General features: G+C 39.3%; 2 protein-coding genes across 2 annotated transcripts; one reads left to right on the forward strand and one right to left on the reverse strand.

Moving 5' to 3' along the window:
- Positions 1–5,552: 5,552 nt before the first annotated feature.
- PPP1R3C (protein phosphatase 1 regulatory subunit 3C) lies at positions 5,553–9,613 on the reverse strand. The gene is made up of 2 exons (XM_036386146.2): positions 9,585–9,613; positions 5,553–8,072 (listed from the first exon to the last, which is right to left on the reverse strand). Exon 2 carries the CDS (start codon positions 8,069–8,071, stop codon positions 7,127–7,129), a length of 945 nt encoding a protein of 314 aa, XP_036242039.1. The 5' UTR covers position 8,072; positions 9,585–9,613; the 3' UTR covers positions 5,553–7,126.
- Positions 9,614–30,943: 21,330 nt separating this feature from the next.
- On the forward strand, positions 30,944–59,718 carry TNKS2 (tankyrase 2). Its single transcript, XM_036385314.2, has 27 exons — positions 30,944–31,228; positions 35,388–35,612; positions 36,562–36,657; positions 37,309–37,345; positions 37,645–37,720; positions 39,012–39,106; positions 39,643–39,709; positions 41,391–41,577; positions 42,518–42,639; positions 43,132–43,223; positions 43,311–43,389; positions 44,322–44,493; positions 45,143–45,222; positions 46,189–46,334; positions 46,737–46,902; positions 47,185–47,404; positions 47,802–47,911; positions 48,602–48,790; positions 49,548–49,800; positions 50,404–50,486; positions 50,922–51,042; positions 52,954–53,051; positions 53,699–53,773; positions 54,769–54,874; positions 55,507–55,693; positions 57,048–57,204; positions 57,500–59,718. Exons 1-27 carry the CDS (start codon positions 31,024–31,026, stop codon positions 57,560–57,562), a joined length of 3,507 nt encoding a protein of 1,168 aa, XP_036241207.1. The 5' UTR covers positions 30,944–31,023; the 3' UTR covers positions 57,563–59,718.
- The last annotated feature ends 1,230 nt before the right edge of the window (positions 59,719–60,948 follow it).

A 60,948-nucleotide genomic window follows, 5' to 3' on the forward strand; every position in this document is an offset into this window, starting at 1 on the left:
CCAGGAAAGGTGACTGACTATATAAAATGACTTCACAGACTTCTCTTTCTGATTCTGTGACAGAATCACCTCTCTTTCATTCTGTGATTCTTCATCACTGCCATGCTGACAGAAAGTAACTCTTTCCCACACTACCACAAGAGAGAAGAAAGACTGCAGGGTGAATGACTTCACAGCCGCCATGGCCCTGCCCTGGGCATTCTCCTGGAGCTGGTAGGAGTAAAGATGGGAGTTCTAATAAACAGCCAGCAGGATGTGATCTCAGAAACACTTTTCATCCCTCTTTTTTTTTTCTCCTTTTGAATAATGACTGAAGCATGATGGGAGAAACCCAGCACAACCTCCTCTGCCAGTCAGCTGCTTGAGGCTGTGGCATTTGCTTTTCCTGGGTCAAAACAAAATATATAGTACATAGTACAATGCATGAATATTGTACTATGACATGATACCTTAACTTTCACATGCCCAGGACGTACACCTGTAGCATTTGTATGACATTTTATATTTGAGGTAGCATATTTTTCACTGTATAGAATAAAATGCAATGTTATTTATGTAACTGATCTTGAGAATAATAATACAATAATTAGCATTCGCAGTTCACCAAAACAATTTTTTTTTAATCACTAGCTACAATTAATATCAGTGTTGAGTTCTTCAGTATTCAGCTGCTCATGGATTTTGCCATAGAGGAGCAGACTCTTATGATGTAATGTAGTGCCTGATTGCTCTCTTGCAGCTGAGTAGAGATGCTCTGTACCACAGCTGTTATTCCAGCAGGGTCTGCACTGCATTCAGCACAGCCCCAGCTGCTTCTCTGTTGGTGACTTGACTTCACCATGATTCAATGCACAAAGTTGGGCTGCTCATCCCAGTACACCTAGGATGCAGAGACAGGGGCCTGTGAAACACCCCTTTTGGTTTTCTTCAGTATGATAAAGGTTTGATTTGGAGGAGGAGGAATGTAATTCTTTTATTTAGCAAATAGCCACCATGTGTGCCACACAAGCAGCACCTGTTATGCCTATTTTCCCAGGTGCTGCCAATGCAGCACTCACCCACCACCCCCAGGATGACATCAAGCTTGCAGGAAATTCGCTTCAGCAATAGCAGCTATCCATAAAGCATCATTTCCATCTCCTGCCACTGGAAGTGGCTCTTAGGTCCTGTTCTTTGGAGCTATAACTGATTGTAACTCAATCTATCTCAGTTGCTGGGGTTGCCTTTGCACCAGCAGGCAGTTCCTTTGAACTGGGATTAAATCCTGCCTGGCGTCCCTCTTGAACAAAGATGATGACAGACCTCTGAAAGTGGTATTTTCCAGAAATTCAGACAACGATGGTCTTTCAGAAGATTATAGCAGTAAGAAAAGGAGGATTTTACAGCCTGATAACAAGGTAAAGAAACTCTAGGGCTAGGGAGTGTGGTTTGGAAGTTAACTTTTCCTGACTTGCCAATGCAGAGCAAGGGGAAATGCTTTTGGTGGTGCAGCTGCTGAAGTGGTAGTTACAGACACAGAGACCATGGGCTGGTTTGGGCTATGGAAGAATGTGACTGTTACAAGAAAACACAAAAGTGGAGCAGAAAATATTAGGAGGTCTTCCATTACTTGCCTTTGCTAGATGGAGGGTTTGAAGGGTATCAATATTTGACATATGACTGTGTCACCTGAACACAAAAATCACCTTTAAGTCTGTGGGTTTCTGTGCTGTATCAGTGTGTGACCTGAATTTCTGATGGGTAGAAGAGGGGTGGCTGCTAATGGTTGTGGCTGAGCTCTAAGTTTATGGACAGATCTGTTTTCCTGCGATCAGTAGATTTGCTGTGGTGCTCCAAGCCAAGTCAAAGATGTCTGTGCTGTACCATAACATTCTTGGAGCCTCAGCTGATAGACCTGTACTGTGTAATTATCTTTAAACTAAGAACAAGAACTAGGGGTTTGGGGTTTTGCTTTGTTGGTATGGGTTTGTATTTTAGGGTTGGTATATCTCTAGAAATTCCATTCACTTTTAGGCCAAAGTGAGGCTGGATGCTTTGAGAATTTATGTGTCTCCTGGTTCAATATTGATGTAGCCCCAGGGAAGGAAAAATGGAGGGGAATTGTGAGTGGGAAGGCAGGAGAAAAAGACAAAGCTTTGTGAAGAAAAGCACTTAAAAAATACAAACAAAAAAACCCTCACCCTGACCTTCTGCTGATTTCAGGTAATGATGCTTGCTGCGTACTCTGAATTCATCTGTTAAAATGTTGTTTTCTCAAAGGGATATCAGTAAGGAACATTTTTGGGGAAAAAAAAAATTGAGATAGTTGCTTTTGGTATAACAATTTCACGGATTTGACTTCATGGTTAACTACTGTTGTGTGTGTGATTCAGGGATGAGAGGACTATTTAGGGCAGGAGTTTTGCTGTGTGAAGGTTTTTGTTTTGTTTTCCCATTTTTGCAAGCAAGGGGAATTGCCCTTACACTCTAATTGCCACCAAGTCTGTAGCAACAGCCACTTTCATGTTGTTCCTGAAAGTAAGGATTGAAGCATAAAATATTACAATGACCTGAAATATGAAGAGATAGCAGATGTTTTTCCCCAATAACACCTTTGGGGCAAATAATTTTATTTCATTCTTCCCCGCTAATTTTTTTACAATATAGTGAATTGTAAATTTCTTTTTACAATATTGTTAGGATGAATAGTCAGTGAAGTGCATCAGTGACTCCATCTGCCCAGCTGTCATGATCTTCACAGACAGCTCTGGAGCACTGAAATGAGCTGTACATTCTCCAGGCCTTTCTGAATGAGATAGATGAAGCCAGTTGAGCAATGAAAAATGGGTACTGAGCTGTGCTAAGTTTTCACTGGTGAAATTGAGGACCACTCCATGAGGCTTTTGCCAGACTAGTCAAGAGTGGTATTTCTGCTTTAAGGAAAATTCAAAGCTGTAACAGGTTCTTCCCAAAGAAGGGTGGAAAGTCAAAATGTTGATTTTAGTGAAATGAAGTTTTACATAGCCTAGAGAAGATGTGGTGAGAGGGGAAAGAGCTGTTCTTTGCTCTCAAGACATTACAGGCTATTGTAAAAAGAAAGAAATAGGTGTTTCTTCTTGTCTATACAGAATAAAACAAGAAGCTAAGAGTTTCGTTTTAATCAGGCTAGAACCTGAGGAGACTCTTAAAATGAGGGAAGAATAATTGGAAGCCACCATCACTGAAGGGCCATAAGAAAAGGTGAAGGGAGTGCCAGCCAGGACAGGCTGAAGTACAGGTGGTTCTTGAAACAGGAGCAGAGACCTCTCAAGAGTATTTAGCACATTCTTGCTTTCCTTTTTTTTTAGCTTCATGGAAATATTTTATTCTTGATTACATTTCATTTTAAATCTCAGAAGTGTCTGAGAGAGATGGGAGTTGTTGCTTTATGCATATTTAACACTGTTAAATCTACCACATTACCATTAATATACCAGATTTACCATATAAATTGTGGTGATTTGCTTAGCTATATTTAACTACAGAAAAAGACATTCACTAATTGCCCATGAAAATTCTAATTATGTTCTCAGGAAATGTTCAGACACTGATCTTCCAGGGTGATAGATCTTTGTTAATATAAAACGCCAGCAAATTTTAATTTAATTTTGCATGGCAAAATTAGATCTAGCCTCTCAAAAGTGAGCACAGCTATTAGGAACCCAACTTAAAACACTCATGTTTGAAAAATAAAGTCTGTAAGCACTGTGCCACCCATAGGCTATAACTGAAAGTCAGGCACTGCCAAGGCATAGGAGTGAATCCAGTTACTCACTGCTGTCACATTAGTGGTGGTAATACAGACCTACAGTGCAGCTGAAAAAGTGACTTCCTAAGAGAATGAGACAATGCCACAGCTTACTAGCTTTTTTTTTTTCCAAGGACCACATCTGTTTTATACCTTCAGGTTTTGGAACAGATATATCTGAAAGGGCAGTATCGAAGATGTTAAGACAATTTTCCAGTGGCGATGTTTTTCTCTGTGTTTGATAAAAAGATTTGTAGACTAGTATTTTTCTCAATTAATATACCTTTGTGTTGCTAACACTTTTCTCCAGGAGCCTGTTACCTTTCTGATGGATGTGAGCTTTAGTGTTAAACATGAGCTGTTTTAGAAGAGGAAGGAGTGAAACTGTGTTGCTTTGGTAGGGAGTGGAAAAAAGAGAAATCCTTTGCCCTTTCAGCTGAGGGAGAGCTTTGAAGCTGCTGAGCAACGCTGCAGCACCACATTGACTCTCTGCTGGGCAAGCAGGACCTTGCAAGGCATCTTTGCAAAGCAGCTGGCTTAAAGCCAAGGCTTGGTAAAAGGAATCTGTCTTCTGGTATTTTAAAGTGATTTATGTCTCAGGCAGGAGCAGGACAGTTGGGCTGGCTAGTCTCAAAGTCTGGCTGGAGGGTAAGAAATGCTTCTTTTCCTCATGCTAGAGGACTTCTGCTTTACCCAGTAGCTTTGTGGCAATTGAAGCCAAATTTCACATTGAGGCAGAGCAGCCTTCAAGCCACTTAATTATTTAGTTCACTTTTTTTTTGCTAGAGCAGGGACCTGATGGACCTGGAATTTCTAGTATATAAGAGCTCCTGCCCACTAAGACCCAGTGTATTTAGTAACTGAGTTGGAGATTGGTAGGTGGGCTCTGTGTCCAGCCATATGGAAGCACTAAATTAATTCCTCAGGTCAGCAACTTGCCGTTAGCTTCATGTCTTCTGCCTTTCGGGAATTGCTTTTTCACAATTAAAGCTAGATTTCTTGCTGGAAACCCTTGACTTTGTGTGCAGCAGACAGAACTAAACTGCATCTTGTCAGTGAGCTGATGTACTAAGAAGTCCTCTGTGCAGCTGTCCACAGCCATGGAGAAGTAGGGCTGCCCTCTGCCCACACCCCAGGGACTGAGGGCCCTTGGAAACCACCCCCACCCTTCTCTGTATTCTCAGTGCCCGTGAGGCCAGGCTGCAGCCTCAACAGTGCATGGCTGCCTCACAGCAAACACTTTATTTCACAGCAAACACTTTATTTCACAGGGAGCCCTTTGGGACTGATGGCAGCTCCGTGGTACAGCCCCCACTGCCGTAGACAGCAGCATAGCTGCAGGAGGCAGCACAACCAGCCAAGTTCAGGTGAAACCAAGCCAGAAAACATTAAGTGCTGCTGTGTAGATTCACCCATCCACACATCACATATGCTCTAGCTCAGCAGGTAAATCTGGCCCTCAGATTAAGACACGCTCCTGCCAGACTTGCCCACAGCACAGCAAGACCCTTGACTAAATCTGTCAAACCAAAATATTCCAGTAAATTTAGTGAGATACAGTGTTTCTTAAAATGATACAACTTGCAAGGTGAATACTCTCATTTAGTGAAGAGGTTGGATTTCATTTTCAGGGTAGTGCCAGCTTCTGATCTGCGATGCCATACCACAGCCAACTTTAGCAGATCCCATGGCACAGAACAAACTAGTTGTACTTTGTGTAACAGCTAAGTTTGTTTTACAGAAGCTGAGAAAATAGATATATTGAGCTGACACAGTGAGAACCAGATGTATCAAAATAAAATTTATTCTTAAAATGGCTAGTTTACACATAATAGCAAAGGTTACATAAGGAAAAGTGCAATTAGTGGAGGAGGTTTATTTCACCTTAGTACTTAACATCTCGCTGCACTGCAAGTAGCTTCATACTCAGGCTATTATACTTCTTAGCCGTGGACAAAACTGTGATTTATTTTTTGTTATTAACACCATTTCTATATAGCTAAAAGGTGTGCCAGCATTCACACCTGCTGAGCATGTACTGGACAATTTCTCACACAAGTCTTGCATGAAACCCAGAAAACATTTTAAGTTTGACAGCTCAGAAAGCTAAATTATAAGCATACAGATACAAGATATATATATATGTTTACTAAATTCTAAAAACAAATAAACTTATAAAAATGAGGTAAACCAGAACAGTTTTCTATGTGCAAGCCTATATTCAGTCTAGAAAAAACTAGTAACAACCCTGCTCTTTTAAAGAAATTAGCTCTCACAAAGTGCAGCTAATTCACTGTCTTCAATATGAAGGACCTTGCCTATGTTACTTGTGAAAAGTCATGGCTAACATTGCAATTAGGAGCAAGATACTCAACCACCAGATGCTGTAAGATTAGATCTGGTGGTGAGTGGAATCACCTAATGATACTACAGAGTAGGAAATTCAAAATCACTTTCTTTTGTTGCCTAACCCTATTTTTGTCATATTAGGGTGGCTTTAAAATTTTTTCAAAGGCACATTTTTCTTTTAACATTGAAAGGCAACCATTTGCCTGCTAAATAAGTAAGATGGTGAAGTCAAGGTTACATTTGTTATCAAATGCAAGGCTTCACAAAGACAGTAAGGACAGAGAAGACTTCTTAAAGCAGTGGTCACTTCTACTATTCACTTTGCATCTTTTTCTTTAGTCTTCTTTTTATCCCATAGATCTTTCTCTGAGATTTAGAAAAACAGCTTTGGAAAGAAGTAATCAGAACATTGCACATCTCCAAGTTATGTAGCACATACTACCTCTTCCCCTTTTCCCACTTGTCCATTATCCTATCCAAGTTTCTTAAGATGTATTGAAGCCACAAATCTTTGCCATGCACCCCTACATGCCTTTGCTACAAGCACATAGAGGGTCACAGCAAGCCTCCTGACAGCATCTACTGTACTCCAGATAGGTGCAAAATGAGTTGTGCCATTCTGTTTCCAGCCCTGTGCACACACATACACACAGTTACCACAGCTTGCTGAGACACCCTTGCCTTCCATACACTTTGCAAGTCTCTCTCCTAGTGACCCAGGAGAGCTGACAGCAGGAAGAAAGCAGCATATACTTGGGATACAGGCAAGCTACTCCTATAGTATGTAAGATACACATGAGTTGCACCTTGGTTTTCTTTTCTTCCAAGGATAAAGTTTTGGCTAAGAACTTTAGGAGCATAATATGGTTTAACAAGTCCCACAGTCTAACGAACTTGGATTTTTTCAGACAGCAAACAAAACCTGCCAGGTGGTTTCACCATGCAGTATGTGAACCAGAAACCTAGCACTGTTCTGTAGCAAATGGAAGCATTCTTCCCCAGCAGTCTGGATCACCAATATGGTGATGAATTTTCAATCTGACCCGAGCCGTGCCACTGGGGAAACAGGCCACTGGACAACCTTGGACTGCCCAGCTGATCAGGTTCTCTCTCTTGTCCTCTCCTTGAAGTCTGAAGATCTACATAGCCTTCCTTGGCAGACGGTATCTGAACACCATTAGGCTTCCACTCTGCATGTACAATTTTGTAATTCTGCCCCTCGTTATTGTCCCAGAAGGTATGTTCTCTACTTTGGTAAGAAACGCAAAACTCTATCTTCTCTTCAGAGGAAATGGCAGGAGGAAAATCAATGGCAAATGAGAAGGTATCATTTTCAACATCACTGTAAACATTGTTCATGTACACACACTCAACATCTTTGTAGGTCTTCCATGTGTCGAAAGTAATACGAACCTGAACCTTTTTTTCAAAGCTGACATTTTTTACTTTCACAGTGCCTGACAGGACCTTCTCTTGCAGGGTGCAGGTCTCCAGGCAGACCAGGTTCGTCTGCAGACGGTTCCTGAAGTCCAGGTAGTCAGCTGAGGGCTGAGGGAAACCCAGAATCAAGTTTTTGTCCTCATGGAGTTTTAAGTCAGATGTTATGTCCTCGATGCCTAAGAGGTCAAACGGCAGATCCCACACGGGGGGCTCCTGGAACTCGGAGAAGGTGTGGATCACTGTCAGGGACAGCCCCTTGGAGTCTGCAAACACAACGCGCTTCTTGGCTCGGGCTGCCGAGGGGCTCCAGTCGCTCTTCTGATCTTCTGAGTCACACTTCACATGAAGGCATGGCCTGAGAGGTTTGATTCTGTTCACAAAGCTGTTTCTTTGGCAGTCCTCGAGGGGGCTGAGAAGGCTCTTCAGTGGAGGAGAATGGGCTATGCAAATTCGCATGGCCATATCCACAGGCATGCTGGAGCTGGGCAAGGGTCTCGGGTCCAAGATCTGTATCATTCTGAATGGAGAAGAAACACAGGATGTCACCATTTATTACATCAGATAAGAAGCTTCTAAAGAATGTGTGTTTACTTCATCATTCTCTTAATTATTCATGGCCTCATCTCTGCACAGTTTTAAACAATGCAGCCTAAATCAAAATTGACAGTCCTACCTACAGAACCAGGGTGAAACTAATCAGTCATTTCTTGGCAATCCTAAACTTCTTCAATTCAAATCTACTGTCCTTTCTTTATCCAAACCTCTGAAAAAACAGATTTTAGTGAAAGCTAATTGAACATATTTTCTTGAAAATAGAGAAAATAACATTCTAGTAATGAGTAAAACAGATCTAATTAAAGTAGAAGTGCTCATCCACTTGAACTTCCCTCTTAGAGGCCCTGAGTGAGGTCTTAAAATTCCAACAAGCCGGATCAGCTGCTTCATCTCTGAGCACAGACAGCACTATATTAAGCAAGTTGCCTATCCCATCAGAGCATCAGATGGGATTCTACATATCTTTATGCAGAACCATCATTCTGTAGCTCTGAATAACTGTCAGTTGATCTTTTTAGGAATTTGTTTGGTTGAATAAAAATACTAAAGCACCTTTAGAAACATTTTTATGAGCTGTGAACCCAGGTCTATGTAATAGGGCTCTTTGCACTGTTAATGTCAATGGCTGAGTGAAGCAGTGGAAAAAAGTGGGAGAAGAGAAGGACATACTATTTTTTCACCTCATTAGGCTTCAAGAATTGACTTTAAAACAACTTTTCATAATCTCTAAAGGCTATGCTGAAAGTCTACTGCAAGGATTCAATAAGAATGCTACAGCTTTTTTTGTAAAGAATTACTCATAACCCTCCCTCTCAGATAATGGATATCAAAATTACTGTGCAAGGCCATGGCCCATGCAATGCCAGATAGCTTGACTATTTCTAAAAAGGGGCTTCAACTGTAGCACATCCCTGCTGAGATGAATGCTGTCCTTGCAGGAAATGCAGGGTTCTGTTGAGTCACGGAAAGGCATTTGCTTTGTCACTTAAATGAATGGCTTTCTGCTTCTCAGAGTTCTCACTGGTATTCCAGAGCCCTGCCAAAACTAAAGCAGAAGCTGCACTGGCCTCTTCTTCCTTTTTTTAATTGTGGAGTATTTACCATAATAAGCAGTAGGAGGAGAGTACTCAAATCAAATTAATCAACTTTTGCTTTGCTTTATTAGGAACAGAACTAAGGCTTCAGAAATACTCTCTCTGCAACTTTGGTGACCCGAGCTTTTTCAGTGTCAGGGAAAAAGAAAAAAAAAAAAAAAGAAAAGAAAGAAACAAACAAAAAAGAAAAAGGAAAAAAGCTCACTCAACACGGAAATAGCAAACAAGCACCAAGCATGCAATCCCCACGCCACCGCCGGAGCAGCTGCCGGGCGCTGGGGCAGCAGCGGGGACAGCGCCCGGCGGCAGCCGCGGAGCGCAGCGGGACCCGGGCACCGCTGGCACAGCCGGGCGGGCAGCGGGGCCCGGGCGGCGCTTACCTGGTGCGCTGCAGTGCTGGGGCCGCCACCGCCGCTCGGGCCGCGCCCGCCGCTCCGCCGCCTTTATGGGGCCGGGCGCGGCCCGCGGCCAAGGGGCGGCCCCGGCCGGGCCGTGCGGGGGGCGCGGCCGCCGCTGTCGGCCGGGACTGCCGCGTGCCCGGGGGCTGCCGGCCGGACGTGCCCCCGGTGCCCCGTCCGTGTCCGTGCCCGGAGCTGCCCCCGCTCCCTCGTGCTCCGGGAAGGGCGGCAGCAGCTGCGGGCACGCAGGGCCCGGGCAGGGCCGGCTGCAGCACGCGGCTGTGCAGCAGGCGGGGAGCGGACGCGACCCTCTGGCCTGCGGCAGAGCCAACAGGTGGTGCCCGGGTGGGGCTGCTCGGGGCGCTGCTAAAGGACCTTGCCCCGTGGAACTAAACCCGTGTTAACTTATAGACTTCTCTGCTACGTGGAAAGGAGCTGAGACTCTGAGTGGTAAGGTAATGTTCCCAGGGCTAGAAATCCATCGTTCTGGAATCTAACTGCCTTTGTCGTCAGTGAAAAAGCACTTTTGAACTTTTAATGTGAATGGCACCGATAGCTTTTCACCGCCCACACCTGGTGATCTCTGCACTATCTGAGGATGACAGGCCTTGCCAGAGGTCCCACATTTTATCTACTGCCTTTTTCCAGAGGAAAGGGACAAAAACTGGTGGAAGGCAGTCCCCACAGCATTAGCCATAGCAATACTGTGGCACTGCTGGTGTCCTGCCTCCCAGAGGCCCCGTGGCAAACAAGCCCGTACAGAAGCTGTGGACAGCTGACAAGCAGCATGCTGTCTTCTGCAGGCTGAGTAAATCTACTAGAGAAGGTTCATCGCTGAGTTACTGCTCTTCAAAGACCATGTCCTGGTTGCTAACTTTCTCTCTGGGTCTTCTGTGGATCAACAGTTCCACTGCCACCTTTTTGCTGCCCAGCTGCTCTTTCCCAAGGGTAGTAGATGACTTGCAGACAGCCTACAAGATGTGATAGGGAGTCTGTGAACTGAGATTTTTCTGAGTTCACAGCTTTTACCAGCAGATGAGACCACATACATCTGTATGAACAGCAGGAGGTCCTATGTTCTACATGAAGCTAAGGGGGCTTACAGTGATGAACAAACAGTAAAGAAGTTTTCTGTTCTTGATTTGTGAGCAAAAGAAATTTAAAGCTCTCTGCTTATGTGTGAGGAGTTACTAGAAGATGAGGTGTGAGCATACCAGATGATGACAAGGTCACTTCCACCTTGGATTCAAGCTACATATAAGCAGAGGGAGCAAACAGGAAAGGCTGTAGGCTTCTGCTGACAGATGCATAGCACATGGATCAGTATCTGCCTCTGCACAAATAATGAGAGTATTCATAAAACAGTAACACTTCAGTTTCTTAGTTCTGCCCCTTGGTGACTGAAGTTCCTGCCTTTCGTGACAGTACATGACATTAAGTGTCACCCAGACGAAGCCTGAAGCAGTAACTGGCAATGCAGACAAGGCTTTGGAAGGTCCTGCTCCATTCCCTGGAGCCACTTACTCAGGACAACCTTCCCTGGTCCTCCACTTCTCAACTTGCATCCCTGCTGCTCACATTGCTCTTCCTCTCCTTTCCCTTCTTTTATCTTTTGGTGACTGCTGGCTCCCTGTCAAGGGCAGATGATATTTTCTCGTTGTTTGTCTACAGAAAGTGATAGAAAACAGCATCTGTGTTTTGGAAACCTTGCTAGTAGCCTTACTAGTAGCAAATTTATTTTTCTTTTGGAGGAGCTACAAAGACTTTCAGCCCCAGACCCCACCTGCAGTAAGCCAGGCCAAACATACCCATAAGGGTATAAGGGAGGACTGACCACATGGCTGGCACTTACCAAATCTCTTCTATTTACCCACTATAAAAAATGAGTAAATAACCCTGGAGTTTGTTTGCCTGTGCTACTTGAATCTTTGTCCATGGATCTTCCCCCACACACAGCTTAGCTGGGCTGCTGTGTTATCAGGGATCACGTGCAGCAGCTGGGGCTGCTCTATCCCACTATCTGCAGACACTAAATATGAGCTGCTTGATTCCTGTAAAAAAGGAGTTACCTCAAGGCTTTCCTACACATATTTCTGTTGCTATGTAGTAGCTCATTGCCCTGTTGGTGCTATAAAATATTTTGCTCTTGCTGTGTAAAATATCTGTTTTGCCCAACTTGGAAAACATCTTGAAAGATTGTTTAAAGTGATATGTTTAGCAAAAAGCCAGTAGTGAGATCCAGAGCCTTTCACAGGCAGATCATTGCCCAAGTCAGTAAATACAGACTGGATACGGTAACTTTGTGCCTAATTGGTAATTTGGAGCACATTCATGGCCGTGGACTTGTGTCCCAGTTCCTGGTTGCCAATACAAGCAGAGAGCACTGTGTAGAGCCAGGGTAACTCTTTCCTCACCCAGGGAGACATCCCTGCGTTGAGGCAAACTGACAGGGTTATCTGAGTTAGCACACCAGTTTGTCCTGTCAGTGATGGTTCCCTAGCTGTGCTTTTTATAGAGGACTCAGATTTCCAGATACTTTGGTTTGGCATTTTAAAATGTAGATCTGTCTGTCTGTCTTACCTTTCAAATAGTGCTGCTAAAATGGGAGCACTGGAGGAAAAAAACCTACTGTCTTATTGTGCATTTGACAGCACTTTGTGGCATATCAACTTTTCTGACATTTGTAGGAGCACAATGGCAGAAATATGTAACTGGAAAAAGCACAGCTGATTATAAAATCAAGCCCCATCACAGGGGGCTGTACCTTCAACCACTTCTGTAAGAAGGAAACCCAAATCAATCAGCCAGACTAGTTCTCTGTCTTTTCCTGAAAAAGTGGCACATTAGATCTAATAATTTAATTGCAACACATTAGCTATAGAAAACACAGTTCTATCATAGCTACCATAGTTTCACTAAACGTTAAATGTATGTTTTTAAAAACACTTTTCAGTCTAGATGGTCCAGATGCAATGGAAGGCGCAGGCTCACTTTGAAGGAGTTCATTGAGGTTGCTCATTGACAAACTGGCAATTGGGTTCACGCTGTTCTGTTCAAAGACAAATATATGGTATTAGCTCCACAGTGAATGCTTTTTATATGCAGATGGTCCTCCGGGTCTTGCCATTCTTCACCTCACCTGAACTACCCACGACCTTTCAATCAGCAGTTCTGAGAACAGATAATGAGTGATTGTGCCTTCCTGTCAGCTATCACACTGCAATTGGCTGCTCTGGTAATCTCTTTGCTGGCTCTTGTCATTTTATGAAAATGAAAAAATTGCTTTTTTTCAGCCTCTGTTCTGAGCATGAGTAATTAAGCAAGGATTTTGTGTTTACTCTGATTTTATTACTTTCAGGTCTCTGCTTCTTTGCTATCCTCCCCCACAACTTCAGGAGGGAAGAAAGGAAATACATTGCAGTGGAGGATATAGAAAGAGTAGAGGAGCTATTAGCATTGAATTAAAGCCTTTTGAAGCAAAGATAGGCAAATATTTCCTCAGAGCAAAGTAAAGTCATGACGGCATTTATAGGTAAAAAAGTCCAGAGAGAAAAACATATGTCCATTTCACTTGCATAGTATCTCTTGAGAAATCCCTGCTGTTTACAAGGGAGAACAATGCTAGCTTAATGCAGTTACAGTATGCAATTGAGCAGGGAAGCTTTTGATTTGGTTTTGGGCTTGAAACTAAAACAAATTGCTAGGCCAGGGGCACTATACTGGTGTCATTAGAAAACAGAGTATGTCCACCTTATTGGCTGGCACGTTCCTGCAGCATCACACAACACCTGTGAAAGAGACAGAGCTTTAATGACTTTAAAGAACACCTGTGGTAATAGACAGGGATAATTCTGTCACACAAGATTAACAGCAGCATTTTTTTCCCTTGTTTTGAGCTCTTCTGTTCAATATTTGTTCTCTGCTACTAAGACCAATCTTTGTAAAGTGTATTATCTATGAAGTTGGGTTTCAGTTTTCTATGAAAGTGACTGTGAGGCAAATAGTGATTTTTCAGATACATAGCAAGTTACTTGAGCCTGTAAGACTTTGAAAATTTAAAATTACTTTTAATGGTTTATCTGATGAAATACAGTAGGCAGAAGTTTTATTAAGTCTTAATAGAAGGCTATATTCTTTTCTTGCTTCTCAGAACCCTTTGGTGAACTTTGAAAATTACTAATGGTTGCAAATATATACCAAGGAAACTAGTCCTGGGAAACTCTGTTATTGTTTTAGGATTTTTTTCAGCACTGATACAGTCCATACAAGGAAGAAACAAATTTTTGATATTTTTAGAATTTTTATTAGCCCATTTTTCATGATTGGTGGGGGGGGGGCATGGTGTCAACCAGATCCAACATGCTACAGCTGTTGGGAAGCACTCACTGAAATACCTGTAAATTGTTCTTTAAGTAAGAAAGTGTAAGTAATTACCTTGTAATCACTTGCTAATAAATCAGAGAGAGCCTGGGGAAAAATATTGCACTGCCCTCACTGCAATACTGACACAACCATCCCCTAGAGAGCAGGGTAAGCAACGTGCAGCCAAATGCACATGCAAAAATGGATTGGATTTTTGTTTTCTTGCAGCAACGGGACATGGGTCTAATTCTTTGGGCATTCATAGGGGTTCTTGGTCTCATTCTATTTCAGTCAATAGTGTAAGTTCTTGCCACTCCTGGAAATCTCTAAGGTTAAATTCAAAGACATTTAAATTCCTTGTAACTGAAAGCTTTGGACTGAATTAAAAACTTGAAATTTATTTAAAATGTCTAATCTTGCTAAAGCTGATTAATGATAAATTAGTCAATTGTAGATGAGTCATCACTTTGAAAATGTATAGCAGCAGAGAAGTGCATTGCTTTCTGGAAAAAGTGACATACGAAAAGTAAGAAAATATATCTCAGCTTCTCAAATGTTTAATGTCATGTGATTATATCAAATTCAGGATATTTTGAGCAAAATTCTTTAAACTGATTTTATGCAAAATGCAGTCTTTTAGAAGTCTTTGCTAGTATGTAGTAAGATGAAATAAAGACAATGCCACATTATTTATTAATTGCTATGATATAGAGTGAAAAAGGAAAGAAAACCAGAAGAAGGAAGAGCATAAATGTAGGTATTCATTCGTGGAATAACCTGAACTTTCCATGAAGTGTCTTACAAGAGTGCAGAAAACAAAACATGTACGTATGTTTTATACATGAGTATAAATCTGGCTTATAAGTTCAGACCAGATTCACTTTTGAGAATGCAAAAGCTGTCCTAGATGTCTAAAATAAAAGCAGTACTTCAGTATCGCAACATTCTTTTTCTCCATTTTTTGTGGGTTTTATTTTTAACCACACACCTAAGATGGTTGAACCTTGATAACCTGTGGTCAAACATTTTATAAATATAAATCATGTTGCTGTGTATAGATAATCAGTGTCTCTTCTCTCTTTTTTTCTCCTAGGCCCAGATAAAGGAATTACCTCTGCTGATGAATAGTCTCTTCCGAAGAAAACAGTAAGTGAAATGCTGCTTTGTGCAATTTGGTTTATGCTTAATGTTGTGTGAAGAAGCAAATGTTGGTTTAGCAGACACTTCCATCAGCTGTGTGGGCAGTGTTCTTGTTCTTTGCAATCTCTCAAGGAAAAATGTGATTTTTTTATGCACATGTGTACAATTCCCTGCAGACTTGCAGGAGCCATGTGATTATTCAATATGATTACCATTCCCATAAAATTTATGTTGACTAAAACCTTCATCCTGAATAAGCATTGCTATATCTGACAGCAGCCCAACTGAGAGCTGCAAGATGTTCACACAGAGTGTTTCGAAGCCCTTGAAGGGTCTGAGTAACACTCCTTCTCTCGTTCTGCCACCCAAGAGACATGATCCATTTCCCTATTTTAGGTTCTCTTACAAGGTCCTTCTTGTCTTGTGTATCACCAGGGAAGAATGGGGCTTGCAAATCAGTAAAGTGAAATTCTGTGCCAAGTTTTTCTTGGATTTTCTGTGCGGGGAAAAAACTCCCCTATGGCATACTAAGAGATGAATGAATGAATCTTTTCTCTTCCAGATTTAATTTAATTTCTAACCACTTCAGACTAAAAATTTGAGTTTCCCAGGATCTGACCTAGTTATGCCTCTTTGGGTGCAGCATACATATGTATATGAATGTATCTTTCCCCAGTTTCACGGGGGTCAAATTTCATGCAGACGTTCACTTCATTTTTAGATTTGCTGGAAAGAATGAAGCTCTTCAATCCAAGTGCTGTAACATCATCAGTCCTCTTTCATCCTGCAGTGGAAAGGGAACTAGTTATGGGCCTGACTGTAGAAAGATTGTGGCCTAAATAAGATATTTGCAATAAATTGGTTTCTTTGGGTTATTCTTAGATGCTGCTTCCCAGAACCCAGATGGTTTACTGTCAAAATGTGCTGCTCCATATATGCAATAATGCTTACAGTAAGTTTTGCAAGATTCAAAATGGTTGTAATCAGTGAGAATAATCTTGCATTCTTCTCTGGAGAATTGCAGTCACAAGAATAGTGGAGGTTGCAAGAGGCCTTTTGAGGTCACATAATCCAGTCTCCTCCTCAAAGCAAGAATAGCTTCAAAGTTAGATCTGGCTGCTCAGATTGCTCCTCCAGCTGAGCTTTTAACAACTTCAAGGATGCAGCCTCTCTAGACAACCTGTGCCAGTGCTAACGACTCTATTATTTTTTTCTGTTTATCTGTCTGGAATTCCTTTTATGCAACATATGACTGCTTCTTCCTTTTCCTTTTGCTGTACTTCTCAAGGGAGAGTCTGGCTCCATCTTCTCTTGATTTCCTCTCAGTACTGGGAGGCTGCAGTCTGACCTACTCTAACTTAGCTTTTCTTTTGCAAGTTAAGCAAAGTCAGCTCCCTCAGTCTCACCTTCTGCAGCACATTCCAGGCCACTAACCATGCTGGTGACCTTCCACTGCTCTTAATGCAAACCTAACCCCCCTACATCCTTCCTGGCTAGCTCTTTTTGTCCACTTTGGCACTGGGATGGACTTAGTTCATTGAGCAAAACAGATCTCATGCCCTAACTTCATCTACCCTTCACTCTGCTGCAAAGGCATGGATCTCCCCTTGGTGACACCGACATGCACTTCCTAGCCATAATGTACACTTTAAGGGTATGAGGACTGAGGGCTTTCATCTGAAGAGAAATCACTGAGTGTCTTGGGGGGAAAAAGAATTCTGGTTTTATTCCCAGACTAGGTGAAAACAAAGCCTGTCTTAAGCCAGAGGTAGTTAGAAATTTTTCTTTTTAATGAAGTTCTGATATTTAAAGGAATAAATATCCACCAGAGTGCTTCTTGGAAACATAGCATTTAAAAAACAAAACTCAACAATGCCAACCTTTCTCTTTGCCTTTGGCAAAGATTTCTATCAAGGATCCCTTTGTGGAGAATGAGATGGGACACAAAATAACACATGGCATTGGTGGCGTGGCATTCATGTCCTTCTCTAGGTTAGGACAACCTGTCCTTAAGTACTTGATCCTTTTTTACCCATATATTTCTCTGCAGTATATTTATGCATGCAAAGATCCATAGCTCTAACAGGAGAGGCTCAGAGGGATGGAGTCCAGCCAAAGCAGTTTTCAGCCTATTCATAGGACAGGAGCTGGCTGTCACCAAGCCAGGGCCTGGCCATATCAACTGGCTATTATGGGAGAGGAAGTTGTGGTTCTGTCCTTTGGGAGCAAGTGGGGAAATGGAGGGAAGTAAAATATTTACACAATAAATCTTTTTCCATCCCATATAAATTACTAACTTTTTTCATTTCTCTGTACCCCAAAAGAAAAAGAAATTGCTCCCTTGGTAGCTTTTTTCCTCAGGGCAGTAATAAAGACAGTGAACATGAAAGGAAATAAACTGTAGTTCTGTATGAAACAGGTAGCACAGAAATTATGCATTGATTTTATTACTGCTGTCATATATTACACATTTGGTTTCTCAAGAAAATAGCCATATTCGTAATTTATACAGTCAGTGTTTGAATGTCCCACAAAGAAGGTATTTAGGGAGAAACTTCTCTGCTAGTCATAGCACAACAATGTTGAAAGCAGGATGGGGTGTTGGTCAATGGAATGTCTCTGTTTTAGAAATTACACCCTATTATCAGGGCTGCTAGTTTCAAAATCAGGTTAGGCATGCCCTGCAGGTACAATACCAGAAAATAAAACAGAATACCTGGCCCTTTTATGTAACACAGTGTAAGTACAGATAGAGGAAGAGAAGTGATGATTCATTATCTGTTCATCCAAAAACCAAGAATGCTGATTCACATACTACATCCTAAAGCTTCACAAGTCTAAACGTATTCTTGACTATTGTCAAATCACCTTTCTAGATACTGTGCAAAGGAGATGGGCTATGCTTTCTGTCACTGATGTTGTTCTAAATCAAAAGGTTTCGATCAGCCTTAGAGTCAGTAGCATTTAATGTCTCTTCTGGTATATCCTACTTCTATCATCCCTTGTTTTAAGTTTTGCAAGTGATATAGTACTTGTATATTACTTGTTTTGTCCTCTGTGTTTTCAGCAAACTTGTTTTGACCTCTGTGTTTTCAAACAGCATATGGAACTTTAAAAATACATAATATAGTTGATAGCACACTATGGCTTTTTATTCCAGGCTTATGTTTGTGCCCTGTTTTTTATGATAGCCATATACAAAAATAAAAGCAAATGAATCCTTCTTGCAGGAAAAAGTCATTCTGTCCAAGACAGGGAGCTTCCTGGACTCTGACATTTATGGTTTTTATTTTTACATCAGTTTGCTGAAGCTAGCAAAACATTCTTTCTACCATTTTTATCAAAATAAGACATTCATCTCTATTTCGTTTAAACTGTATAAACTATGAGAGTTGGATGCAAAGTGGATAAAAACCAGCTGTTCCTAATGAAACTGCATGAGACCAACTCCAGTGTAAGCACATCAGACTGGTGTGAAGTATGAATAACATCTACCATGTAAATATAAAAAGTCCCTGCCCTGATTCTCTGGCTGACATTTCTAATGATACCTTCTCAACGAAGTCAACAGAGATACAGTCTCTGCTTTCATGGGTCTTTGAGGTCCTCTGTTCTCAGGATCATTTCTGTTCTTTATCCATATGAATTTGAAAGAGTAATTATACTCCTGAAGATCTTTCCCTGAGCAATGTTACCACACACAGTGTGTAACCCTTACAATGCAGCTAGTAACAAGGGTGGGAACCCCCACCTGAAAGTCCTGCCAAGCTTTTCTTGATGGGGCAAAATGGTGCTTAGAAACACATTCAGTGGGGTGTGTTCCCAGTTTAGGGACAATTACACTTTCACTGTGCATCATTCCCACAGCCACAGTAGTTTGCAGAAATTTAACAGAGCATGGGGTTCCTTTGAATCCGTGGGTTTCTGTACTTCAGTATACTATAAACAGATCAAATGGCAGAAACCATCTCAAATCTGCTGCAGTGCTGAAAAGAAATGCCAAGAAGAGCTTACAGTTTTATGAAGTGTTGCCTAACATTGATTTCATCTTTCTATACTGTCTGTTTATGGGAGAAGGAGTGGTTCAGCAGAACAGCTGAGCACACCTTCTTTCCCTGCAGATTCATACTGGTGTAAGTTTAACAGTGGAATGCTGATGTTTCCATGCCTTATCAAAAGAGTTAGATAGTCAAGGATCTGAATTAGAGCAAGACATTATAGCAGGAAGGAAACATGACTTACAGATATAAACCAGACACTCCAACAACCTGTAGCCAAAGTACCATAGAGCTCTTTGAGGTGCTGCTATGTCACACAGTGTTTTAACTACTACCAAAATGTATTGTGGCTCCATTGGTCACATATAGTATCAAATCTAATTCCAGTGTTCTTCCTTTCTAAGTCTTTTGAGTAGATGAGTTCAATTACCCACTGAGACTTCACTCCTGCAGATAATTGACTACTCAACCACCTTAAATTTGCTGTTGGTAGCCAGGCTCAGAGGGCTGATGATAGGATGGCTGATGCAAAAAGCATGTGCATGGATTTACAGTGGGTGAGAGAGATAAAAGCATACATCCTGAGAAAATGCTTAGCTTGCTTGCTCTTTTTTAATCTGAAAAACAGAGCACTGATTTCCTGCCAGGGGACACTTTTGAATAGGAATATCTGGAACTGCCTACTAAATTTGGTTTAACTTGGAGCAGCGGCAGAGAGCAGGAGGAAGTCATGATGGAAAAAAATGTATGTCAGCCTAGGAAAAAATTGGGCTAGAGGCTCTGTATCTAGAGGCTTTCTTCTGTCTCTAAGTAGATGCTGTGACAGAGGCCTATTTTTATGGAATCATGCCTTTTCTTCAAAGGGGACCCAGAAGGGAGTGCTGCCAGTTCATGTCAGTCCTTTTCTTCCATCACAAATGTCATCATTTAAATGCAATATGTGCCAAGAAAGACCAAAAAATAATTTAGATACATTGTCTAAACATGAAGGGAAATTTTAAGCCTTCATAAATTCTATATTCTCACTGCAGGTAAGTGTTTTGTAGGCACATTTGAGTTTATCTGAACATCATTACTCTGACAGAAATTCAGTCTTGGATGTTACTTAAAAAAAAAAACCAAAAAACAAAAATCTTTTCGTGTCTTTGAGCAGTGCTAAGCACAAGGTCTCTAATTCAGAGGAGATGCTAGCCACTGCCCTCCCTTTGCTCTGTTTCCTTCACCTTGTGCCTCAATTGATGCAGCACAAAATTAAGAAAAGGTGACAGCTAAAATGACACGTGACATTTTAAGAAGCACGTTTTCCTGACATCCAGTTTCTCCTCCTACCTCTTTTTTTTCATCCCTGCAGTTAGAGGAGCTGTGCTAGTCACGAGTGTCTAACAGCTCTGTGTGCCAGTCCTGGGGCTGGGCTCACATATCTGCACAACAAACTCTCCACAGTGGAAAACTTATCCCTGGACTGGGGCAAAGCAAGTTACTGGAGGAAATGTAACAGGGACTCAGTGTGTCATTCTTGCCCAGAGGACTCAAGGTGAAGGGATCAGATTCATCCTTGCCTCCTCCCACTTGTAGCTGACAGAAAACAGTCAAGAATTGATTCAGTGAATCTTTCTAAGAAATTTAGGGTCATGTCAGGTGTTTGCTGAAGACAGAGCAGGACTTGAGATGAACTCCTTTGTCCTGAAAAATGGCTAAGAGCAGTCTTGTTCTCAGGTGCAGCTGAGGCAGCTTCCAAGGTGCACAGCCTGTGAGCTCCAAGTGATCCCTCACAGAATCAGTGAATTAGTCTTACCATATGCTAACACAACAGGTGCAAAAGCAAGGTTAGTGTGTCAGTGGGTCTGCTGCAAACATGTGCCAATTTGGTAGCACAAATGCACAACTATTCACATTTATCTCAAAGGAAAGGCTCTGCACCTTATGCAGAAGCAATTTAAAAATAGGAGAGTGTTACTTTCATATAGATAAACTTGGAGGACTGACATAGGATAATAAAAGGTACACAGCAAAGGAAAAGAACATTCAAATAAATCCCTGCAGGTCACTGTGGCCTGCTTTGAATTCCTTCCAAATTTAGCCTGGAGGGTCCATGCCCATGTGAAGCTGGTTTTGTACACAGCACAACAGAACTGGTCCAAGCTAAGCTTCAAACAGAAAAACAAATTCCACTATCTCTTTCATATTTTTCCTTCTTAATCACTTGATAACTTAAAACCTTCCAATAGCTGACAGAAAATTTGCTAGTTAAGAAGTTGTTTAGAGATCCCTGAGTTGAAAGAATGTGAAGTGAACACCAGTCAAGGTACCAAGGAACTGTGGAAGATCTTCTCTGGGACTTGTCCCTGGAAAGGCTGTTACTATTTGGGGCTTTTTTTGTAAACATACTTTTTCCTGCAGGAGAAGGATATAATTTTTCCTATTAAGTCGCCACAAAGAGCAGATAATTGTCAGTCACTGGTGAAAATATTTCCCTCTCACCTCCCAAAAGTCAAAAACTTCTTAGACTTTTTTTATATGAATTTTTTTATTGTTTGGGATTCTTGGTTAACATTTATGTAAATAGTTCCATTTAGTAATTTTAAGTGCTGTGGTGTTTTGCAAAAGAACAGGGTAAAATATATCCTGTGTGCAGAATTACAATTTAATTTGTTAGCCATGTTTCTAATTCAGTTTTTAGCATAACAGAAGTACCATTTTGGCCTAAAAAAATCGAGGTCTTTTACTGATTTTAAATTTCTGGTTTGAAACTTTTTGACACATAATTCACATTATGTTTATGGTGGTTTCTCTTCATTCAACTTCTTTTTCCCTAAACAATGGACAGAAGGCAGGGTTTCCAAATGGCACCATGTTCTAAGATTTATCAGGGTGCTTGGCATCAGAATTAAAAAGACCATCAGACTTTGCCATTACTCACAGTAACCATATGCCCAGCTGCTTTGCATAATTCCTCCCAATTATAGCCCCACAGAGGGGCTATATTAAGCCTTGTCACAGTTTGAATTTGGAACCCCTATCCAAAAAGTATAATGTCACCTAAGCTTTCACATTTGTGCTGGGAACAGCTAGAGCAGAAGCAGGGGTTTAAACTAGGACACTGGCAGTTTGCCTGAAAAAAAAAAAACCAAACTGCCCATAAATCTTCTGTCTAAAGTATTTGGACAAAGTGTAACTTAGAAGTTAAAAAGAATCAGTAACCAAGCAATTTCAAAATACGAACACACAATCTTGGATTCCTTGTTTCCTTGTCAAGAAAAAGTATATTTCCAAAGTGAGTCAGTAACTAAAGGTTAAATCTGATTCCTTAGGCTGCTTTCCTAAAGGAGGAGCTTAAGTGCTGTGCCAAGCTTACTTCTATCCATACATACAGATATCAATCTTGAGCAACTCTGTGACCTTGGCCTGTGTGGGAGCATAGCTTGAATTTCATCCTTCCTGATCAGACTAATAATAATAGCAAGGCTATGACTGCTTCATTCTGCCAGCAGAACTATTTAGGTGGTTTAATATCACTTTGCAGAACATCTGCTTTTACTTCACCCTTTTTTCATTCTCGAATTAACTCTTACCACACCTACAGTGAACTCTTCTACCATCCCAACTGGGTAATTACCTCAATAAAAAAGACAAGATAGCTGTGCAAATGCTGTTTTGCAAGAAGTGCAAGGTGGTGCACACTTCACACAGCAGTGTTGCACTCCCTGCGCATCCTCCATCCATCCTGCTGCCTCTCAAGCCCCTTGCAGCCTGCAGCCTTCGGGGCCCTGTGCAGAGGAAGGCACCAGCTCACACCATGTCTTAACCCAAGCTTGCAAGTCAGCAGCTGCTGGACAAGGATGGTTTCCCATAGCTCTTTTGAACAATGTAAGTAGCATGAATACTTGTTTCATTTCTTATTATACTGAAGCATAATGTCCTGATTTCTGATTCTTCTCTTCAGGGATTTATTAAATATTCCTTTTAAGAATGTTATGAGCTCAGCATCAAAGTACATTATAAATCTGTCCAGAAATAAATAACACAGTGCTGAGGAATGTTAGCTAAGGGAATCTATGGTAGATTTATTTCTTTCTCTCCCACTCTTCTGCCAGTGCAGAGGCAAAGCTTTCAGATTCTTTTCCTATCCCAAAGGGACTGGCAGTTGACCAGCTTAATTATCAAAGCTCTCTATGTAAGTCAGTATGACTACTCCAAATATTCCAATATTTTGCTAGACAGAACTAGGCCATGTGGGGAAAAAAAACTAATTCAGCTCTTAGCCAAGGTGGGCTACAGGAGTCTGTGAGATCTCTGCTAAAAGCAGACCAGTTCTCTCCCAGAAGATGGTGTTACATCTTGTGCTGTTGGATGCAAAAGACAGTTTCTACTTCATACTGTCTATAAGGCAAATCCAATTTCCCAGAACTTCCCTGTCTGTGTTACCTGAGTAGATGCCAAGTAAGAATTGCTCAGAAAAGTACAACTTTATTTTATTCCAAGTTTGTTTTGCTAAAAGCTCTTTTGGCTAAATTGGAGGATTCCCAATACCTCCTGATGTTTCCTTGCTGTGGTTTTTCTGTCTTGGACAAAATGAACACAGGCATGTATCAGTAGTTGTGGTAAATCTGCACTGTGGCTTCTCGGATCTTTGCTACAGCACAGACTGCTTTTGGATCTCTCAATGTAGCTATAAAAGGGAAACTAATATTCCTACTAGCATTATCAAATACTGTTACAGTGTAAAGTGCCTGAATGGAGAAGAAAACCCTTGAGCCATTTGTGCATATGCTCTTATCAGTTCTACAGTGCTCTGCACCCCTCTGAATGCACAGCAGACTTTGCTGGTTGTGTCAAACTGACTCAAATGATAATTTGTTTGCCTACCATTTAGGATCCCTAGTAACTAGTATGCATTCCATATATTTTTTCCAGGAATACCATTTATCTTGGATCAAATACAAATTAGGCCAACTTGTATCCAATGTTTATCTGTTGCAGAGGACTTCTGTTTACAGGCTAAGAGGGTCACAAGAACATCTGGGTCCTGTCATCTAGATTACAAGGGCTATTCTGGCCCACACTGAATAGTTTCCATGCAAGGACAGTCTTGAGGAAGACAGCAGTAGCTCTGCTCCATGAACTGTCCAGACAGCAGAGAAAGAATTTTGCTGATGATCCTTTCTGAAGAAAACCAGTTGGTAACCTAATGTGAAAAATGCTATTTCACTGTTAGATGCCTGTGGAACTTTGATTTGTGTGCACACATATTGTGTGCAGAGATAATATTTCAAATGTCTTTAAGGTTTTAAGATCTCTATCATGCCTACTCTTCTCCACACCAGTCTAACCTTCCATTCAGCTGTTCTGTTTCGAGTCTTGAAGTTGTTCAAGTTATGAGACAGATCTGGAAGTAAAATAGGCTTCCACTGGGTATTTTCTGGGGAAGTGAGGTAGGAGACTCAGTTAAGTATTTCTCATCTTGAAGACCAAAGGGCCTGGCCAGATGAGGCCAAGAATTGAAAAGGAAAGAGAGAAGGATGACCATTCATGTTCCTGGAACCATTCCAGAGAGATAGAACATAAGATATATTTAGTAACCTTGCTGTTGAAATGAAATATTGTGTAACTTCACCTTAGCAGCAACAGTTAGCATTTGTGTAATCATGCAAAGTAAAAATGACCTACTTTTTAATTATAAAGAAATGTATTCAGTAACTCTAAAATATAAAAAGGAAAACTTTAAAATATACTTCCCAGATAGCTAAAATCTTCATTACATAGCATTACCCTATACACTAAAATTATTGCCATTTAAAGAGGAATTTATCAGGTATTAGGCATTGGCTGTACTGGCCAAGTACACAGTGCTGTGCTAAATAATCACATTCCCAGGTGAAATTTAGCACCATTTACTATTTTGAGGCAGTCAGATTAAAGCACTGTGGACCCATGATCTTGAGAGTCACTATAAGGCAACATTTCAACAATCAAGCATGTTTGATAAAAGAAGAAAATCAGTAATTTTCTAAACTTAATGGAAAAATTATCTTCCATGGATAAAAAAAGACATAAATTACTGCTCTAGGGCTTCATATAAACTATATAGGAGAAATCTCAGTTGCTTATAATAATTAGAGATTAAAAAAAGTAGATCACAGAAAAAATCCTAGAATAAACTGCCTGAATAAAGTGCTTAAAATTTTCTCTCTCTTGCTAAAGGCTTTTAACTTATTTTTGCAATTTAATTTGCTTTCAACACTGTTCAAGTATATAGTTGTTTCAGAACTTTCTGACTACTCAATTTTTTTCTAACTTTTGTTAGACTCAAGCCTTCAATAAATTTAAGGTGCAACCAGCAGTTCTGCTGCTTTTTTTGATCTCGTAGTTCTGATAAAGGGATTCCGTCTTCAACTGACTCAGGGAACAAATAAATGAAATATACATCCCTTAAGTGAAGATTAGCTCCTTATTTGTAGAGTGGCTGTCTAGTCTGCATTCAGGTAGGAAGGCAAATATCTTTATCTGGTAAATATCTGAGTATTATGAGACTTTTCTGTTAAAGACAAAAATATCTTTGGATGAAGATTTTAAACTTTGCCTGCAGGAACATAAGAATTGTCTTAATGGAGCACTTTTTTCCTCAAAGAATATCCCTCACAAAATATACTCTACCCTTTCTGAGACATTACTGGTCACGATGAATTTTAAGGTGTGGGAAAAATCCTCCCAAAGGAGAAGTTTTTAGCTGTAATGCTGGTTTAGTTCTGCGATAACTTATGCTTAGTAGGACATATACATAATTGTGTTCACTTCTCATAATCCTCCTTTTAAAAATAAAAAATTGTTTTCATTTTTATAGGCTGTTACTGAAGATTACTGACCATTAGAGTGTGACACCAACAACCGTTTGAACGTTTCCTACTTTCTGTCACTAAGTTAAAAATCTGCATGTATTCTTCACAGTAAGTCTTAGGATTTTAATGGTTTAATGTCTGATTTCAATATCACTGTAATGACATTCCTTCTTTTCATCACAATTCCTCTTCTGAATCACTGCCATGGACTACTTTTCAGCAGGAGCCTTCCATTATAAATACTGAAGTTCACTGGATTTGACAATTATTACTTCATGGTGAAACTGTAAAAACTTCTTAAACTAAGTAAGTTTTTCTTAGGCTGAAGTCGAGAATAGCTTGTTCATTCTCCTGTTTTTTCCCTGGACTGTGGAACTCGCTGTTCCAAGAAGCCATCATTTGAATTGTTGAGAAATTGCCTCTCAAAGATCTGGCCTGAAATAACAACTTGACAATCTATGTGCAACTATTTGGAGTGGTACACTACTACTTCCTTAAAAAAACATTACATTTAGTTTCTTCTTTGCTTTCCTGCACACTGCCTGCTCTGGATCGTATTTACATACTATAGGCAACCAATTCAGGTATCCAAATTAAAAGTATAGGCTTCTTATGCCATCAGTGGAAAGAGGAACAGTGCTTCAGAGGTCAATTAAGAGTAAAACACTGAGAAATCTGCCTGCTTTGTTAATTTATTGGAGGACCTGGGCACCTCTGTTAAAGGCCCGGGGCAGATTGTGAAGATGTCTGAACCTCCACAGAGCCTTTTTTATTTTTTGCTTTTAATTGGGACAGAAAACAAGTACAAAATTTGTTAATAAAATGTCCCTTGAATTGCAATTTAAATGCATGGAGAGTCTCTCACTACTTGTTGGTTGCTCCTTCTAAATATTCTCCCTTTGGATGATTTTTCAAGAGAATTGCTCTTTCCCTATTACTATCTCAGTCAGTTCTACACAGATTTTAACCTAATTAGCCCACTATTTTTTTTTTTTTTTACTTGCTCCAGAAAAAATGAATTTCATGGCTGGACAGATATTCTGGTTTGCCTTCAATTGCTTTCAGCATGTTCATATTATTATACCTATTTGAGGTACAGATTAATCTGTTTTGCTGGCATCCCCCGTCAATGTTGATCTTTGGCCCTACTGCTCCTCTGCTGCTTGTGGTTTCTTCCCAATAAAAAATCACAGCTTCCCAGGCCTCTGCCATGTTCTCATGCTGGCACCCTGTGTGGTTCCGCTTTGCACGCAAGGAGCCTACGCTTTTAAAAAAGCTCTCTGTCACCTCAGAATGTTCCAGGCACTACAGAAAAACAAACAAGAGCTCCATTTAAGCCCTCTAGACATGTTTCTGTCTAGCAGTTTTTGACAGAAAACTGGAACAATTTTAAACAAATCACAGGCATCCTGGACCAATGGCTTTCCTTTTTTTCTGTGCAATCTGGTTTCCATGAACTCTTATACATTTATCTGTGCTGCTGGTGTCCAGAACACAAGCTTCTCCCTAGCACTAAAAAGAATCTTCTCTAACTGCTGTCCCCACAGCTGGTCATGAAGCTGCTGAACAATTATCTGGGTTGCTGCATACACAGGTAGAGTATTTTGATAACTAAATGGCCTCCCATTACAGCTTGTTAGCAGCTGACAGTATATCCCCATCTCCTAGAGGGACCACTTGGCTTTGTGCTTGCTCTCTCTGAAAAGCTCAGTCTCTCAAGATTTCACCATCTCTATGTCTCCTCGTTTTTGTTTTTTTTCTTTTTAATTCCTTTGTTATTCCAGAACAACATGTTATAATTATTACACTTTACCCCCAACTGCTGGTTAAATATAGGTGTTGCATATAAAACACCACTAACTACACATGGGTAACTGGCAGAAGAAAAGAACCAGTTCCTGCTTGTTTAAGAGACATAGCCAAAGTACTTGATGGATGAAATAAGGGGAAGGGAGAAAGTTTCTGTAAAGATCCAGTATTACACATACTAATGTACAGCCTGTACTGCTTTGATTTTGCAGTGAGCCTATATTTCATAAATTGATCTTTTAATTTAGAAAAAGAAGCTTGCACTGAGAAAGTTTCTATTTATACTTATAAAAATATAGTAATAAACAACAGATCACTTCTGTTTCTCTCCAAAATAAACTTTTTTCTTTATAGGAACGTTTTATTATTTCCTGATGTACACATTAATTATCCCTGGTTTGGGCTTTTTTTCCAAGTCTCATCTGGAAATACTTCAAATGGAATAAATTTTGAATCATTCTCCTTTTGGAATACGCTAAATTTCTGAACTCTTGAAATGTTCTATTTATTCCAGCATTTTACTTTGCTTCCAAGAGCAAGGCAAAGAACTGCAGGGACCAATTGGAAAAAAATGGAAAATCCTCATAACATGAAGGGCTGACAGCCGAAAATCCTAAACCTGATGGACTGCCTTGTAGATTGGCATGAACAGTGTCTCTCCCCAAAAGTAAACCTTAATCTCCTAAGCAGAAAGGAAAATAATTTCTTCTTAAGGCTGCAAGGCTGCTGTAGTCTTTCCATGCCCAACAATCCCTCTTTTCTTTTCTTTTTCTATATATTTCTCTATTTATTTTTATTTTTCTTCTGTTTTCTTTTTTTCCCCGTCATTTTTTTCTATTTTTTCCTTCCTTTTTATCTCCTTTCCTTTCCTGCCCTCTAGTGACCAACCAAGCATGTTCCTAAACAAACTGAGCACACTTCCAAAATACTTCATGTTTCTGTTTTGTGAGGTTATGCCACCAGAATAAATATACTTCAAAGGTAGAGGCCATTGTTATATCACAAATTAAACTAAAAGGAATAACAGTGAAATGTTTCTGATCTGTTCATGGCTGAGCTTCTTAGGCTGGGTTAGTAACAGGTGGGTTACAAACCCCTGCTGCATCTAGAAAAGTGCCTGCCACCTGTATTGAGTGGGATTTGGCATATAATTCAGCTATGCTTTTCTAACCATGGTATTGTACAGAAGAAGGAAGAAAAATATTGAATTTTACAGATTATTTTCTCATAAATAAACATATAAATAACATATAAAAGGGGGGTATGTATGGTGAATCTCAAAAGTCACTGAGAAGGCTATTAACACACCAGTCCTATAATATGCTGAGAGTCTTTGCCTCTTGAATTAAAGGCTAATTGAATCCTGCTCTTACAGAGTAATTTTTTTAATTGTTTCCATTCATAAAGACCTGCTGTAGTTTCACAGTCAAGCTATCATGAAGGCATGCTGGAAAAGGAAATCAGGCTGCAGATAATTTAGAATAATAGTACCTTTTGGGTATAGTGATGTGGAGAGAATGTAGAATTTATTTCAGGCTATGCTCTTTATAATCATGCTCCAGTGGAACAGTAAAATATTGTTCTGGATTTTAAATTATTTAGAAGACTGAGGAGCAGGATGTGTTTGTGTTTACACAAGTATTTGCACTTCCACAGATTTCTAGATACAAAGTCCCTTCTTTAATTTTGAAATGAAAGCAGTCAAGTTAATGCATTTGCTGCTTCTGCTGTTAGTGCATTCTGCTGCTTCTCTGCTTCTGCAGAGAAGGGTTTATGAACTCAAAAGCTTGTATCATTTTCCAAGCTATGCTAATGGTGATAATAAAAGATACAAATGGCAGCATTGCAGGTCTTGTTTTCAGTCTGTGGTGCCTGCAGGCAGGAAGGGAAGCTCTCATCATGCACACTTTGGAGGAGTTGGGAAGGTCTGAGAGGGCCTATGAGCCACAGTTGATGACAGTTTATTTGGGAACATTATGGCCCCATGCAAAGCAGTGGATGAATTATGTATGTGTGGGACTCTTGGCTATTCCCTGCCTGCTGAGCACAGTTTGAAATTTCAGTGGAGACACAGAGAGAAGCCAGTGGGATTACAGAAAACACACATGACGAAGGCAGCACGTTTGTCAAAGCATGTGGTTTCTGCCCTGTGCTGGCTGCATTCTTCTGTCACTCTGCTGCTGTGGCTGTGTGTAAATTACCAAACTGAACACACACTGACACGAGCATCAGACCTTGCACTGTCCCTAGCATGGTGACAGCCTGGTACGGCTTGTAATCTCCCCCAAAAAATTCCTGAGTTCAGTTTAGGCATTAGCATGGATCAGGGAAAGAAAATTTGGATGTAACTGCCTTGTTTCAGGGACAGGGATATTTGACAGAATGGAAGTGACTAGACTGTACAAATGTGCTACATCTTTTTCCTTGTACTTAAGTAATTTAATTTCCTAATGTGACAGAAGTCTGCAAGGTGAATTGACTTTGGAGCTACTCATCTCTGCATTTGCAACAGGAAGGTACTGACCCTATTCAACTACTTTTTCCAAAGTGTTTTAATATGGTGTGAATGAAAAAAAAAAAACCACGTTTCAGAATGATCAACTGAATTCTCTTCCAGTCAATCCCAGAGGCTCAGGCTTCCCTATCAAGCCGATGAGGCTTACTGCAGGGGCAGGGAGGAACAGAACACTTCCTATTCTCTTCCAAAACCTTGAATTGGCAAAGTCAACTAACAGGTTTTTTAATATCTGTGTTTCGAGATTAATAAAGAGAACTGTGTCATTTAAGTTGTATAATTTCCATTTCATAGTTATTATGCAAGCTCTGAACTTCCTTGGAGTCACAGTATTTTCCTATATAAGCAACTGTGCAAGGATCATGAAGCCATTGGCACCAAAATGCAGTCTTACACACTTGCAGGGGGGAAAAATCCCTGAACAGAAAAATCCTCACATTTAACTACTGAAAACACCAAAGACACATTTGTTCTTCTGGGACGAATGGCTGGCGCTGTATTTATTTTCTGCTCCTCACCATGCCTCCCGAAGGAGCAGAGGGCACTGAGGGCAGCCCGTGAGGGGCCGCGCTGGGTTCCGCTCCCGGCCTGGCCGCAGCACCGCGGCCCGGCGCTGGGAGGCTCCCGCCGCGCGCGCCTGCGCACGAGGCCGGCGGTGCCCGGATCCCTCCGCCGGGCGCAGCGCCCGCCCGGGAGTGCGTGCGGAGCCCCCCGGGCCGTGAGGGGCGGCGGGCGGGGGCTGCGCGGGGCCCGGCCCGGCCATGGCGGGGCGAAGGTGCGCGGGCGGCGCGGCCGCCCTGGCCGAGGCGCCGGGCTGTGGCGCGGCGGCGGCCGAGCCGGCTCGGGAGCTGTTCGAGGCCTGCAGGAACGGGGACGTGGAGCGGGTCAAGCGGCTGGTGCGGCCCGAGAACGTGAACAGCCGGGACACGGCGGGCAGGAAGTCCAGCCCGCTGCACTTCGCCGCAGGTACCGGGGCAGGGGGAGCCGGGCGGCAGTGCCGCCTCCCCGGGGCGCCGGGCTGGGCCGCGGGGCAGCGCCGGCAGCGCCGGGCCGCCCGGGCCTCGCCGCTCGGGCCGGGCGCAGCGCCGGGGTCCGAGCGCTCCGAGCGCTCCGCCGGCCCCGAGCATCGGCCTCGGGCCCGAACCGGTGTCACCTACGCTGAGGGGTCAGCGAGCGGTACAGCTGTGTCCGCTCGCTTATTTCATTTTTCTTTTTTTTTTCCTTTTTTTTTTTTTTTTAAACAAACCTCGTCTGGCTTTGAGGACGGATCTGGAGTGGGGTTTCTGCTGTTCGTGTTGTGACACGTGAGCTCTGACAGGGACACATGTCCCACGTACAGTTCTCATGGATTTCAGCGGGCCTGTGCATTTTTAGAATTGAACGCATGAAGGTGTTTGTCAGACAACACCGTTTCTAAGCTTTTTGCGTTCTTATCTTTGACAAATGGACTTTGTTAATTCAGGACGTAGGTAAGCAAACGCCTGACGTCACAGGACAACGGCTTTCACTGGCAGCTGGCCAGAAGATTGAATCCCACCTTTTCAGACAAAGACCTGACTGTGACTCTTGTTTTCATGTTGGTTGTTTTGGTTTAATTACAGCCTTAGATGTAGGACTCCAGGGCTGACAGGCTGCAGAAAACAGCAGCTTCTTTTCAGCTAATCAATATGGATAGTAGCAGAGATGTTTATTTCTTTATTAGATTGTTTTGGTAAAGGTTTCTGCTTCAGGTGTCCTTTCCCATGTTAAGAGAGCTTGACTCAGACTTAGGTCTAGGTTCTTGAAAGTCTTCTCAGGACAGCAGTATTTAATAAATTCAAGAAGCTTAATTGGCAAGAGAGCTCAGGAGACAACTTAAAATATCCTGTCAGAGAAAAATAAATTTTTTTAGCTAATTTTTTATATGCAGCAATCCTTCCTGTGCACTTATAGACTCTGAACTTCTGAACAACTGTGTATGTTTTAGAGCATTTGGGAGAAGTGAGGGGTAGGTTTTATTTATTTATTTGTTTTTGGTTAGTTTGAGGTTTTTTTCCCTAAGATGTTTCTCATTCACTATAATGATCTGTTTTATCTCTCTGAACAGGGGTGATCTGTCTTGACTTTAAATAACTCCTGATCTGTAGAAAGATTTTTCTTTTAAAATGTGTAGCCATAGGTTCGTGTAGTTGTTAGATTTCTGAGGTTAAACATGTTGGTGTGTAAATGAGAGACACTGTTGTCATCCCGAGTCTTCTTCCAGCTTGCTACAGAGAAATTAATTGCTCCTCTCAGCGGCCTGTAGGAGATGCTGAGAGTTTCTGGTTAAATGGGACAGAAAACACTTGTGTGATTTCTCTGAGGAACTCTCTGTACCCCTCAGGTCGAACTCTGCTGTTGTCAGCCCACCTGCACTAGGCTCTGTGTGAAAGGTGGACATAAGTAGCTCTTGGACTTGGGCCTGACTGGTTTTGTTTGGTTTTTGCCTTTCCCCTATTATTCACAGTTGGAATAATACTCACTTCTTTTGTCTTTGCCTCTGAAAGAGTCACATTCCAGGAAGTAAAAGCAAAAATCTGTTTTATTCTGGCTTTGTTTATCCTAGTTGTCTGGGTGTTCTTAGAAAATACATTACAAAACTTCTCTGACTAGTTTCATTCAGTTTCAAGATTTCTTTTATGGAGGAGTTGGAGCTGAAATACATAATGTCACCATGTTTTGTATTGCCCTTTTTTCCTTTTTTAGTGGCATTCTGGGTCTGAATTTGGGTTCTATTTTTTAAGTCTTTTCCCCGATCTTACTTAACAATTTTTTTTAATAAATAAACCCAATTCCTCTTTTTTCATGTGTCAGTTTGTAAAGGCAGATTTTGAAGTAAAAGAAAAGAGCTTCAGGCTCTCCCTAGAAATGTATCATTAACAAAAGTAATACATATTGGAGTTTTGCTGGAGGTTGCTCTTTGGATTTTGTAGTACACAACTGTGTGTGTGATAGTTAAGTTATCCTGAAGGTTTAGTCAAGAGCCCACCATCCTTCACAATAAAAGAGACTCCATCCTCTCCCATCATAAACTGCATCTATTTCCTCAAGTCAGTCTTTTTCTTCACAGTGTGTATCAAAGTATCACAAGGTTTTAAGGACTTGGCAGGTACTAAAATGCCCTTCCTGCAATCTAAATTTCATAAAATATATGGACACCCAAGGTAGGGGAGAAGAATTTGAGCCAAGTTCTTTCTGTTAGCTTTTTATCCCATCAGAAGTAGCTGAATGTCGGTTATAACCCACTGTGATTGTAAATAAATACCTTTTTAAAATTATGCACAGTTGTACATTTTGTCTATGATTAACAATTGCAAATTGTCATCTAAAAATTTGTAACTTTCCAGGGAACAAGTGCATTGAGCTGCTCAACTGTCACAGGTGGTAGAAGATCGTCAGCTCGGGGTCCTGAGTAGCCAGCCTTTCTTGCTGGCAATTGAAACAAAGAGTTCATGATGATAAGACCATTACCTTGCACAGTTGAAACGTGGTCTCTTGATAAAAGCCCAAGAGCTAAAGAAAACACCTACCTCTTAAAAATTACAGTGTTGGGGTTTTTTAAAGTGTTGAAATAGTTTTTACTGCAGCCAACTAATGGTGAAGAGGAGCTGTTGGAGTAGGCAGTGACTGCCTTCCCGTGCTTTCCACTTTCAGGAAAACCAGCAGAGGCAGAGACCATTGTGCAGTTTGGCCACTTCCTCTGTACTCATGCATCCTTTAGAAAGCAATGGGAAAATAATTCCCTTTCCATATATGGTGCCCTGTTGTACAGATGCTTCCCCAAGGAAGTAAGGAGTCCCTGCTGTGCACTCAGGGCTGGAGAGAAGTTACAAAAATTGGTCTGATACAAATGAGTTCATTTCATGGACATCAAATTAGCTGCAGGGGTGTTGCTGTACTGAAGGTACTTTGTGAATAGATGCAGGCTTTGCTGAGAGAGAAGCTGTGGATTGCTCATGAGTTGTATCTGATTGAACGTCTGTATTAAATAGAGGGAATTCTCTATGCCTAGAATAAGGTTTACTACAGCTGATTTTCAATTATGATGTTGATTTTCAATTATGATGTTGATTCCTGGTGAGGAATTTTACCTGTAAAAACGTGGCTTTACATCAATACCTTGAGGGGTGGGAATTGTTCTGTACAAGAATGAGTGGTTTAGCTGCCAGATATGTAATAAAGAATTTGATCAGAGTCTTTTGTAGCATGATTGCAGCAGTCCTGGAGAACATTTTTTGGTACTCAGAAGAAAATACCAAGCAGTCTGTCATCAAATTACAGTTTTGATTATGTGTTTGCAGGACTCGTGCACATGTGAATTTCTCTTCTGAGTAGTTCCTCAAAATAATTTAGTACATTTTGAGTATATATTCAAACTATAAACAGAATTTTTTGAAAGCTTGAGGAAACAAGAAAAATGTCAGGACGCATTTAAGAAAAATAACAGTATTTATAATACTTAGAATAGCTGAACATATTGAAAAATGAGAAACATTATGCATATAATGTAATATAGACAATAAGACTGCATGGGTATAGCCACTAATAATTTTTTTGGCAGCGGAAATATGCTTGTGTGTGCAGTGAATATGAGTTACTGTGCCTGTGCAGATAAATTGGTTTTGCATGGACCATGTATCTGATCCAGTTCTCATCCCAAGTATTCTGAACTTCTCTTCTCTCTTAGGACAGGCAGGGTGGGTAAGTGGCATGGTGAGACTCAAAAGTGAATTTGCTGTAGAGTCTGTGGTTCTGGCCTCATATGGAGATAGTAAAGCAAATATAGATACAGTTTGGTGTCCTAGCTCATTTGCCAGATGTACAATAAAGATATAAGTATGCCAGGTACAGCTGAAATTGGAGGGAACCCTATCAAGATATTAATTGTTTCTGTAATCTTTAATATTACTTTTCTACTGAATTCAATCAAATTTTAAAGAATTTCAGAAACATCCTTAGTATGTAAATGCTTCTTTAGCAAATACGCCAGTTGTGATTGTCTTTAGGAGTGGTCACTGTTACTGAAGTTTGTTGGTTTAATCTGCACATCTGGGGCAGGAATTTCTCTTCTCCCACCCTGAAGCCTTTTCTCCCTTTCCTCTTCCAGGTTTTGGTCGGAAGGATGTAGTTGAATATTTACTTCAAAGTGGTGCCAATGTCCACGCCCGGGATGATGGAGGCCTTATTCCTCTTCACAACGCCTGCTCCTTTGGCCATGCTGAAGTTGTCAATCTGCTCTTGCGGCACGGTGCAGATCCCAATGCTCGAGATAATTGGAATTACACTCCCCTTCATGAAGCTGCCATTAAGGGGAAGACAGATGTCTGCATTGGTAATTTTCTCCCACTCTTCCTGTGACTGACTCACTTGCTTTCACTGTGAAAAATCTAGAACCCTTTTAAGACCATTTTAACTCTGTGGAGCTATGGCTGATACAAGGGTTAAAAGTAAACATCTTTCATAAACTTCAATACATATGTCACTGTTACAAGATACAGGTTTTTGGATCTTTTTTTATAATTTTTTTATAAAGTCTACCTATTAAGGTTCATCATGGGGAAAGTGCTTTAAAGTGATGTGATGGAGCTAAATTCTCTTCTGTTTCAGCCTCGACTCTTATGCTGCCTTTTGCTTCTGGTCATAGTGCAGTGAGAAGAACAAAAGTGATCTTAATAATGGATTCATTCTGTCTTATGTGTAGCAGCTGTGTTAAATTAGTTAAGGATGGGAAATCTTCAATTATATTGACTACCTGTTTTACCTACACAGTTCTTAAGAGGAACTCTTTAAGGAGGAGGTAGAAAGTTAGACACATAGTCGAGACACATTTCTTGATTGTGTGGTTTGCTGCCATTTACTTTAAGAGAGCTGTTAAACTCTAGAGAGCTGTACAGATAACATTGCCTGTTTAACCTGAGTTCAGCATGCACAGCCTGCCACTGCTGTCTGCAGGTTAGCACAGGATTTGGGACAGCATGCTCTGGAGCTGATGGAAAATAGCTGAGTTTTGTGGTGGGTCGGTCACAAGCTTTCAAGTGAGATTTTCTCTTCTCGGTCGGTAGTTGTTCTCTTTCTGATCTGCTTTTTTCTCTTAAAATGTGTCTAGACATGTTTCATCAGAGACACTGGTCACAGATGACATTGCAGAATGCTGACATTAAAAATGGGAAAAAGGAAGTTAGAATGTTTCTTTTGTTGTTTGCAGATTACAGTAATGTTATGTCTCATAAGCTTTGTCTTGTAGAATTGTTTTCTCATGGAAAACTTTGGCATTTTTGCAGTGCTGTTGCAGCACGGTGCTGAACCAACCATCCGGAACACAGATGGCAGAACAGCTTTGGATTTAGCAGACCCGTCTGCAAAAGCAGTGCTGACTGGTAGGTGATAATCTTTAGATTCCTTTGTGACTGATGTTGAACTGATGTAACACCGTAGTTTGGAGCTTGTCTTTTTGATACTACTTTAACTTGTCTCTGATTTATAATTCTAAATAGAATTCCCGTATGGCTTTCATCATCTCAGTCATGGCATGGGTTCTGGATAGTTTATCATGCTAGTTCAGTAATGAACTGTTAAATTTTTAGAGTCATAGAATGGCTTAGGTTGGAAGGGACCCTAAAGATCACATAATTCCAACCCCCTGTCATGGGCAGGAACATTGACTAGACCAGGCTGCCCAGACCCCATCCAACATGGCCTTAAACACATCCAGGGGCAGGGAATCTACAACTTCTCTGGGCATCCTATTCCAGTCCCTCATTACCCTCTGAGTAAAGAATGTCCTCCTAACATTTAGTCTAAATCTCTCCTCTTCCAGTTTGAGCACATTTCCCTTTGTCCTATCAATACCCACCTGTGTAAAAACTCACCCTTCCTCTTTTTTAAAAACTCTCTTTTAACAACTGAAAAGAGTATTTGTAAGTACTCTAGCACTTTTGTTCTCTAAAAATTTTGAAGAGGAGGATAAATAGTGAACTGCTCATACAGATACTTATTTGATAGCTAAAAAAAGCCCTTTTGTCTTCTAGGTGAATACAAGAAAGATGAACTCTTAGAGAGTGCCAGGTATGTATGTTTGGAAAATAACTGGAATTAGTTGTATTTACAGACTTTTGTGTAATTAATATATAGATATTTAGTCTTTGGAGCTTGCATTCCATCTAGATGCTAAGTTTTGCCTGTTTTCTGTGAATGAAGCTACAAAAGTAGTTCCATAAATGCATTTTTGTTCTGTCTTTAATGCTGGCAATGCAGATGGGAACGTGTTGCGTCAGATCTGTTGAATGTGAAAAATATAAAACCAGAATAAGCTACTAAAAATTGGGATAAGAATATTTCTGCTCATTTCACATCTTGTTTTTCAGGAGTGGAAATGAGGAAAAGATGATGTCTCTTCTTACACCATTAAATGTTAACTGTCATGCAAGTGATGGCAGAAAGGTATTTTTGTTTAAAACTGATTTAAAAGTAGTTATCTCTTACATGATCCAGTTACTGTTTGATCAGATTTTAAAAATGTTAAACATAAAATCTACTTTCTTCACTGTATGTGGGAAAAATAAGATTCCACCTCTCTAGTAGCCAGCCGAGGGGTTGTTTTTTTGTTGTTGTTGTTTTTTAATCTTAAAAGGACTATGCAAGTAATTCTATATAGGATCAATAAACAAACTCCTCAGTTGAAGCTTCTGCTTGACCTTCATATCTGCAGTGATAAAGAAGCGAGGACTTTGCACAGATTTTTGTCCCTGTCAGGGAGAAATACACAGGTGCTTTATTTGACATAAGCAGCCCTTAGGCAAGTTGCTGCTTCTGATGCAGGAGCAAGCTGCTCATTGCTGTAAGTAATGGTAAAGAAAGACATAAAAATGTTCAGAATCTCCATTCTGAAAAGTCCTGAGTCTTCTGGTTTCAGCCCCTAGCCTACAGAAGGTTCAGGTTATTGAGTATCACTTTTTGGCATCATTATTCTCATTAAGTATTTGTACTCATTCACCCAAGTTTTGATTTAGTTACTTCCCCTTTGTGAAGCTTTGTGGTAAGATACTGGGATCTCCAAAACACTGATGCATCTCTGTTTTCTCATCTGGTTATGAGGCTCATCCTCTAGGAACTGTAGAAATCTGGTTCAGTGGATGGGTTTGTGAATGCAGAGGATAAGATTCCTCCTCACTAATTTGTAGCTCTGCCTTTAGTGCTGCTGATGCTTGAAGGCGTTTGCTAGAAAAGATCCTAGAGCAGTTAGTTATCTGTCTGCTCTCTGGAGGGTGAGAGTTTAGAAGAGATGAAATTTCCCCCACATCCCGCTCACTGCATTCACAAACGTGGATAACAGTCCCTCTTGATAATTTTCAAACTTACTTCACTGATTGGCAGAGAGACTTCTTCATAGTTTAACAGTCATTGTTGCTAATGGTCTTCCTACTTCCCCTTTCACAAGGATATAGTTTGTGCCAGCAAAGTATTTATAGCTATGGTAGGCTAAAAAACCAAAAGTGGCCTTTGTATTAGTGATGGAGTAAATTTGGGATTTGTGTTCATGTTGACTTCAAGCGTAGTCAGTCAACAGTGAACATAGTTATCAAATGTCTGATTCAAGCACTCTGGGATTTTTTTAAGCTTGTAAGTCTTGAAGGACTTCATCATTTAGTACTGTTAACAAGTTGTGAAAAAATAAATAGAAACTCAATCTTGATTTTGTGTTACTGACTCATTCTGCATTCTCTTGTTTCAGTCTACTCCATTGCATTTAGCAGCTGGGTATAACCGTGTGAAAATAGTCCAGCTCTTACTGCAGCATGGAGCTGATGTGCACGCTAAGGATAAAGGGTAGGTTCCTTTTTCCCTTTGTTCAGAATAAACAGAATCCATTTTGAGGTGAAGTAAAGAGCAGTAATACTGTTTTAACCACAGAGAATTTCCAACTTTAGACTGTTCTGTAACCTTTAACCTTTCTGTTGTGACAAAAATGCAAGTTGATGAGTTTTCACAAGAGAAGATAGTACAGCATTGTTCTTGTGAAAAAGGATATAATTAGGGTCACTCCTGAACATCTCCTGCAGATAGTTGTTCCTGCTTAGGATTCCAAGTCTGAGTGGAATCATTTCATCTGCACTGAGACAATGCAATTCACTTCTCATCTTCTGATGGTTTTAGATGCTTACTGTTCTGATAAATGCTGATGGGATTTTCTGGTTTCTTCTTCAGCTTCTTATTTCCCCATAGTTTCATTTGAACATTTGTCATAGAATTTTTGTAAAATGTTCAATATGAAGCATAGTACCAGTTGCAATGTGTTAGATGCATTTGAAATTAATATATGTGTATCCTAAACTAATCATCCTTCTCATTTTTCTTCTATGTAGAGATCTGGTACCACTTCACAATGCCTGTTCCTATGGTCATTACGAAGTAACAGAGCTTCTAGTAAAGGTTGGTCTTTGAAGAGATCAAATTGCATATTATTAAATAAGAATAGTTTATAATAGACTAATACAAGTTGCATATTTTTTTATTTTGTACGTAGATTTACAAAACAATAATAAATTGCTTTTGCTCTACATGATAGTGATTATTAAGCTGGAGCTACAGAATCTTCTGCTTGCAAGGAAGCTTTTTCTTTATAAATGTGCTTTCTGTTTTTAACTCTCTCTGCTCCAAAGTTGAATATTTTCATACCACCAAGTAAGTACTGCTTATATCAGTCTTTCTACACTCACCAACAAATAAAAAATGAAGCACCAAAAAAACTCCTACAAGCTGAGTAATTTTTTGAGTTTGACAGTAGAAGAATATTTTAGAAGACGAAGCAATAAGAGATGTTTTAAAAGAATACTAAAAAGATAAAGATAAGGTAAAGATAGTAAATGTTTTAAAACTAAAGAGCAGTCAGTCTTTTCAGGAAATTAACTTTACAGCATCAGTTCTGGCCCTGAATTGTAGCCTTTACCCCAAAGAAAGAGAAACCTGTCAGTTTTCCTAACAAAAGGGAACTCTTGGACCTGAAGCACTGTATCTGGATTATGTTAGTCTTGAAGATAAGTATGATACACTTTAAACTAGTGGCTTGAAGATGTGGGCTGCAGCATAATATGTGTACTCCACCAAAGGAGTTTTGAGCTGTGCCTATTCTCAGCTGCCACAGCAAATCAAGATTGTTATAACAACTGAGAATGTTCTGTTGTCTAACTCCAGACATTTGGCTGCTCAGAGAATAGCTCTTGTTCTGCTGTGTGTGTTTCAGTCCCCCACTAATTCTGTGTATCTTTCTACTTGTTTAGCAAAAAATTTTGCAAAAGAACCTATTGAAATAAGCTTACATTGCAGTGAATATAAATAGTCATGATTTTTTTTACTTCAGGGGCCAGTTGTAAAGTGAATTTTTACAGTGGTGGTACTAGACACAGCCCCACAAATGAACTTTTGACTATACATTACTGTGTGTCTAACTGTTTATCTAGAGTTGTGTTCTATATTGGATTTCTGCTCTAGAAAATTCTGAATTACTTTTTGCAAAGCTATACATCTTTAAGAGAAGCCGTGGGAAAGAGCATGTACTTGCTTATAGACTGAACTCGAAGTACAATCAAAATGTTACTGGAGAAGAATTACACATACGTTACTCATCCAGGGGTATTACTTGTAGAATCTTGTACTTAAATGTTTGGAATTAAAATGGAGTGCCGGTCTCAGTTGAGATACCGTGGCATTCATATCTTGGGGTTTATTCACAGAACATGTATTTATCTTAGTGCATCTGGTCACTCTAGACATTTTCTAGAGCTGCAAAGAACCAGAGCTTGTTCACAGGTGATTTGGAGAATATGAATATTTCTCTGATTTGACCTGTAGCAGAGCTCCTTTCCTTTTTGAAATAAGCCTGAAAAGACTAGCTAGCCTTTGGATTCTTTGATTGTACCTGTGGGACACCAGGTGATTAAAAACCACAATGTGCTGAAATGTTGTGTTGGGTTGAAAATTAGTGTCTTGGAAACAGTTTGCATATAAGCATTGATTTTTATTTTAACAGTCTACTGTATTAAAACTAATAACATAGTCTTTTTCTAACGTCCTGGTTTTGATTGCATCTTTTTTTACCCCTTTCCCTTTCAAGCATGGAGCATGTGTGAATGCAATGGATCTGTGGCAATTCACCCCTCTGCATGAAGCAGCTTCTAAGAACAGGGTGGAAGTATGTTCTCTTTTGTTAAGTTATGGTGCTGACCCAACACTCTTGAACTGTCACAACAAAAGCACCATTGATTTGGCTCCAACACCCCAATTAAAAGAACGATTAGCATGTGAGTATCAAGTGGGATCAGTTCTGCAGTTACAGCTTGTAATGTGTAATTAGATTCCCTAGACAGTGACCAGCCAGAAACCAGATTTGGAAAATGCTTATGCTTTAACAGTAATTGTGCAATGATACACAGTATATATTTCACTGTTTATAATTTGAAACTGCTGTATTTTCTGAATGAAGGGATTTAAAAGACTTTTACTGTCAATTTTATAGTCAAGGGGTTGTGATGGGTTTTGTAGCTTTTCTCCCTATTAAATGCTTTCCCTCATGACCTTGCCAGTACACTTTCATATCCCATACTTGTTCCTGTCATTGCATCAAGATTGTTGAAATATTAATTTTTATTCCACAGTTTTTTCTTTGAAGAAAAGAGTACCTGTTTAGAATGCTGAATACATTTGAGTGTGCCACAATCACTGAAAGTTGAAAAAAACTGAAGGGCATTGATTTTTGTCCAGCAAACTGGAAGAGTGAAAAGAGTAAACTCAGATTCTGTCTTTTGAGTGGTTGAAACAATAACTTTCTGGGATATTTACAAAAGTTGTCAGTAAATACTACACTAGTAGTAGTATTTATTCATGAAAGCATCTAGAAATTATTTTCCAGAAATAGGTCAGAAGTAGAGATTTTTATATGCCTGAGTTAGTACCTGTGTGAACAGTAGAACCTACAGAGAGGTGAGTGAAATAGATCTTGTGCAGCCAGTTTGGATGTGTCTGGCTTTGGTTTAGAAACAAAGCCAAAGTTGTGTAGTGTTTTGACTTAACTAACAAGTTCTGTCAATTGATGTAATAGCTTGAGTCAGACTTGGAAATGTGTGCTCCATGGTCTGCTGAATACAATTAATTTCTTTTTTTTTAACTGAAAGAAGCAATTCTCTTGATCCTTTTTGAGCCAAGGAGTGTAACCCTCTGCTATGTATTTCTTTGTTTTTTAAGATGAATTCAAAGGTCACTCACTGCTGCAGGCTGCAAGAGAATCAGATGTAGCTCGTATAAAGAAACATCTTTCTTTGGAAACAGTGAACTTCAAACATCCTCAGACACATGAGACAGCATTGGTAATATCTCAGGATTTATTAATGGCTTTGTATATATTGTGGCTAACCTAAGCACACTAGGTAATACTTTAGCAATAAATACTGCAGTGTCAAGTGTTGTAATTCACACCAACCTGGAATACACAGTGTCTAGCTAAGCAAATAACACTGACTGATACTTTGTTCTTAATGTTAAGACTAACATAAATTATTTAGGCCTGTTTAGATTGTCTAAATGACTGGGTTTTGTAGAATAGTCTTATCTTAAGCAACAGCAAGCTATATGTGCTAGCTTTGTTTTGATGGTTTCCAGCAGTTATTAGAAAGGGGAGCTCTTGAAAATACCAGAGTAAATCCAAAAGCCCATTAATCTTCCAAATTAATAAGCGTCTGAGGGTTTTGGGGATTTTTTTCTGTTGTCTTTGTACGCCACCAGCTCTTAACTGCCTGCTGATCAGCAAAACCTGCATATTGCTTGCTGGTTGTTAATTGTAAACTTTTTCATGTTTACAGCACTGTGCTGCTGCATCTCCATATCCTAAGAGGAAACAAGTATGTGAATTGCTGCTGAGGAAAGGAGCCAATATCAATGAAAAAACAAAAGAGTGAGTGGTTACAAATGAATGCTCTTAACTGTTTGTTTAGAAGATTTTGCAAAATACATTTTGAATTATTCTTTTTTTTTTTTTAAGCTTCTTGACTCCTCTGCATGTGGCATCAGAAAAAGCTCATAATGATGTTGTTGAAGTAGTTGTGAAACATGAAGCTAAGGTATGAGTATCATACTTTTGTTGACATTCATGTACTGTACAGGTGTTCACACCATGAGAGTGGAAGGTTTTGTAAAATAATTTGTTTTGGAAGGTTCTAGATTTGGAGACTTCAGCTACAGGCCATCAATCCATCAGTACAGCCCTGTACATTACAAAATCATCATTGGTTTGGTCCTATTTTTAAGAAGTGAGGACGTAGTTCTCTCTGGGAAAGGAAAACTTTCAAAGTGTCTTATTCAATGTTTCATTGTCCAGCAGGAATAATGGAATACATGAGAAAAAAATGTGGGGGGTATATATGAACAGCAAGAAGCTAAACTGAACTGTGTGACAGACTTTACATGGTGTTGTATGCAGTAAAAAGTAAAATGAAAGCAAAATGTTAATTCATAATACAATGTTTAGTTCAAACTTCCGCAGAAAGAAAATGTGGAGAGACTCTGTAGTGCTTGAACCCTCCAAGATTGAGTTGAATCTCTCTCATAGAAATTTGATTGTAGCCTGACTGTATGAAGTTTTCAAAACCAGAGGAAGAGAAGGGAATGAAAGTAGGGTTTAGGTGCAGAGTTTTAAATTGTTGAATACACTTTAACTGAGCCAACAGATAGGAAGCCCTCAGGCTGAGAAACCACAATAAGCCAATGCAAGGTAGAAGCTGTTCTACATGTTAGCATTGAAGTTAGTATTGCGAGGAGCAAAATAGTGAATTACTCCTGTTTGTGGTAAGAATGCAGTGGATTTTTCCCATGCCTCTAAAAGGGGGCTACTTTATGAACTGTTTTTGTTTGAAATGTCATCACCTTTGGAAATATACTAAATATGTTATTTTTATTAGTGTAAGGATGCTACTTGTGAAATGTTCCCAGTCAGCAATGAAAACATCTTAATACCAACTTGATGGTGGTATTTCTTGTCTGTGTTGTTTTTTAGGTTAATGCATTAGATAATCTTGGCCAGACCTCTCTTCATAGAGCAGCACATTGTGGTCATCTTCAGACATGCAGGTTGCTGCTGAGTTCTGGATGTGATCCTTCCATCGTGTCTCTGCAAGGCTTTACAGCCTTACAAATGGGGACTGAAAGTGTGCAACAGCTACTACAAGGTATGCTGAGTTATTCAGCATCCACTGAGGTGCTTTGTTTTACTTGCTGTTCCAAGTGCTGCCAAAGAATAGTGAAGACTAGTCAACAAAAAAAAATGTTCTATGAAAGACAGTTCTAGGTGATGTTTTACTTCCTACTTAACAATATCATTTACTTGTCTGAATAATCAGATATGAAGATTTGTGGTATAGTCACCTGGAATAATTTTATTAAAATCCTGACATAGGGTGGGGGGAATCTTGAAACTAGAAAATGAGTTTCTAAAACACAAAATGCTTGATTTACATTTGTGAGTGGAGGCAACAGTTTAGGTGGATTTTCAAGAGTAAGGTTTGGACATTATAATACATACATAAACTTGATCTGGTCTAATTCTGAAACAGAAATAAGAATGCTTTGTTGGTTCCACAATATTCCAAAACATACAGGAAGCATGCTGCTGAAGTTAACTTCCCATTAGCTAATGGTTAAACACCATTAGCTCTAGCAGCTATAGTTGTAGATAGTAAACAGAGACAAAACTTGTCAGTAATTAGTTAACTTTATTTCAAGGATTTCCCTTTAAAAAAGCTCAGGTTATTTCCTGTCTTAACAAATTTCTTCAACTGCCTACACTTAACCTGTCATGCAATCTCATTTATTTTGCAGAAGGTATCCCATTAGGTAATTCTGATGCAGATCGACAGTTGCTGGAGGCTGCAAAGGCTGGAGATGTGGATACCGTAAAAGTAAGCTTAAACCTCTCCTTAAACAGAAGAGGGAATTGGTCATGGTTTAACCTCAGCCAGCAACCGAGCCCCACACAGATGCTCGATCAATTTCCCCCCAGCAGGATCAGGAGAGAATCAGAAGGGTAGAAGCTGGAAAACTCGTGGGCTGTGATTAAGGCAGCTTAATAGAGAAAACAAAAGCCACGCGCACAAGCAAAGTAGAACAAGGAGTTATTTCACTACTTCCCATGGGCAGGCAGGTGTTCAGCCATCCCCAGGAGAGCAGGGCCCCATCTTGGATAACAGTGACTTCAGAAGACAAACTCCATCACTACAAATGTTCCCTCCTTCCTCCTTGTTCCCCCAGTTTATGTACTGAGCATGATGCCATCTGCTCTGGAGCAGCCCTTTGGTCAGTTGGGGTCACCTGTCCTGGCTGTGTCTCCCCCCAGCCTCCTGGCAGCGCAGCAGCACGAAAAGGCCTTGGCTCTGTCTGAGCCCTGCTCAGCAATGACAGCAACATGTCTGTATTATCAGCCCTGTGTGCAGCACAAATCCAAAACACAGCCCCACACCAGCCACTGTGAAGAAAATTAACTCCACCCCAGCCAAAGTAGCACAGAATTATATGCCAGTGTATAATTTCTCAAAGCGAGCAATCAAACAATCCTTCACTGACTGCTTTAGAATTATGATTGGTCCTAAAACCTTTGTATTGCACAATTACTACAGATTGCAGAATACAATATTTATCACCTCCAGATGCCTTATATAAAAAGCATTAATTGAAGTTAGAGGTGTGGATATGGGGGCAGGTGGATTTTTTCCTCAGGATGAAATCTGTAAAAAGTAAAGACTGTAAAAATACTGTTTCTTTATTGAAAACAGTTATGCAAAATTAGATGTGTATAACAATATTCTATGACTAAATTAGAAGTGTCAACACTACATATAGTGACATGTTTTGTTTGGGGAACTTCACAGAAGCTGTGTACAGTCCAGAGTGTGAACTGCAGAGATATTGAAGGACGTCAGTCTACACCACTTCATTTTGCAGCTGGATACAACAGAGTATCTGTTGTGGAGTATCTTCTTCAGCATGGAGCTGATGTACATGCAAAAGATAAGGGGTAAATGCTTGAATATGTATTTTCTTGGCAATTGTAATTGGTTGTATCTATCAGCTTTTGAATATTGCTAGCTGATAAGCATCCCGTTTTTCTTAAGACGTATTTTTATTTTCATGGAAACTTCTGTTAGAATGAAGATGTTAAGAATATCCAAAAGCATTTGCAGTACTTAATATTAGAGCATCAAGAATTTCTCTGGCCTTGTGCTCTTACTTCTCTTTAGTGCCTCGCTGATTAGTTTTACTGCAGTAGGGATTCCTACTGTATTAGACTGTTGGGGGAGGGTAGGGAAATAATTTGTTAGGGTTTGATATGGTCAAAGATGCATTTATTTTAAGTTTATATTGTTGTTGAAAAAATACCCTGTTTTTAAAGAGAGTTTTTCTCTTCTTCTGTTTCCAGAGGACTTGTCCCTTTACATAACGCCTGCTCATATGGTCACTATGAAGTTGCAGAGCTGTTGGTTAAACATGGTGCCGTTGTCAATGTAGCTGACTTGTGGAAATTCACTCCCTTGCATGAAGCTGCAGCAAAAGGAAAATACGAGATTTGCAAACTCCTGTTACAGGTATTACATATGCTGGAGGGAGGTACATTTCTTTCTTGTTCACTTTCAAAGTCCATTTAAGTTTCAGAAATTGATTTGTTGTTTCTAAATTATTGTAGTTAAATGTTTTTAGTAAAAGGGATACTGTTAGTACCTGTGTTGGCCTTTTTCACACAGTAATTGGAAGGCTCTCTGCAGGATTCCAATATGTGTCAGAATACTTGCTCAACAAGGCATTAGATGCCTAAGGTGCATCATGTTTATTCTACTGACATCCTTACCACCTGTTTTTGGTGTGCACAGCATGGAGCTGACCCTACAAAGAAAAACAGGGACGGAAATACTCCTCTAGACCTTGTTAAAGATGGTGATACTGATATTCAAGACCTGCTTAGAGGAGATGCAGCCCTCCTAGATGCTGCAAAGAAAGGTTGTTTGGCCCGAGTAAAAAAGCTCTGTTCACCTGACAATGTCAACTGTCGGGACACACAAGGACGGCATTCTACACCACTACATTTAGCAGGTCAGTGCTCTAATTAACTAGTTTGCTTGGTTACTAATTACTGTGGCTGAACTTTCTATGTCTACACAAGTTGTAGTGTAGCCTCAAGCTGGAGGATTCTGTACCTTTTCTTTAAAAAAATTAGATTCTTATGCATATTAATTTTGGGTTGCTTTTCAAACTGTTTAATTATTTTCCTGTTCTGTCTAGCCAGAGGGGGTCTTTTATTGTTTATTGACGGGTTTTAAAACCAAATACTCTTAAGGTAATGCTGTCATTCATAGTAGGTATTGCACTGTCTTCACTGGGACTGACAATTTAATTTACTTTCAAGTAATTTAAGTTAATTATTAACTTCTCCACAGCCTGTTGGGGATGGCATTTTAATTCTATTCATTCTGTCCTTCTGCAATTCCAGCTGGTTACAATAATTTGGAGGTTGCAGAATACCTGTTGCAGCATGGAGCAGATGTGAATGCACAGGATAAAGGAGGCTTGATTCCTCTGCATAATGCAGCATCTTATGGGGTAAATAGCTCAAACTTTCCAAGACTTTATTTATTTTTTTTAAAAGTACATTTCATTGACAACATTTTGAGCCTCTGTAGAATGCTTTTGCTGTTGAGTTATAGTATAATCTTATTTGTAAGACACAGAATGAATAATTAGATCACAGCTTATGTTGTAGGTAAAGACTCATAAATTTGTAAAGTCACGAATGGAGTTTTCTGACCATGAATGCCTAAAAAGCCAGCAGGCTGAAAGGTGTTCTGTAAAATGCCTTTCCTTACCTGTGCCAGTCAGATTTTATCAAGAAGATCTCACTTTCACTTATATGAATGCTGTTGAGACAGCAGTTGTTTTTGTGAACTTCCTGAATCTTTGTCCCTGAATCAAGTCTTTAACCAAAACAGTTGGAGAACTTTCCAAACTGGAAGTTCAGAATCAGGCTTTTTTTCCTTCAGATTCCTCTGGATTTGGAATTTTGTTTTACTCTATCCTTTTTTCACAAGAGAACAAATCTTACTTATCTTTTTGCTGATATGTCATAGATGAGGAAGAAAACGCCTTGCTTTAATACTTTCTAAAATAATAATTAAATTCATTCTAAGAAAATTCAGAATTATTCTGATTACAGAGAAATAACAGTAATAGTTCTGAATTATTTTAGTACACTGTGGTACCTTGGAATTTAACAGGTGTTTTTAACTTTTCCAGCATGTTGATGTAGCAGCTTTACTTATAAAATATAATGCATGTGTGAATGCTACAGACAAATGGGCTTTCACACCGCTTCATGAAGCAGCCCAGAAAGGAAGGACTCAGCTCTGTGCCTTGTTACTGGCACATGGGGCTGACCCTACTCTGAAAAACCAAGAAGGACAAACACCATTGGACCTGGTCACTGTAAGTGATGGGGCTCCTCTTGGGAAATCCATACTTACTTATGTGTGACACCTCATTTAAAACTATCCTTTAAAAAAACAGTAATGCAACCACTTCTGCAAAATTAAAAATACTGTGGTTTCTGTGGGGTTTGTATATGCCTGGCAAGGGAAGTCAATAGAGCTTTATAAATTTTCTTTAAATAATTTCTTGCTTTAGGCATCTTATTTCAGTATGGACTAGGGGTGAAAAAACCTCAGAATGCTAACAAAGTGAATTAATGGCTCTAATCTGATGCTTTGAATTCAGAGCTTATAGTTTGACTAATACAAAAATTATGACAATAAAATATAAGCAAACTTTGTAGCAGCATAAATGTAAGAAACTATCTGTCTGTTAAATTCTTAGGGGTGTTCTTTCTAAGTATTATAATGTAAATAAAACTACACTTAGAGAAACTGTTTTGTTTCATAAATTCTTGTTGCCAGTAGAAGCTTCTGTTCATTTTTCATAGCAAATTAATTCTGTTTAACTGCCGTTACATTTTTTTAGAAATGCTGAAGTCTTTACCTTTCTACAGCTTTTACATATAGACATTTTGCAATTTGATTTATGCTTTTGGCAGAAAAGACCATTTGTAAGCTGCACTGTAAAATGCATTTTCCCAATATTATTTTGCAGTGTACTTAAGAAATCTCATATAATGATAGTGCATTCTAGGAAAAAACATTGTGCAAAAGTGTTTCTCTGTTTTAATGAGTTGTTTTCTGCTCTTTAGGCAGACGATGTCAGTGCGTTACTGACTGCAGCAATGCCTCCTTCTGCCTTACCGACTTGCTACAAACCTCAGGTTATAAGTGTGTCTCAGACTACAGGTTCTGCAGCTGATTCCCTCTCTTCTGTTCCATCCAGTCCATCCAGTCTGTCTGCTGCAAGTAGTCTTGACAACTTGTCTGGTAGTTTTTCTGAACTTCCCTCTGTTGTTGGTACAAACTGTGCAGAGGGAGCTACTGTTCTGGAGAAAAAAGAAGGTGAGGCTTTTTCAGGAGTGAATAGCATTTCTTAACAAATGGTGAACACAAAGGTGTCAAGTTTCCCATACATTCATAGAGGTTTTATAGCATACACAATAGTTAGATTCCTTATTATGCCATTAATGAGGAACAGAAGTCTGAAAGTCTTGCAGTATAAGATTATACTGTTTTCCCCTTACAGAGCCTTTAAATTTGTTTTTTTGCTGAACAGAACCAATATGGTGAATTGTGTTTTAAAAGAGAAGTCAAATGAAATTTGGCTGTATACCAAGCAGTATTTTACTGCAAACTTTATCTAGTTTTTAAGAGGCTGTTCTTAGATCAGGTATCATAAAAAGGTTATTTCTATGACATTTCACTTGTCAATATATTTTCTGTAGTAATGTACATTTCTGGTAGCTGGTTGCCTTGTTGTGTGGCAAAGACTGCTCTTAGGGATGCAGAAGAGCAGATTAGTTTATACTGGTTAGTGATATTTAATATTTAATCTACATCTGCAAAAGACCAGGAATTTCTGCTTCTCTCATTGCTGCCACAGATGTGTATGCCTTATTTTACAATACAGGTATGAATGTACATTGTGTTTTTCTTCTTACTTAGTTTCAGGTGTAGATTTTAGTATTAATCAGTTTGTGCGGAACCTGGGCCTTGAACATCTAATTGACATATTTGAGAGAGAACAGGTAAGTGGTTATATTTATTTCCAGATAGTCTGGGCTAGAAAGCAATGGAATAAATAGTGACTGGTTAGTATAATGTAATAAGACAGATTGTCAATGAGTGACAGTCAGAATGAGTTGGATGAAGGAAAGGACTGTAACTGGATTTTTAATTGATATATTAAAAAATGTATCTTAAAATGTATGCATATATATTAACATATGCATAACACGTGCAAGCAATGCAAGTTACAATTTGTAGTTTGTAGCATGTTTACTTAAGACAAAAAGTTAGAAGAAAGCAGTTGAGTAAAAGTAAAATATGTAAATAATACACTGAAGCCTCAAATGTTCCTGTTCTTTTCACACTTGCTTTTTCTCACGGCCATTGTGAGGTATATTTTCACTGTCAGTGGCATTTGTTCTGGTACAAAAACCATGGTCTTGCTTTAATTATAGATAACATTGGACGTATTGGTTGAAATGGGACACAAAGAATTGAAGGAAATTGGCATTAATGCTTATGGCCATAGGCATAAAATCATCAAAGGAGTTGAAAGACTTATTTCTGGACAACAAGGTATATGCTTATTTTAAATTATCACATAATACTGCCTTTACATAATCAATTTTTATGAATTACTTATGTTATTCCAAATTGTATCTCATTAGAAAGAATGGGTAATAAAACTTGACCTAGAAAATGGTAAGAATGTCTTCTGACTGGAAACTTGGGTTTTTTTTATTTTTTTTACTTTTATTTATGTTGTGAATTACTGTGAATCTTGACTTTCAGTGCTCTGATTTATTTTTTTCCTCTGTGGTCACTTTTTTTTGTGTACTTAGGTAAAGTGTTGACTTAGTGCAAAATGTTTATAAGCTCTTTGAGATAGGGAATATTTGTCTTCATCAAAGCAGAGCACATTCTGTTGATGAGTTCAGGCCTGTTACGTCCTGTTTGTTGGGTCCTGCCACAGAATGCTGTCTGCTCACTCAGAGAGCAGCTGAAATTCTTACACTTTTCTTTAAAAATAGAATTGGTGTGCTTTCAGTGAACCAAAATTAACCTAATTGCTTTGTTAAACAACTTTAGTTTGCATTGAAATTACTGCTAAAGCCTCTTTAGTTGTGCAGGACTGTTGATTCCAGCATGGTCCCAGCAGTTGTAAATTCATCATCATTCAGTATGCTTCATGTAACTATGGCTGTGGAGAAGGCAAATAAAACCCTCCAAATCTCTTTTTCTTCTTTGACTCCTTGAAATATCACTTACTGTTGTATTGCTCTGTTTCACAGAAATGAAATAAATTAGAATTGGTAGGATTTTTTCCCTTCCTGATTCACCATTTGTGAAATCTCATTCTAAAATTTTCACTCCATAGTAATGAGTCACTATCCCAATCTCTGAATTACCTTTTGCTCCTTAAAACAGTAAGAACCAACCCTAAGATAATTCTTTTCCTGATAATGAAGTATTTAAGTGAATCTGCATAATTTTCTTGTAATTGTCAGGTCTTTCTGGACAGACTCATGAGTAATTTGGATAAAAGTTAGTTTTAAGGTGTGATTTCAGCCTTGTGTCTTGTTTGAGTTCAAAGTTTACATAGCCACTAACTGTATACTTTGCCTTTTAAGTAGGCCTGATGTATTTTTGAACATATGTGTATTTGTACATATGGCATCTCTTCCTGAAGTATAACCATTGTTTTGAGGTTAGTAGTGGATGAGCTTTATTTTGGTTCTTGCCACTTTGTTTCTCCTGAGCACTGTTCCAGTTGCACACTGCTAACGTGAGGCTCCAGACTGTGCATGAATCTGTAATTTCCACTTTCCCCAGATTATTCCTTTTAAAGAGCTCATGGCAGACCTAGTGTTTCATTCTGGTCACCTGTTAGTTGATGCACACAGTCTTCATATTCTTATATCCAGTAATTACGCTCCCATTACTTGCCAGTTATGCCAGTTAGAGTGCAGTCTGTCCAATGCAAACTAACATTGGATTCTTTGTAAAATTCCAAATTTTTTTGCATATTTGGAAAGATAGAGAGGTTTTCTTTTAAACATTCCATATCTTTTAAGCTTTCATTACAAGGCTCAAGCATTTTGGATTGACAGACTTAGTTCTTTGTCAGTTCTCTCTGCATGACCATGGGAAAAACACTCCTACTAAATTAGTGCTTCAGGTTGCTCTTCCCATTCATGATGCCACTGCCACCAGTCGTTGTGGACTCTGTACAGGGAGTGGTTGCTCACTGTGTCACTTACCTAGAGTTGAAATGAACTCTGAAGTAAGCAAGTGTTTACAAGCATTTCCCCTGTTGTGTGTATTAGTATACTGAGCTAAGCATGAATAAATGGGTTAGTGCATCTGAAATGATGATTCTTGCCGAGAGAAGATCAGTGTCCACAGATCAGAGAAAACAGCTGTGGTTTCTGAGACTGTGTTTTATTACATTCACATGCATTTTGCTGTGTTTTATTGCATTCACAGGACTGAACCCGTACCTGACTCTAAATACTTCTGCTAGTGGAACTATTCTCATAGACCTTTCCACCGAAGACAAGGAATTTCAGTCTGTAGAAGAAGAGGTAAATGCCATTCTTTGTATTCTCTCAGTATTTTTGCTATTGCTGCTAAAGAAGCAGATAAGGAAGCATTGCTGGACAGTTTAACAGTACAGTAAACATCACTAAGTTTAAGTAAAACCTGCATAAGGATACTTCAGACTCCCAACTTTGACTGGACCACTTATAATCTGTGGTCATGATGTCTGTAACTTTTTTCTTTCTTACATTATTATTGCTTGTAGTATTTTTAAAACCTGTACTATATATCAAATATCTTCAATATAGCATAAATTCTGTACTACCAATTAATTGCCTGTTTGTCATAGACAGTTTTACATCACTTCCTTTCAAAGTGCCGTAATCACACAAGGCAAAATTCTGAACAAATACAATTTTAAAGAGATTAGTCACGATCTTCTCCAGTTTGAAGACTAGACCATGGAGCAGTAAAAATACTGTTTTGATTTTTTTTAAATCATTAAACCTATTCATGTGCATTCACAAAATCTGGCATTACTTAACAACAAGTCACCTAAAAATTTCTCTTATGATTTTTAATTGTGTTAATAATACATGATTCATTATTTTCGTTACTTGACTTGTGTAAAGGGAAACGTGTTGAAGATCTTGTGCAGGAATGTCATCCTCTTTAAATTCTCAATTTTCAGATGCAGAGTACTGTCCGAGAGCACAGAGATGGAGGACATGCTGGTGGAGTCTTCAATAGATACAACATCTTAAAGGTGCTTGAGTTTTTTGTGGCCAGTGGTTTTACATGTTTGGAGCTTTGTCTTAAAGTAACGTATCCATAAAATGTTCTACACGTGTTTGAGTTCCATAAGGTGACAAGATGTGCCTTTCTGAGACATGCACAGGATAAAGATCACTTTCCAGGGAAATTCAAAGACTTAATTTATATGGAAAAGCTATTTATGGGTTAATGGTCAGGAAGAAATTGACATAGAAAGATGTCACTGAAAACTGGAGAATTTTTGAAGGAAAAGGCAGAAGGTTTTATAAGAAACAGAAGAGGGTGTCTTTTGAGGGAGAATGGCAGGAAAGAAAGAGAAGAAGAAAAAGCAAAACTTTTGAACTCTTATTTTGGCTTGATTTAACATCAAACAAGTGTAAAAAATAGGCAGTAGATGAGTTTAAATAATCTAACGGAATTTTGGTTTGTATTTATCTGGCTTTCCCTCTGAAGTAATGGTAATTTTCATTAATATCATAAATATTTTGACTTGCAAGTAAGTACTACTAAGTTTAATTCTTAACTGAAGTTACAGTGGAATTGCTATGCTATATCTGCATGCACAAGACATTGCAATACCCAGCATACCTCTGCAGGGAGTATGTAATTTACTTTCTTTTAGAAGTGCTTCACAAATCTTCATGGAAGACATTTCTTAATTTATGGATTGATCTTTTTACTAGTGATTCAGCATCAAGAAAAATTGTGACTGAGCCTGTTAAATTAAATTAGAGCATATTTAATTTAAGGGTTATTAACAAGGAGCTCTGTAACATGAATTGATTCTTAAGTATATAGCTATTACTTACTTGTCATAAAACAACAATCAGTTTGTGTGGGGTAAGTCAATTTGTGTTTCATTGAGGCCTAAGAAAAGTATTCTCATTGCAGTGGCAGTGTAACTGTAGTGTAGTGTAGTGTAGTGGCTATAGATTATCTGTCCAGTGAAGTGAACTGAGATTTTTGGTGTTATTTTGACTGTTTCAGATTCAGAAAGTGTGCAACAAAAAACTATGGGAAAGATACACACACAGAAGGAAAGAGGTCTCTGAAGAGAATCATAACCATGCCAATGAAAGGATGCTGTTTCATGGTGAGAATTTGAAATGCACTTAATGAACTTATTTCATCATCAGCACTCTTTATTGGAGGGTTTCTACTGTCTCAAACAAAGTAAATTTCCTCAGTGGAAGTAGGTTCCAGGTTTTACATGAGTTTTTTATGAGCAAGTGTTTGTGTATTTCACAAGGGATGATACAATGTACTGTATGGTTCTTCTGAAATTTGCATCTCCTTGTCTCTCCCCAAAGGAGACTTCAAAGGTCTAAGTGAAAACATTTCAGTAATTATGAATGAAGATTAAGTAGTGTGCCTCCTCGAGGAGGCTGTTTTGGCAGCTGTATGACCAAAATGATTAAAGGTCAAACTTTATTCTGTTAAGGATTGTTTTGGGGTGGGATTTTTTTTTGTTTGTTTTCTTGGTTTTGTAAGTTGACAAGTTAGTTTTGTTAAGCATTCCAAAGATAGCTTATCATTAGCAAGGTAAAGCCATTTGAAGCCTTTACTGTACACAAATACAGAGTTTGTCCTGGTGAGCGAAGTTCACAGTGCATGCTCACAAGGAAGGCCACATAGTTCCCGACACACTGGGAACAAGTGTTTGAATTGTGACACATACAAAAATGTGTGTACTGTCTCTTCAGTGTTTTACTTTCTTTCTCTTAGGCTCCCCATTTGTGAATGCAATCATTCACAAAGGCTTTGATGAGAGACATGCCTATATAGGCGGCATGTTTGGAGCTGGGATTTATTTTGCTGAAAATTCTTCCAAAAGCAATCAGTATGTGTATGGAATTGGAGGTGGCACTGGATGTCCAATCCACAAAGATAGATCTTGCTATGTTTGCCACAGGTAAGTCTCTTGAAAGAATCTGATTTTGCTTTTTTATATTGTGTCCTAGACTATCAATGCAGCAGTCTCTCTCTGAAGAAGGATTTTCTGGCTAACCAGACCTTCTCAGTACTCTCTGTGTGCTGGGCCTAACAGAAACTTTCAGAAAACTTTTGACATTTCAAAGTCCTAAAGAACCTTCAATCATCTTAATGCATTTTACCATATCTTTTCCCTTAACTTAGTGTACAAATCAGACTTAGGAAGCCAGAGAATTAAGAGGATCTGCTAGATGCTTATGTGAAAGATGCAATATGAGAGTTTAGTTCATTGTCTGTTACAGGGAAAGGAGAAATTCAGAGATACTCAGATGCAGTATTTCTTTGAGGAGGATGTACAGTCAGCACTCACATCACTGCTTTTTCACACACTGAAACAGAGATGTGGATTTGTGGATTCTGCCACTAACTGAGTTCTTGAATCCACTTTTCAACAAGAACACCTGTTACCATCAGTTCAGAATAAACTCTTAGGTCATGGAGTCAGTTTTGGTGGTGGCAGTCATTTCAACCAGAAGAATATTTAGTTTTTGTGTGCATGCTGTTTTACATTGGTAAAGTCATCCTTCCAGTATCCTTCTTTGAGTCTCTCTCCCTTTTCATGTTGCTTACTCTTCTGTGGGACTCTCAAATAATGGGGATCATCTTCCAGAGTTACAGAGGATGTCAGTCTTGTCATGCCTTTTAAAGTTTTGAATAAGAAGGGATTTTTAGTTTGTCTTCTGCAAAGAGTGATAAAAGCAAAAGTTTTGGCAGAGTGAGGGTGATACATAACCTTGGTCTATAAAAATGCCAGGATTCCATTGTCATTGCAGTAGGTACATGTATACAGAAGTAAGAGCCCTTGTTGAGTCTTTTAATTGTGAAAACAGCATGACAAACTGACAAATGCTAGTCTGAGGTATTTTGCATTGACCTAGAGTTTGCACTTGGCCTTAATGTTGACTTGGCCTTTGGATACAAATCTAGCATTAGAACACTTGTGAATTATGTTGTCAGGATGAATAATGGGGAGAGGGGATAAAAAACTTCTTCCTAAAACACCCAAAAAATTTAAAATAAATAAGTAACAGGCAAAGAAAAGGTGGTGGCAATCTCTGAGTACATTGTTAAGCATGCTGTTTCCAGTAACTAAGATAAACATTTTTCCATATTACTACCAACCCTTTCCTTGGACCAGAGCTTTCCAAAGTGAAAGCTTTTGTTCAGCAGAACAGAACCTGAGAAATTTGAGCTATGAAAGCTGACTGAAGTGGCTTCAAGGTTCAGAGTCATAAGCATTATGCATTCATGGTCCTTTTTCCCTTTCAACACAGGCAGTTGCTCTTCTGTCGTGTAACATTGGGCAAGTCCTTCCTGCAGTTCAGTGCCATGAAAATGGCTCATTCTCCCCCAGGACATCACTCAGTGACCGGGCGGCCCAGTGTCAATGGATTGGCATTGGCAGAATATGTCATTTACAGAGGAGAGCAGGTAAAGAGATTTTGGGTTGGTTTCACAGACTCTCTTTTGCTTTTTCAAAGGCATGTCATGCATTGGGGTTTTTTTCCCTAGGTTTATGGGTGCTAGGGCTTGATTTTGTTTTTGAACAAACTCCAGCTGTGGTTGCAGGTGAAGGATGCATGTTTCCTGAATGATCCAGGGATTTTTGCCTTTGGTGCTTTGCCCTTTTTCCCTTTGGCATTAATTTTTTCTCCTCCTTAACAAACATTATTAATTCATCCAGAGAATCAAATAATAATAAACAATGTGTGTGTCACTTTTCCAGGCTTATCCAGAATACTTGATTACTTACCAGATTATGAAACCTGAAGCCACCACTGAAGCTTAAGACAAGTTACTCATGGGAAACCATCAGACTTTGGATGTGAAGATACCAATGGCTGCCATCCCAATAATAACAAGTTTTTGTTGAAAAACTTCCCATTCCCAGGTGGTGTGGTAGCAAATGTGAACAAAATATACCAGTTTTGACTTGATAAAGCTTTAATAATGTACAGTATGTTTTTCTAAAATTTCAGAAATGTCCTCTTTTTCAGCACTTTAACAGATACCATTCCAGGCATAAACTGGGGTTTGGCTGTACTAAATTATAAACAAAAATTAACTTGAAACAATGGTTTTATACAATACTGCATTCAAACCTAGCAGAAATTGTAATGGTCTATACAGGAACTCATTTTACTAATATTGTGTTCTTTAAAACACTGCATTTACACTGAAAACGTTTTCATTTGTAAAACTGTAAATAAGAGCTTTTGTACTAGCCTGGTATTTATTTACATTGCTTTGTAATATAGGTGTTTTAGAACTGCAATCTTGTACAAAATGTTCTTTCCAGATGTTGGTTTGTTCATCTGTGTTTTCTCATGCGAGATAGATTTGAAAAGTCAGGTTTTTTTCAGGTTTTATCACTTAATTGTGGGGGAGAAAGCAAATTTTATCTGAAGAGGCTTAGAAATATCCAATATTCAATATTTAGATTGAATACACAAATTTTTTGTTCTGTATTTTTATTTATGAAATATACATTCCTGAGAATGATGGGCTATGAAAATAGAATGTTCCAGACAAATACTAAAGTGGTTTTCCACCTACTTCCTAGAGTTGCATATTTTATTTCTGTAAAATGCCTTTTGAAGTTTTTTATTTAACTATAGGTATAGTTAACTTGTATCCTCACTTCAAGGCTAGTAGACCTTGCAAGTTACAGTTTTAGTAAATTATTTTCTTTGAATGTAGATGGAAAATTAACCTCAAGAAGTTCTTTCTTGAGTTTCACTTGCTTACATTTAAGCCAGGAAGTTAAATAGTTTATTCCTAATATGAGGGCAAACAACTTAGTCTTTTTTATATGCTTTTTTTTGGTAGATTAATCTACCTGTTGGTGCCCTCAGAATATGAGCATTGCAAGGTGGAAATGTTAAAAGGCATCCTCTCATCTCCTGTGTCTCATCCATGTTAACATTCAAGCTGTGGTTGAAGCAGGTGTGTAGGAGTGTGTTTGTCTGCTTTCAGCTGCGTGGAACTGCTGCGGCTGCACCTTCTGCTCCCAGCTCAGCCAGCTGGGAGAGGAGGAGCAGCTCTGCCACAGCAGCAGCTGCCTTTGGTAGCCCTGCTGAGGCCCCTTGGGCAGAGGAGGAGTGCAGAAGGTACAGCCCCTGCCCAAGTGTCACTGGGGGCTCCTGGCTGCACCCACCCGCGCTGTCATAGCTCTCGTGTGTATTCTGCTTTCCTGCCGTCTGCAGTTTTTACCTACATATTTCAAAAATATGTAAATACAAATTATAAGTTACTTGGGGTTAAAGTGGGTAGGAGTATATTTTAGTTGTTTAATATTTCTACATACAGAACACTGTCCCAGAAGACAATTTGTTTGCAGGGCATGTTATCTTACCATGGTTTTAAATGTAGTAACTGATCAAGATAATGAAATCCTCTTGCTGATGTGGTGGTTATGTGATTATGCTCTATGTAAAAATGTATTGAACCTTACCCAGTTATGTGAGGAAACTGAATAAGATTGCAGAATTCTTGCAGAAGGTAATATTGGCTATGAATAAAAAAGGCTTTGATTTTTAGGTACTTTCTCCCAGCATGTTGCCTGTTCCTTAGGTATAGTAATGCTGGAATTTGTGTTCATGCAAAATCTGTTAATTATGTTTAAAACTTTTTTGTTATTGCTAAAATGCTTCATTCTATATGACTGATCACCTAATGTCTTGTAAAATATTGTGGTATGATAGCATTTTAAGTGGTACCACAATGTTGGTTTTGTCTGTTTGGGGATTTTTTGAGCTGTTTTTTTGCATGACATACCTTGCACTCTGAAGATGGAAGCTGTAATGATTTGATAATACTGACTGTTGAGGTGAACCTTTAATCCCTTGTGCAATTAGTTCTGCTTTACTCATCTTGAAGTGTCTTTACATGTACTTGTATGACATTCCATATCCATTTAACACTAAATAAATTTAATTCACTGGTTTTCTGGTAGCTTGGGAGTAATTACAGATGTAGTATGTTAACCCATTGTTTTAAATGTAAGCATGCACAATGCTGTAACAAACTGCATCACTGGAGGCAAAATTAATTACATTAAGTAGAAGAGCTTTTAATGTGGATGAAAACCTGTAAATACTGTGAAAACTTGGTAGTTTTATATGTGGCTAACTAACAGCTTTAGCTAGTAGTGAAAATGTTTTAGTAATAAACCCGGAAGTCAGCTACAATTTGTGCACTTCAAACTCCATTATATGGTCCAGAACTGAGAAAGAAAACTTGTTTACATTGGTTTGGTAAAATGAAAAGTAACCTGAAGAGTCTTACTTTCAGATAACTGCATGGGTGTTATACATACCTGAGAAGCAACAGAAGGAACTGTTTAGATCACTGGTAGTATTGCAATCAGTAAGTAATTTTATTTCAATAGGACCATTTATATGGTGGTAGGTTTCCAAAACCAGGTTTGTATACAAGACTTAAATAGACATGAGCACTAGAGGGCAGGACAACAAATGTTTTCTAAGATCAAGGGTAATGAAAATCTTTAAAGGGTCTTGGGAACATAACTTCTGATAAAATTGTTTCTGAAAATTCCACCTATCTGGGTTGTAAAAAGTTAACTTTCCATTTTGCATTAGATTTGGTTTTGTTTAATTAAATAATTAATATAAAAAGAAATTATACAACTAACCAAATTGGAAATATTAGGATCTTTTATTAAAAAATTTACTCAGAAGTTAAACTTTAGTTCTTAGAAATCAAAAAACAATTCAGCCACACTCTTCTCTTATATAATTGAAAAAGTTGATTACCCATACAATGCATGTTAGAGCTATGTTGGCACTCATTTAGAATGCAAATGACAAAAGTGTATAAAGGAATTCCCACTGTCCTTTCTACCCTGAACTTGCTCATTAGCCATGTATGTGTATCTGTGCATACACACACTCTTGCTCAGTCTCTGAAAGAAAAATTTAAAAGAAGTTTTGAAGGTGTTTTTTCCTGCAGAACATCATTGTCAGTGAGAGTGCTGCAGCCTAGGAGCCATGTCCCCTTCTTTGGCCCGTCTCCTGAACTTAAAATGGGTTTTCTCTTTCACTGAAAACAGCCCCATGGGTGGCTTTCCTTCTGCCTTCCAGTTTAAAAAAATAGAGACTTGATTGGTACTGAGCTGAAGGTTGCTTTCTTGGCTTCAGTGACCTGGCGGTGAGG

The sequence above is a fragment of the Molothrus ater genome, chromosome 8 (assembly GCF_012460135.2).
Source record: "Molothrus ater isolate BHLD 08-10-18 breed brown headed cowbird chromosome 8, BPBGC_Mater_1.1, whole genome shotgun sequence".
In the NCBI taxonomy this organism is placed as follows: Eukaryota; Metazoa; Chordata; class Aves; order Passeriformes; family Icteridae; genus Molothrus; species Molothrus ater.

Bases quoted from the DNA above. Each gene is read 5' to 3' on its own strand.
- PPP1R3C (XM_036386146.2), bottom strand. From the start codon at position 8,071: ATGATACAGATCTTGGACCCGAGACCCTTGCCCAGCTCCAGCATGCCT.
- TNKS2 (XM_036385314.2), top strand. From the start codon at position 31,024: ATGGCGGGGCGAAGGTGCGCGGGCGGCGCGGCCGCCCTGGCCGAGGCG. The intron at 43,224-43,310 runs GTGAGTGGTTAC...TTTTTTTTTAAG, and splicing joins ATCAATGAAAAAACAAAAGA to CTTCTTGACTCCTCTGCATG. The intron at 48,791-49,547 runs GTAAGTGATGGG...TCTGCTCTTTAG, and splicing joins CACCATTGGACCTGGTCACT to GCAGACGATGTCAGTGCGTT.